The 71,614-nt window shown below is 41.4% G+C and overlaps 1 protein-coding gene across 1 annotated transcript; it reads right to left on the bottom strand.

Annotated features, from left to right (window-relative positions):
* Positions 1–8,674: 8,674 nt before the first annotated feature.
* FRK (fyn related Src family tyrosine kinase) lies at positions 8,675–59,689 on the bottom strand. Its single transcript, XM_056856087.1, has 8 exons — positions 59,256–59,689; positions 32,968–33,089; positions 31,031–31,194; positions 29,228–29,396; positions 22,340–22,498; positions 20,772–20,953; positions 9,662–9,827; positions 8,675–8,889 (listed from the first exon to the last, which is right to left on the bottom strand). Exons 1-8 carry the CDS (start codon positions 59,687–59,689, stop codon positions 8,675–8,677), a joined length of 1,611 nt encoding a protein of 536 aa, XP_056712065.1.
* Between the last annotated feature and the right edge of the window lie 11,925 nt (positions 59,690–71,614).

Genomic DNA, 71,614 nt, shown 5'->3' on the forward strand with positions numbered 1-71,614 from the left:
GTAAATCTTCTGCTGATGGGATGAATTTCCATCAGCAGAGGACTTCCTGGCACCCCAAAGTCCAAAATGCCCCCCCAGAACTGCCGCAGGAAGAGGGAATTGATGAAAATCACTACCCTCCCTTACATCATTGGAAAATTTCTCTTGATCCATCCCCTTTGTATGTGAAAACAGGGTACAATATTAAATTAGATCCCGTGGAAATTTTCTGCTGACAGAAGGGAGGGTGATAGTCACTGATTCCACGCTCTTGCTGCAGGCTTCTGACACACCCCTCATGTTTTTTCTGGAGATTCCTTGTTACCCACTGGGAAGCACTTAGGGCTGCAGCAGGGGGTAGAGGGAACTACGTCATGCTCTGCTGATACAAATCCTTTAGTCAGCAGAAATTTTCTACAGGATCCAAGGCACTGTGCAGTGGGGTGGAGATGGACAAGGAGCTGGGTCAGAGAGTAAAAGTTGGGCCTCAGCTTTTCCACCTGAGGAATGATATGAGGAATAGGCACGAGGATATATCATTGCACTGTAAATTGTATTATCACAATGTCATTGAGAAGGCTATCCGATAATGGAAAGGTTTTAGCCCTGGATCTGTTCTACTGTGACTGTGAATGCCAGATGTAAATGTATTTCTTATTTATTTATTTAGGGATTTTATATGGTGCTTCTCCGGGGACATGCTACCGGTATATGGGAGCAAATGGGGAAAACTATGCATTCTCACTCCAGGGATATGCCCAGTTCTCATGTACTTCATGAACACTGACAAAGAGCTGCATCTTACTTGCTGAGTGGCAGAGTTAGTAATCTCTGCCATAGTGGCGGTGAAGGTGTGCTCCAGTACAGCAGCTACACATATGGAGCCTTCTGCTAGGTTTGCAAGCCTCTGGAATGGGAACTCTATCTATCCAATGTCCCACATTTACTCATAGTTAACCCAAATATATCAATGTATACTGTAGGATGTGTTCCTTGATCTTTGTAAATTAGCTTAACTTCTATAACACATCTTAATTTACATAACAAATTTACATAACAAATTGTAAGTTATATTCTATGTAATGGGGTTGCCAACCTCCAGGTGGTAGCAGAAGACCTCCCGCTATTACAACTGATCTCCAGGTGACAGAGATCAGTTCACCTGGAGAAAATGGCCACTTTGAAAGGTGGGCTCTATGGCATTCTACCCCAGTGAAGTTCCACCCCTCTCCAAACTCCACCCTCCTCAGGCTCCACCCCTAAAATCGGCAGGTATTTTCCAACTCGGACCTGGCAACCCTACTATGTAATCAGGCATCCAGATACACTTACACATGTGTCTGGCAGCTAGGGCTATGGGTACATAGCCCTGGTCAGATCATCAACATATGCAGTACAGCTGTTGGACAGGGGAAAGGAGCAAATGACTAGTTCAGAGTGTGTACTTCTTCTATTTCCACACATGCTCCTTATCCACCAAGCATAAGAGTACAGTCTGGAATACTCTAGCCGGACTTGGGTATTTGATTAAAATGAAATAATCTTACACAAAGAAAGAAAGAAAAAACTGGCAAGAACCCAGTGGTGGTGGTGGTGGAGGAGGAGGAGGAGGAGAAGAAGAAGAGTTGGTTTTTATATGCCAACTTTCTCTACCACTTAAGGCAGACTCAAACCAGCTTACAATCGCCTTCCCTTCCCCTCCCCACAACAGACACCCTGTGAGGTAGGTGGGCTGAAAGAGCATGACTTGCCCAAGGTCACCCAGCTGGCTTCGTGTGTAGGAGTGGGGAAACAAACCCAGTTCACCAGATTAGCCTCCACCACTCATGTGGAGGAGTGGGGAATCAAACCCGGTTCTCCAAATCAGACTCAACCGCACCACTTTGCCATCCCTACATGAATCAAAATAATAGGATTTAAGAAGATAAGAACAGTCATGCTGGTTGAGACCAAAGGCCATGAAGTCCCGCATTTTGTTCACACAGTGGCCAAGCAGCTGCCTCTAGGAAGGCCGCAAGCAGGGTGACTGCAACAGCATCCTCCTGCCTGTGGTCCCTACCAACTGATACAAAGAGGCATCCTGCCGCTCTGGGACTGAAGGAACTAGATATCCATCATGGCTGGTAGCCATTGTGACTAATAGCCACTGACAGCCCCATCCTCCATTAATTTGTCCACTCCCCTTTTAAAGCCTTCCAAGTTCGTGGTCATCACTACATTCTGTGTCAGCTACTTCCACAATTTAAGTATGTGCTGTGTAAAGAACTACTTCCTTTTGAAGGGGTGCCAGGTCCCCCCTGGCCACCGACAGGGGATGTCAGGGTAGGTTTGCCAGATCCAGGTTAGGAAACTCCTAGATATTTGGGGATGGCGCCTGGGGAGGATAGAGACTTTAGTGGGGTACAATGCCATAGAGTCCATCCTCCAAAGCAGCCATTTGCTCCAGGGGAACTGATCTGTGTAATGGAGATGAGCTGTAATTCCAGAGGATCGCCAGGTCCTACCTGGAGGCTGGCATCCCTATCCTTCTGTCTGCCCTGGATCTCCCATCAGCTACTGTGGATGACTCCAGGTTCTAGTATTATGGGGGGAGGATAAAAGCTTAATCCCTACAAAAATCCCTACATAACTAAGTTTGCTTTTATGAAAGTAACTATTAAACTTCAAATGGATCCAAAGTCATAATCCAAATCCATTGGCTATCCTACAGGCTGCCTATTTTGATTACCAAGCAAGCTTTTATGTGCTTGTGATCATTAGTTTTTAAAAAAATATTTTGCAGTTACAAATATCTTAATGGTTGTAGAAGTGGTGAAATGTCACCCTATCTCTCTTACCCTGACCGAGCCACGGTGATCCACACAACAGTCACCTCCAGGTTAGACCACTGTAACTCGCTGTTTTGCATGGCTGCCCTTGAAGTTGTTCTAGAAACTTGAACTGGTCCAGAATGCAGCAGTGTGGGTCCTTATAGGGACCCCTTGGAAGGCACATATTCAACCAGTGCTCTGCCAGCTGCACTGGCTCCAGATTACAGACCAGATCAGGTTTAAGTCTTTGGTCTTAACTTTTAAAGCCCTAAATGGTCCGGGACCTTTTTACTTGCAGGAACGCCTGTCCCAATACACTGTCCAAAGAGCACTTCACACTGCTGGAGAGAACCTACTGGTGATCCCTGGTTCGCAAGGTATCTGGCTGTCCTCTCAACCAGGACCAGGGACTTTTCAGCCCTGGCCCCAGCCTGGTGAAACGGTACACCTAGTGAGATCAGGACCCTGTGGGACCTTAAACAGTTCTGCAGGGCCCGTAAGGCCAAGCTGTTCCACCAGGCATATGGTTGAGGGCAGCAGCAGTTTCCATTCTGCTGGCCTCCCTTCCCTTCCTTTCCATTTTGATTAAGGGTTGCTGTTAGCTGAGATCTCCCCCAGATGGCTGCCCAGCATTGCATTAGTCCGGCTGATAGTCTGGCGACACTTAATTTATTTAATTGATGTTCTAAGTGATGTTTAAATGGATGGAAAGTAATTTTAATTTATATTTAATTATGATATGTATTCTTATTGTGAGCCGCTCAGAGCCTGATCTAGTCAGGAATGGGCGGCATACAAATCAAATAAATAAACTATACAAATTGCCTTAAAAGATTACAGCTGTCTTGCACGTGCATAATGGGATTTTAAAAACTTTTTCCTTTGCACAGAAGATCCCCATGCTATATCGGTCTCAAAAGAAGCTGTCTACACAGCATGGAGGGTTCTGATGGGGTGGGGGGAATCCAGAACTCCATGAAGGGTCCCTGACCTACTCCCCATACAGATTCATAATAAACCGCTGACAAACATTAAGCTCCCCTTTCCGTTCCTTTTCCCTCCCCCTTCCCCTTTCTCTCCTTCTGTGCTGGACGCACCAGAAAACGTGGTCCCCCCTTATGCATCTCTAGGTCTCCCATTTTCATCCCTCCTGAAACACATTGGGGGGCGCCACATTGTTACAGAGATGTAGGAACATGATGCTGAATGTTAATCAGTAATGATTAAAAATTTAATTTTAATCAGTATTCAATTAGAATTGATTTTATTATAAATGTAAAATTGTTGTTGAGATTGATTTTGTTAAGTGATCGACTGTATTTGTTGAAAACCGCCCTGAGCCTTGCTTCTGCTGGGGGATGGCAGGGTATAAACTGAATAAAATAAAATAGTAACTGGCCCAATGTGATCCAGTGAACTTGATGGCTGACTGAATGGAAATCTGATTCCAGGTCTCTCCAGTCAAAATTCTTCATGCTTGCCACTATAGCACACATGTGCTCTCTTGCTCTCTATCACACACACACACACTCAAAAGCCCTCGTTTCTGCTTGGCCAGATTCTGTTAGATCTGTTTAATTAAACCAGGCTGCATGATCTGGGAAAGGTATAGCCCTTCTAGACCTGAATCTCTTCAGAATGCAGATGGGGAATCCTGTGTTTGATCTGTTTGCTACTCCCAGCATATACAATGACTATGACAGAGAAACTGCTAGAATTTCTCTTCCAGGCCTGTTAGCTTATCATAAACTGGAAAATTTGCCATAGAGAAGCATTAGGTCAAGCATTCTTCCCGGTGACAGTAAGCAGATCATTGGCCCAGCATATGCAGTTCCCTCATTATGGACAAGAAGACATTGGGGAAAGGAGAACAATAACATTCCATCCCATTTCAAAAAAGACCCTTCATTACTAAAATAAAGCATACATAAAAGGTGTCCTTGCATAACTTGCATAGGACATTTTTAAAACCACTTGGGCACTGCAGAAAAATCCAACTTTCCTCTTTCATGTACTGTTAGAGAGACAAAAACCTGAGACACTTAGTTAAACAAAATCTCTTAGTGTTTTTCATAACCTACTACATTATTTTATCCGATGATCCTTCAGGGAAAACCAAGGGTAACAGATTGCTGTGGCAAAGCCTTGATCACAAAAGGCCTCAGAAGCTGAGTTCAGGGAGTTCAACTCTTAAAGTACACTCCAACTGGAAACGATAGCTTTGATGTTCCATGTAAATCAAGTCTAGCAGTTATCTGTCATATAAAATAGAAATTATTACAAAATGGATTGAAATAAAAAACCTAATTTAAGAGGAAGAATTCAATCTAGGCCTACCATAAGCAAGTACATTTGCACTCTACCAAGGTCTGGTATTTAAAGCAGAAGTTCACTAGCTCATAACTTGCCTGCAAGTAAAATTAAAGAACCCATTGAGTAATGCTGTTAACTGCTCTATATTTTCTTTTCAGTTTGATCTTTTCATAGTGTCACAGTATAAGGGGAAGACAATCAATGAAAGCATCTGTGTTCTACAGTTGATCCTTCCCCTACTTCACAGGTACAATCTTACTGCTTCAAGAAGCAACTTCATAAAGCAACAGTCAGGAGCCTGGAATACTTTGCCAGAATCCAAACATCCTCAGTGCAGAGGTTAGCAGCTGTGTTGAGTTGCTGGCATCCAGATCTAATTCATGTAGGGTTGAGGCAAGTTCTTAGGTCAGGAAAATAAAACCAATGTCTGAGGAATCCAAGGGAAGGATTATAGCAGAGGACAGGTCTCTGGTTGAGTAAGAAGCCCATACTTGAGATGCGGAAGGTCCTAGGTTCAGTTCTAATTGAAAGATCTGCTTGAAATCTGGGAGAGATGCTGTCAGTAAGAGTGTATAATACTGCACTAGACCTATCAGTGGTCTGATTCCCTATAAAGCCAATTCATATGTACTTAATCTATAATAGCTCAAATCTCTGTTGGAAAGAAATGCAAAACAGAACCACAACTAACTTCTTTTAAAATAAACAGAATTCTATACCAGTGGTACAAGGGAAATTCATCTTTACAGTTTTTAGTACATGGATTACAAACTGCAATTAAAAGTTTTACATCCATTTTTCAACTTTGGCTCATCATCTGATCCTAAAACAGACAATTGCAGGCATTTTTTTTTAAAATCACTTTCTCTCTACAGAATATTAGTGTTTTCCCCTGATGCATCTTTATTTTTCTCTGGAGCAAATGTACATCAACTCCAAATACAATGGAGAGACATTTCACATAGCCCAGCCAAAATTGTAATCCCAAGATATTTAGAGAAAAGAGGGGAAAAGAAAATACCTTGATGCACAGATCCCACTGTGCATAGCAATCAAGTTCCTTCATAATAACCAACTGATGGGATTTAGCTGATAAGCAGCAGACTATGAAGAGTAACAAACAATCAGTCATATATAAAAAGTACAATCTTGCAACGCCTGTTGTGAAGCAGGCTATCTGGTAATGATTTGTATTTTTTTTTGCTAACTCTTGTTTAAATAATACATTCTTCTGTTTATCATCATTGAACAGTACAGAGATTTTAAAAAATCCAGTCCTTTCCATTTCTTTAAACTACTGCCATCACAATCTTGCTGTATCATCACAAGCTTTAATGCATTTCTTAAGATTCGTTGCTATTTTAATGCCTCAGAAGGGTTCAGGATGCATAATTCCAAGATACCTCAAAGAATTTCAAAGTGATTCTGGAGACACAGCAGTGCCAAGCTTCACTGGGGAGGGGGCTGTGGCTCAGTGGTAGAGCATCTGCTTGGCATGCAGAAGGTCCCAGGTTCAATCCCCAGCATCTCCAGTTAAAGGGACCACACAAGTAGGTGATGTGAAAGACCTCTGCCTGAGACCCTGGAGAGCCACTGCCAGTCTGAGTAGACAATATTGACTTTGATGGACCAAAGGTCTGATTCAGTAAGGCAGCTTCATGTGTTCACTGGTACTGGGATGGTGAAAGTGTAGCCCTGATGTAGAAATGGGTGGCATCAGGGGCATGTCAGAGAACAGACTGGGGTTTAGTTGGCATCATAAGTCTCCCCAGCCTCTGGCACCATAGCAATATTATGTCAGCAATAATCCTGGCATATCTCCACACAATACACACAGTCCAGGAAAACAACTGCCTTCCAGACACACCTCCAAGAGCACTTCACGCAAATATTGAAGAGATGGAAACAATCTTGTCGTAGCATCTAACACTGCTTTGCTTGGACATCTTTCTGGTCACCTCAGGACACAAAGACCCAAGGAAAAAAATTATATTTCTGCAAATGTGGATGCAAGGACAAGGCTCCCTCCCCAGGTAAGAGGGAGAGGGATGCCCCAAACCGTGACTTCTGCAACTGTTTCCCTATGACCCCCCCCACCATTCTGGTGGTGTGGCTCCACCAACCCTCTCCCCCCTCTTCAAGAGCTGCTAGTAGTATGTAGCATACAAAGGAGAAGCTCTTGTTCCAGGTATGCCTGCAGCATTGCACCACACTGTCAAAACAATTCCCTGTTGTTGTAACCCAACAAGTGGGGGCACAGGAAGCACAAGCACAGACCTGGGTAACCTCCAGTCATTCTACCCAATACAGTGCTGTGACTAATCACACACTAATGGTGCTTGTTGTCTTGCAGGATCAGAGACCTGTGGAGCAGCTCCAGCTGACACTGCAGACAAAATTTCAATGAAGATCCATCCTGCAAGGGATGGATAAGTGTTGGCACCAGGGCTGTACCATGTCTCCCATGAGGTGCACCCCACCCCACCACATGAGAACTTCCAAGGAAGAGTTAGATGACCTGCAAGAGTGCCGTGTATAGAACTGTGGAACCCACTTGCTGTTTGCTACTATTGTGGAATGTTATTCATTACCTGAAGAGGCATCTCTTCAGACTCTTTGCCAGCAGCCTTGCAACATGGGCAGAAGCCAGGATGGACTCAGTTCATAGTGCTAGACCAATCGCGTGGTGAGCCTGCGACACAACCAAAAGCTGCAGTGACCATAATGCATCGAGCTGCTATGCTGTGAGGTTACCAGCAATAAGCCACCAACTGTATTTATGGGATGGTGCATATGGACGTGCCATCCAAAATGACTGGCATACAGAACAGCAATAAGCATGGCTGGCCTATTTGTATTTAAGGCTGTGGCTGAGATCCCTTCCAGAGTTTTCTGGCTCCTCATACAAGCCTCAAACCAAGGAACTAGGGTGCTATAGCTGTGCATTTTTTCTGTGCTGCAGCACAGTGCTTTGCCTTCTTGAGCAGGATTCAAATCCGTGGACTGTTTGCCACACAGCAACTACTGTTGGGGAGATGACTAGAATACCTGCTATGATTGTGCACTTGTGGGTCCTCTTGTTATTGTTCTAGCTTCTGCATGCTCCTTGCCTAGCAAATTGTTGGTACTTTCATCGCTGTCTGCCATATGGTGTCATCATCTATGGGTTGCTATGGGGGTGTTATGTACTCCAGTGCAATTGCTACACTCTCTGTACCTTTTCATGATGTCTTTTATTAACTTTTATCTCCACTGCAGTGTGGGCATAGGATATTAAATAGTGGCACTGGAGCTGGTGATAGATCAGAGTCTTTGGAAGTCATCTTGTAGCACCCTACCAAATTTCATATGTCATGAGCTTTCAAAGGTAAGAGTCTGCTTCATCTGCTGCATGAATCAGACTGTAAAGATGCTGGAGGTTCATACTCACCCAGAGTGAGTTTGCTGGCAGAGGATGCTGGAAATACATGTTCTGCAGAAGGAAATCAAATGATAAAGGGAAACATTTTCTAAAGGAGCACAGTTATTAGGAAAACACTCTCCTCAAATGATCAGTAGGAATATTTTGCAACTCATTTGACAAAACTGTTTGAATCTAAATAGGCCATAGAATCCATATCATAATAATCTTCCAGTCTCCAGTGCAATGTTTCAAAAGTTGGCCGCTCCTGGGGTTCGGCGTTCCAGCATTGCAGCATGATGTTATACAGTTCTTGAGGACAGTTCTCTGGCTGAGGGATTCTGTACCCTTGATCCAGTTTCTGGATTACTTGATAGCCCATCAAACCTGGAATGGAGTTTCAAAAGACTGATATTGTAACACATGTAGAGTGGTCATTTAAGTTGGAGCTGGGTCATGATCCCACCAATATCATTGATTTGCAATATATCCTCTTGAGAGCTTTCCATTTCTAAAATAAAGTTCATATACTTTATTTTGTTTACATTATTTATTTATAGTCTGCCTTTCTTGCTGAAACTCACAGTGGATCACAAAACGTAAAACAATGTAGTAGGAACTGCATAAAACATATAATAAACAGTGTGATAAGATTGGATTACAAAGTTAGAAACCAATGCAATAAAACAGTATCAAACATGACATAAGAAATGGAAAAACTTGATTACAGATACAAGATAGCTTTTGCAGACTGCTCAGATGAGTGCTGTTGTCACAGAGCGGCATATCAAGAGAAGTGGTCCTTTAGCTATGTGGGCCATATCAGGCCATGAAGGACTGATAAAGTATCGTGCTTCTTTTATTCTCTTCCTACCTTGCTAGGAAGATGCCCAGCTAGCTAAAAAAACTGAAAAACTGAACATTTCCAGCTAAGCAAGCCATGGAAGAATGGTATCCACTGGTTCTGAGTACCCAGTTAGCTTCTGCTATCCAATAGCTATGAATTATGTTTGAAACCACAAAATATGTGTTACCCATGATATTTTATTACATACACAGCATTTCAGATCTTGCCAGACCTAAGAATCTATTGAACAAAGAAGAAGAATACCCAGGAAGGAAATATGTCAAAAATATTCTTTTAGAGCACATCACTCACCTGAATAAGGCATCTTTCCGTATGTGATTATTTCAAAGAGAAGTATTCCAAATGACCACACGTCAGATTTAATGCTGAATTTACTGGAGCGAATTGCTTCAGGAGCTGTCCATTTCACAGGTAGTTTTGTTTCATGTTTGGCTTCATATACATTTTCATTTTCTAGCTATTGCATACAAAAAAACAAAAACAAAAAAACAACAGCCCTCCAATGTCAAATTATAACTGCTAGATTTGAAGGATTAGATTGTTAGGCACCTTTCCATTTGATAGGCCACATTCACATCCCGCATTATGAAAGAAGTAAAAAGAGGAAAGATATGAGGAAACAGAGAGGTATTAAAAATAACTCAGGAATATGGGGAAGAGACTTACGACATGCCCCACAGTAATGCCTCAGGCACTGAAAGCTATCCCAAATATATGTGATAAAATTGGGGGGGGGGTCTTGAAGGAATCAACATTTGGGAAAATTGCCCAACCTAGATCTTATCTTTAAGATACCGGTACTGTAAATGCTTAGAGCTTCAAACAACCTCTGTCATCTCCCCCATCACTGGCAACTACTTTTAACATTCTGAGGGCAGTAAATGTGCTCAGTTTTCAGCAGACTATTAATAAAGTATTTTTCTGCCTGCCTAGAAAATTAACTTAATATACAAAAACATCTATCTTGGGGGGGGGGGGCATAGTTCACTAGCCTAATGATTACTCAGCCATCAAGCTTGCCACTAGAGTAAACATCAGAGAGGATTAATTTCCCCTACCAGGATACCAGAGACTAGAGCTTTGTTGTTGGTTTTTTAAAACTTTTTTACAACTCTCAATTGCTTTTCACATTCTGTGTTCCCTGGAGCAGACAAAGTTCTTGTCAGACCCATCTGAGGGTTCATAGTCTCTTTTCAGTTAAGGTATATACTACTTTTATATATATATATATATATATATATATATATATATATATATATATATATATATATATATATATATATATATATATATATATACATTCATACAGAAGTCTGTATACCTTCTCTGTATTTAGGGTTGCCAGCCTGCGCCAGCACCCCTAGGAGATTTTGGGGATGGAGACTGGGGAAGGGGAGTGTCATAGGCTCTTTGACATTACTTCTGTGTGATTACCCAGAAGTGACATCACAGCCCCTGCACCACTCCAGGAGATTAGGGAAAATTTCTAGAGTAGCATGGTCAATTACCTAAAATTAATGTCACAGCATCCGTGATGCTCCCTCATTTATCTCCAATTGTTGCACTGACTGAACAAGGGATAAAGTGGGGGGCAGGAGCTTTCCCTGAACAAGCAGGCAGATGGCAATCCTATATATAGACTGTGAAACCATCCAGCAGGATATATATTGCTTATGGGTAGCCTAGTTTTTCTGTTTTGATAATTGGCAACCCACCTTATTAGATATAAGAGAGTGTTAATGATAAAAAATAACACTTGAAAGTAGTGATCTGATTGCTAAAAAAAGTTATTTCCTCTCTAGGGTAACATCATCTGATAGATTAGTGAAGATTGTGCAGTTCCTCATAAAACTCGGCCTCAGATCTACTGAAAACAGCCTCTCAGTTGTACCATCAGTCCCATAACTTAATGATGCATCCCCTCTCATTCATACCAATATTTCTCATTAATGATAACTGGAGAGCAAATGCTGTGTACCTGTGGATAAGGTGGCAGTGAATGATTCATGAACATGCAGGGATGCGGATAGTAGCTCAAGCCCCAAAGGAAGGAAGACCATGGTTGCTTCCCAGGTCTAAAATTCCCTTCCTGCTACAGTTTACTAGGACCTTGGATTAATTATCTTTGGATCATTATTTTTATATAATAAAATCTGATAGTTTGCCTCAAATATACTCTAACGTTTCCCATGTCGGCAGCATTTTTTTTAGCACTGCCTTTCAATATTATGACCTCCCCTCCACTATTTCTCTCCTTTCCAATGCAGGGTACCCAGAGTTCTTTGGAACTGTAATCCCTGTGCGCTTGAGAAAGAACAAGAGAAGCCACTACAGCTGCTAACAACTGAGGAGGACGCAGTGGCACTGAGTCAATCAGGAGTAAATGATCAGAAAGGAGGATGGCCACTGCTCTGGTGTTGCCAGCATGAGGAGGAATGGAGCTTCCACAGTGTACTCCTCAGAGAAACAGAAAATTGGGCTGCAGATGTGAGAGTGTCTTCTACCTGGATGGTAAAGGTTTCTGTAGATTGGTAAAAAATATTTGGGGTACATATGTATGACCCCAGCATGAGTCCCAGGCTGGAAACTCACCGCAATGATATGGTCAAATGATGACATTTCAGAAATAAATTAGAAAATTTTATCACATGACTCAGGAGATTGTATGTATGGATTGTGATCAGGTTTGTCTATGGGCCCATGTTACAAGTTTATATCAAGTCCAGAGAAATGTGTTTGATCTTTGTTCATTTGCATATGTTTTTAGCTTGTGTGTGTCAATATACCTATGTAGCTACTTCTACTTTTATTCTCTGCTCTTATGACAACAGTCTTGAGCATAAACAGTTCCAACAACAGAACAACAAAAAGAGTAACAATAATAACAACAACAACAAACATGCCTATGACAACTAAGGCATCAGGTTGCTCAGATCTATCTGTTAGATTTGATTACATGGGGAAAAAACTTAGCAACTGCCAGGGTGATATTGTGATCACTTCCAGCCAAAAGGGTCTGTAGTGTACAATGGGCTGGAATGCTAACCAGATCCTTTAGAAAGGGAGAGACAAACATAGTTCTATATCTATGAAATTTTGGACAATCCAATCGACAATGGAGCAAGGTGTCAAGGCTCCCCGTGTCACAGCTACAAAGTCTATCTGCAAATGGAATCTTCCCAAAGTGGCCGAAACGTTTTGCTGTTGGGACTGAATTAAGGCGAGCCATCGTTGGTATTTGGGAACTGTCAAGAAGTCAAGATAGACTGGGCTGGCGTTTGGATACGGCAATCCCAAATAAAGAGGCGAAACCTATGTAGCATTATTCCTATTTTTAGAAGGCTGTTATATGCTCTAGCATTGTGTAGATAGTATAAATTATAAACCAAACTCTATACACTAATAGCACAGTCAGCCAAATCTTTGGATACTTAAATCCAGGCACTGGAGCTGTGAGCAGGCAAGACAGATCTTTCTACAAACCTGAAAAGGGCCTCAAGTTTTGCAGGAAAATATGAAATCTTACAAAAAAAAAATACTGGGGGGGGGAAACCCCAAAATGGTAAAAGGAGCACTTGTAGCTTTAAACAACGGATTCCCTCAGTGGCTGTTGCTAGGCAACCACAGATTCCAGGTTTGGTTCGGTCAGTAAAATGCAGGGGGAGGGGGCAGGGCCCTTTCAAGGCCTATTTTTGGCCTTTGAGGAAGGAGTCATTGGGAACAGGCCTGACAAGTTCCAGGTTGGGAAATTCCTGAAGATTTTGTGGTGGAGCCTAAGAAGCAGTATTTATGAAGGGGAGAGGCCTCAACTGAATATAATGCCATAAAGTCCACCCTCCAAAGCAGACATTTTCTCCAAGGGTGCAGATCTCTGTCATCTGGAGTTCAGTTGTAATCCTGGGAGATCTTCAGGTCCCACCTGGAGACTGGCAACCCTAGGCCTGGCAGCAACCTCTTTGTGACTTGATACCACCCAACTTCCATTACTCAATTAGATCTGGGTGCTTGCCACTGTTCAACAGCAGCCCCCCTATGAAAGCTAGTGTGGTGTAGCAGTTAGAGCTTCAGAGTAGGGTCTGGGAGTCCCAGGTTTGAATCCCCATCTTCCTGTGGAAGCTCACTGGGTGATTTTGGCCCAGTCACATACTTTCAGCCTAACCTAACTCACAGGGTTGTTGTACAGATAAAAAGGAGAGGAGAATAATGTAAGATGCTTTGGTCCCCACTGTGGACAAAGGTGGGGTAAAAATGAAGTAAATAAATAAAGCTGAAGATGGGAGGCAGATAAAAGGTACATTGGTGAATGGCTGACAGGGAATGAGGCAGGGAGATGATATGAAAGTTCCCAAGATAATGGAAAGAGAAAATGGTGTGGGGAGGTTGGTACAGGGGAAAGTGAGGTGCCACCCCACAATTCTTTGAGAGTAGCCCAGTGGCCGGCACCACACAACTGGGTCACAGTTTTCTGAGGTAGAGGCTGCTGGGGGGGACGGGGGACTGGGCAGATAAAGGTAGGTTGGCAGTTCAGTGGGAAAGCGATAGGGTTGCTAACTGCAGGTTAGGAAATTTATGGAGATTGGGGGGTGGGTAGAGCCTGGGAGATGTGGAGTTTGAGGGAGGGACTGCAGTGTGGTATAATACCATAGACTCCACCCTCCAAAGCAGCCATTTCCTCCATGGGAATTAGAGTTGCCAACCTCCAGGTGGGGGCTCAAGATCTCCCACTATTACAACTGATCTCCAGGCCACAGAGAAAATGGCCGGTTTGGCAATTGGACTCTATGGCATTGAAGTCCCACCCCTCTCCAAGCCCTGCCCGCTTTAGTCTCCACCCTCAAAATATCCAAGTATTTACCAACCCGGAGCTGGCAACCCTAGCTGGGGATCATCTGGAATCACAGCTGCTTACCAGATGACAGAGATCAGTTCACCTGGAGAAAATGGCTGCTTTGAAGAGTAGACCTTATGGCATTATACCATGCTCAGGTTACTTCTTCCCCAAACCTCACCATCCCAAGGCTCCACTCCCAAATCTCCAGGAATTTCCTGACCTGGAGTGGGCAAGCCTAAGGGTGAATTGATCTGCATAGTTGGGGAATCTCTTGTGATTCCAGGAGATCTTCAGGCCCCACCCTGGAAATTGGCAACCCTAGAAGGAAGCAAGAAAAGGGGAGAGGCTATTGGTGCTTTCAGGAAAGGGAACGAGGAAATAGTGGGGGGGGGAATGAGATGCCTCCCACAAGTCCTTGCAGGTTCCCACTTGTATTATTTATTTACTTCATTTGTACACCACCTTTCTCTGCCACAGGGACACAATGGCTTATATGTTTTTCTCCTCTCCTCCCTTTTATTATTATATTATTGTGTGTGTGTGTGTGTGTGTGTGTGTGTGTGTGTGTGTGTGTGTGTGTGTGTGTGTGTGTAAAGTGCCCTCAAGCTGCAGCCAACATATGCCAACCCCACCAAGGGTCTTTCAAGGCAAATGAGAAGAAGAGGTGGTTCGCCATTGCCTTCCTCGGCAACGTCTTCCTTGGTGGTCTCCCTTCCAAATATCAACCCTGCTTAGCTTCTGAGATCTGACGAGATAAGGCTATACCATGCTGCCTTCCCTCCCATAATTACATTACATTATATTATTATTTTAAAATTGCTGCTTCACTGTAGACAAAGTGCTTGGATTCAGCTGGATTTAGAGATGTCCTTTGCCAACCTAAGCCTGGGAGACGGAATCTTTGTTCATTCATTCACAGCTCTTGTTTTGCCAACTGCACATGAAATATTGAAATGCCCTTGATTAATTGGGGTTTACTCCTGCAAATCCAGAATTTGGCAATGACAGCAGCACAAGCCTCCCGCTGGCACGACAGTCAGAGGACGCGTGTCTGGCCTTCATAAGAAGACAAGGCAACAGCAAGAGCTAATGCATTCAAGGAACCTTTGTTTGGTGATTAATTGCTGGCACCAAAGGGCCATTGACTTTGATAATCATCTCTTAAACAGTTCCAGGACTAAAAATACAGACTCCGAGATTTAAATTGATATATTGGTTCAAAGTGGCACCAATTAATTTAGGCAAAGAAAGCTGACAGCCATTGGAGAATAAATGGGAAATTATTTACTTGTAATTGAGGTTTTCTGAGGTCAGTCTCTTCCTTCCCCTGTACTCCTTTCTAAGATTTTTATTGCATGTAACTTGGGAATGCTCTCAGATGCTTCTCAATTCTTAAATGAATTCTGGGGATGCTGGTACAATATTAGTACTTATAATAACATGTTTTATTTTACTTTATTGACTTGCAGGCCCATTTTTAAAGAGCTGAATTGATTTTCTAAATACTGTGTTTTCAATATAGGGTATGTTAATTCATTTATAAAAAGCCCAATGATTCTTTACAGAATATACAGTCCTCTTATCATACTTTATTCAAATTAATGGGACTATCCAATAATAACGTTTCATACAGTGTATTATTGCATTCTAGTCTCAAAGTTACAAAAAGAGGAACACCTGTTTATAGATCTGCTTATGCTCCTGCAGTCCCAGTGTAGTAGTCCCAAGTAACCATCTCACAAAAGTTCTGATTCACTAAATAAATATATTTCATTTTTAATGCCAATTCTATATCTGCTGCCTTTCTTCTGCCCATTCTCTGCTCCCACTCCTGGCATCTTACCTTCATTCTACGTCCTAGGACCTGTTTTCTCTGCCATGTCTTTTGCACTTCTCTTTTGCCCATTCCATACCTTTTCTATTCTCCACTGTTTCTAGTGCCTATCATAGTGTCTCTTGCCTCAGTATATCTGCTGTCTTCCTCTTTTGTGTGTCATTTTGTCCATTTTGTGTCTACTGTTTATATGTTTTTGATCTATGAGAAGGAAGTACATGAAGGAAGAATGGTTGTGATTAAGAATTCTCCAGAAATTCTTAGAAAGTCCTCCATTTCTTAGGCTATAAGATAGAAGGATCGATAATGAGCCGGTGATAAGTTAACAGGGCCAGCTCTATAATGAGGCAAGGCAATGGTCTCGGATGGGAGATTTGGTGGGGGGGGGACTCCACTTCCTTCACATACATCCTTTGCTGCCAGAGCACGTAGTGTTCCTTTTGTCCTCCCTCCCTTAGGCATCTTTAAACACAGTACAGCAAGCTACACATGTCCAATGAGACATCTCAAATACCTGGGACAGTCTCTGAGCATCTGGGAAGCCCTACTGGATGTGGGTTGACTGCTACACTGTGGCTGTTACCGCACTAGGTATTCCCAGCGATGTATCAAGAGTTTGGAAATGTTATAAAAAACAACGCTTTAAAAGGGTTTTTGGATGCCACGGCTAAAAAATGGTTGGAAGACGTCTTCACAGCTAAAGGGGCCAAACAAAGTGCGAACAGTATTTTTTATATCAGTTTCAAACTCTTAATACATCGGTGGGAATACATAGTGCGGTAACAGCTTGTGTTTAAAGATGTCTGCAGAATAAGTGAAGTATATCAGACAGAGGCAGTGAGGTGAAAGGCAGTGGTGTGGAGAGGAGGCAGAAGCAGGGGGAATTAGCTATTGCCAATGGAGCAGCCTCAGATCAGGTGGTATCTCTTGCTCAGCCACTACTGTTCCCACTTAAGACAGCTTTGCCATGGATTCAATGACAAACAGGCAGACTGGCCAATTCACTTACTGGGAAAGTTCCCAGTGGACTAGTGCCTAGAGAGCAGTTGGCCACCAGAATCAAACAGAGCCAAGCCCCAGCAGTTCTGACAGTGCAGAAGGGGCCATTTGGCTGAGACCCTGCAGCTGCAACAATGATCCGTGTTAGCTCACCAGTTTCCTCTTCCCACAATGCTTCTAGTTGGTGGTGGTGTAAGAGGAGGCAACAGGACTGGCCAGGTCTGCAGGGGCCATTCAGCTTTGCTTGATCCTGGGCTATTCTGACTTCCCAAGTCCAACCCTGATGACAAGCACGAGCAGCCCAATCCTATGCAGAGTTACTCTAGTCTAACTTAGATAAAATGAGAGATGCTCAAACAACACCCCCCTCTTTTTTTTTAATCAAACAACAGCTAGACAATTTCTTGTTCAGTGTTAGGCAACTTTGCAAGCCTGTTTATCAGGTAACTGCTTGTTTATTCAAACTGTACACTACGGCACAATCAGCAGTGTCCCAAGCATCCACAGTCACACACAGCCCAATGAGAGCACTGCCCCCGTACAACAGACCAGTCCATCACTCCACATTGCTTGACGGCCAGCTGCATAAATAAAGAGTGAACAAATCTATCTGTCAGCCAATGATTATAAACACTCTGCTTTTGAAAGCAGTCTTAGCATTTGGTGTTCATTTAAGTCTGTGTCATCAAGGTTGTTTCAAGCATGTGCCTCTTTGCACAGCCTTAAGGGAGGTGCAGTTCCCCTACAATGGCATGTAATAAGCTAAGCATCCATGATTGTGGAAGAATCAGTTTCACCTACTGTGCAAATGTTCAAGCACCTGCAAGGCAAGAAAACAAAACTCTGCCACCACAGCTACTGTGCAGCTGCAAAGCTGTTGGACAGCTGTTCAGCTTGGATGACGGGAGGCAAACAAATCTGAGACTCTCTTCATGAGCGTCAAACCTGATATTTTTGCCTATCAAGCCTTTTCAAGGCATCCATGGAGTAATTCTGCATAGGATTGCACTGTAAATGTCCCCTGTCCTTATAATGGAATAAATATATTCTAGAATATCTCCTATGTGTTTAATTAACATTAACAGTAGGGTTTATATATGCATAGCTTGATTTCTGGGCTGTGGCTTAGCTTTCTTGAATTATCTGTTCTGCATGCACAGTTTTCAATCAGGCTTTCTGCAGGACTAATTTGTATTACAAATTGGTGCTGGTTAAACCATTGACCTGCCAGGTCCCTCTTGCTATTGTCTTGCCTAGTCTCTTCCCCTGGGATCCTGGTTTCTACTGTTGGTCCCACAAGTATGCCTGTACTCCTTCTCCTATTTTCACTAGTACAATGTTGAAGGCTATGGATCAAAGCCTAAAGATCACAGGTTTTTTTTTTGCAAGTGAGAAATTATCCTGGCTTTTATTATAAAAGGAAGGTTTATGTGCCATGAAGAATGCCTGAGCATTTCAAAGCTGTGGGGCTGTATTTGATCCCAGAGGCTGAATGACATTATGATTGTTATTATTATGTCATAAAAATACACCGTCATTGCTATCATATTATGAGCACCATATAACCAATGGTATCAAAAGGAAGATCTTGAAAGATCAACTGGATACCAATTTCTATCTACCTATCAATTTCTAGGCAAAAGATTGTTGATTACCATCATCAACTACACAGAGCAATCTTTATGTTTGTAATGCTTTTGGTATATATGTCTATGCTTCCCGTACCCAGAGATAGTTCCTGTAAAATGATGCTAGAACAGAAAGGTTTATGGCAGTTCACAGCGAACTCTCGCTTTTTTGTGCTCTATGGTAATTAGTTAGAGGAAAGTGAAGGTTAGTTCTACTTCTTTCCTGATGCTGAAGTGTAAATATTCAAACCAGCATGTCTTGAACAAAATGAACTTTTGTTACACACCTCTAAACAAGAGGAACATACACATTTTGAGATATTCACTGCAGTGACTCACAGACTTCTTATGTGGATTTTGTTCTTTTACTTTCAGTGTGATTATACCAGCTTAAGAAAGCTCATACCCTGCCATAAATTCTGTTAGTCTTTATGATGCTGCTGGACTCTTGCTCTTTTCTACTGCTACGGACAGACTAATACTGATCTATACCAGCTTAAGTGACTATTAAATGGCCCACACAATAAATATTTCTTCTGATTACTCTATTGTCCCTTGTTGAAGCTAACAGTGAGATCCTAATGGGGGGAGGCAAATGGGTTTAGGAGGCAGCATCCAAATTGGATGGCCCAGGCTAGCCTGATCTCGTCAGATCTCAGAAGCTAAGCAAGGTCGGCCCATGTTAGTATTTGGATGGGAAACCACCAAGGAAAACCAGGGTTGCTGTGTAGAGGAAGGCACTGGCAAACCACCTCTGGTAGTCTCTTGCCATGAAAACCCCAAAAAGGGGTCGCCATAAGTTGGCTGCGACTTGACGGCACTTTACACACACACATCCAAATTGGCACTTATGCCGACACCGGGGAGAGGTGCAGCAGCACCATGCATGGGTGCCGTTGCAGCTGTGGTGTCAGCACACCTCCAGCATAGGGGCTCATGCTGGCGCCAAAGAGAGTATTCCCTCAACTCCCTGAGCCCTTTCACCTTGGGAACGACCCCTTTTGCCAGCATGAACTTACAGAAGCAAAAATGGTAGCATAGCCCATGGTACTGCATACAGAAGTTTCACAGGAATTCAGGGAATTTTCCTGATTGGCTTGCTGGTCGCGATGCAGCAAACCACTCAGCAGGAGGTGTAGCTACACCATGGCTGTGCTGCCCCGGCCACACTGCAACAACCCCCCCACTTTAGGATTGCACTATTGGTCTCCAGAAATAGCACACACACAAAAACCTCCTATAAAGCTCATACACAATATATAATGCTAACAGAGACAGTGTTATTTATTGCCAAGATTTGGCAACCACTGCTGAATTTGGAGGTTCCATTCTTAGCTCTTGTGGCTATCCTCAAGGGCAACTGATTGCATTTTACTTATGCACTAGACTAGTTAAAAGGTGCCCTGACCTGGATGGCCCAGGCTAGCCTGATCTCGTCAGATCTCAGAAGCTAAGCAGGGTCAGACCTGGTTAGTATTTGGATAGGAGACCACCAGGGAATACCAGGGTTGCTGTGCAGAGGAAGGCACTGGCAAACCACCTCTGTTAGTCTCTTGCCATGAAAACCCCCAAAAGGGGTCGCCATAAGTCGGCTGCGACTTGACGGCACTTTACACACACACAGTTAAAAGGTAAAGGTCCCTCTGTAAGCACCAGGTCATTACAGATCCATGGGGTGACGCCACATCATGACGTTTACTAGGCAGACTATGTTTACAGGGTGGTTTGCCATTGCCTTCCCCAGTTGTCTATGGGGAATCCATGAGTGACGCTTCCAAGAGCTTTCACTGATAAATAATACTTGTGGATGGGTTCAGTTAGGATCTGGAGTATGGTACAGAGGAGGGTAGGATGAAATCATTTATCTCTGCACCATTTGGCCTAGCTCATGTAGCCTCAGAGACCTGCTATTTTCCCTGTTGTCTGCATGTTTCTGCCAATGGGTCCTTTGGGGCTAAAAATTGGAGAAAAAATTAAAATTCCCATTCTGCTACATTACAGGGCCCCATGATTAGTATTACCAACAAAAATGCTCAGGAGGTATGGATCCCAAATGTATCCCTCATATACGGTATCAAAATATTTTAAGCATTAATTGCAGTAAACTACCTTAAAAACCCGAGCAAGTCCAAAATCTGCTACTTTGTAAACGTTGTGTTCACCCACAAGGACATTTCTGGCTGCCAAGTCACGATGGATGTAATTCTGAGATTCAAGATAAGCCATTCCTGAGGCAACTTGAGCTGCCATGTCCACCTGCTGAGGCAGGTGGATCCTGGAACCTCCGTCATCTGTATAAAAGGGGAAAAAACTCATCATTTTAAGGAGGAAAAATCTTTCAGATTTGAGAAGGCTGGTTGGTAAGGGCCAGATGAACAAGTTAAGAATTAGTCACAAAAGACTGATAACAGTGAAAAATGGTTTCATTGGGAAACAGTAGTCAATATTAAATGTAAACATACTGACTCATAGCTTCTCTGCATAATGAAGAGCATCCCAATATTTCATATCAAAATTAACTTAGTTTAAAAAAAGAGAGATGCTGAATTGCTGAATAGGGTTTTCAAGGCAAGAGGTGAGCAGAGGTGGTTTGCCATTGCCTGCCTCTGCTTAGTAACCCTGACTTCCTTGGTGGTATCCCATCCAAGTACTAACCAGGGCAGACCCTGCTGAGTTTCTGATATTTGAGATCGGGCTCTTCTAGGATAAGACACTTGTGGAAGCACCTCAAAGCTTCAACAGTATAGACAACTATTTGGGAGTAAGGCTCACTGAAATTAGTTGGATTTATTTAGGAGTACATATATTGGGTCATACTTCTGTAGGAAAGGGGCTGTATCATACCATTTCATTCAGCTAAGTGTGGACATTTCCATAGGAAGAGCCTCATTTGCCAGACCAAATATTACATCCGCACTATTTCATAACTACACTAACCTGAATCATTACCTTTCCCATAGACTATACCTTCACACACCGACATTTATAAACTGCTTCTAAGAATATTTATTCACTGCTTTTTTGGTTGCTGTATCTACTGTCTTCAATTTACAAGGTTCTCTCTCACTTTCTCTGTTTTTATAAAGAGCACAAGAATAGGATGTCCCTTCCTATTCTTGAGGCTCACAATGACCATGTTATGTAGGCCAGACTGATAAAGCCATCCATTCAGCTTTGTGGCTGAATTTATGTATTTAATTGTGACTTTAAATATTTCTATCCCATTGTTCCACAATCGGTGGGACTCAAAGTGGCTTAAGTAAATTTTTAAAACAAATACAATATCACAGTGACAGAAAATATGGACAAAAGAAAGCACGCCACAACCTTTGTCCATGGACTGGTTTCCAAGTGTGTTATGTGTTTAAAGGAAATGAATGAATAAATAAAAATTGCTCTTAAAACATCAAGCACTTTGCAAATCTATGATGGGACTTGCCCAAGCTGGAAAGAAAGGGCAAGCATATCATTATAGCCATGGATGGTGTTTTATTATATGTAGGGAAATAGCCTGGCTATTCTGTGAATTCCACGCACAATTTTCTTCTCTATAACCCTACCAATCATTCTAGTCTTACCAATATCAGAGTTTAGTGATCTGTTCATCTTTGTTTTTAATGCATTTGCTATAGTGCTAGCTGCACACCATGTTGCTAAATGAAATGCATCCCACTTACTTTGGAGGTATTCTAGCAGACTTCCATGTCTCATCAATTCTGTAATAATATAAATTGGATCCTCTAAAGTGCAAACAGCATAAAGCTGTATAAGCTTTGGGTGTCTCAGGTTCTTCATTATGTGTGCTTCCCTCAGGAAGTCTTTTGGATCCATTGAGCCTGAAATGAGAACAGTGACAAAAGAAAATTAGCCTGTGTTATTAAAGGCCATTCTTGTCTGCCCTGCAGTCTTGAATACATGACGATGGCCACTTTCTTTCCCTTCGCAGAGCACGTCAGTGCAAATATCTAAGTTATTCCAGAAAAAAAATTATGGAAATAAAGGAGAACAAAGGTTTCATATTACAACATTTGGCAAGTTTAATAAAAATAACTAATAACCAGAGTTGCGAGTTTTGCCCAACAAAGAGGCTATTGGTCATTTTATGTTTAACCAGGTGTGCAACGGCTCTTTGATATTCAAAATGACTAGTAAGTGCAGTAATTTTCAGCATCTCGGTTGCCTATTATCAGCGCCTCTAGCTATGAACTCAGGCCCTAATGATTCACTTACTCATCACTTCAAAGTGACATTGTTTCAGTTCATTATACCTTGGGATGCAACATGTTTATTACTTAGCATTTTATCCTCATTTTTTGAGCCAAAGAGGGAAATTCAACATTTTGCTACACCTGTCATGCAGTAAATTTGTTGAGTGCCTAGAAAAGGTCAGACTTCACAAGAACTTATAAAAAGTGAAAGTTTCATAGGAAAACCTATGAAAACATGTTTTCAGTTGACAACAACTGTTGCTGTTGTGCCCTTTGAAGATGCCGCCACATCCTGTTATTCAGAAAGAGACCTTGCACCAGTGCAGTGATTCATCCCTGCAGAAAATCAGAAATGTACTTTCAAGGTTTTCTTTGTAAATAGCTCACCTGGAATCCACTTGAAACTATTAGGTGAAGTGTATGGTTCTTTCTAAAATCTAGCAGCCTGGCTACTGTTGGGGGTGGGACACAGGGATCCTACCACTCCCATGCTGAAAAATCTGCACTTGCTGTACATTTGTTTCCAGGCACAATTCAAAGGGCTGGATCCTACGTTTGAAGCCCTAAATGGTTTGGGGCCAGGTACCTGAAGGAACTGCACCTCCCATACTGTCCAGCCTGCCAGCTAAGATCTGCTTTACAAGCCCTGCTGTCCATAACCTGGCCTTCAGTGGTGAGTCAGGCGGTAACAAGAGATAGGGCTTTTTCAGTAGTTGTACTTGCCTATGGAATGCCCTTCCTCTTGAAGCTTGCTTGGCACCTATGATAGTCTCTTCTAGGCACCAGACCAAAACATTTCTGTTTATTGAGGCTTGTAATGAAGGGCTTGATCCTTTAACACCATTTTCATAGTGCAATTTTAGCATGAAAACTGTTTAACTTGGTTGCTCAGTTATTTATATTTTGTTTTGTTTTGCTTTGGCTGCATTTTAATTAACAGTTTTTATGTTTTATATTTTGTAATGTTTTATTATGTAAGCCACCTCAGGCACATTCCCTGAAGAGGCATCATAAAGTTTTTTTTACAAAAACAGAAGAAATAAAAATGTAGACGCTCCTCAACAATCAGTATGACTGAATGAAACTTAGATTAACCAAAGCAGTCATGGTGTACATGGAGAAATAATTAACATCCTTTTGGTCTACCATCAGTATTTCCCAACACCACTGAATCAAATTATCTAGGTATTACACCAAATTAGAGCTGTGCCCCCCCCAAAAAATCGGTAAATTTTGGGTTTATTGGCCCCGTTTTTTTCTGGTAAACCCAAAATAAGCCGAATTCCCATACCGGTAAATATGGGAATTTAGCTTTTTCCGGGTTTCCGGGAAAAAAATCAGGTCTAATAAAGCCTATGGGGTTTTCCATGGCTCCTGGGGTTTGTTTGTTTGTTTGTTTGTTTTGCAGGTAGAGCCCTCAAATTTGCAGCATGGCTGCAAGGGACTCTCCTTGCAAGAGCCTCCAAGTTTGGTGAAGACTGGGTGCAGGGGGTCCGATTTTATTGGGTCTGGAAGGGGTCGCCCCATCCGATTCTCCTCCATAGAAAAGTTAAACAATAGTGAAGTGCTGTAGTCAGAATCTCTGTTGTGAACACTGCTAGTATTTTTCAATGGAGGAGCCAGGGAAACCCACCGCTTTAAACAAGGGGCCATTTAAAGCAATTGGATGGGGGCGACCCCTTCCAGACCCCATAGAATCGGACCCCCTGACCCAATCTTCACCAAACTTGGGGGTTCTTGCAAGGAGAGTCCCTTGTAGCCACGCTGCAAATTTGGGGACTCTACCTGCAAAGATGCCCCCCAGGAGCCATGGAAAGCCAATCCTGAAAAAGCTGGATATTTATCCGGCTTTTTCGGTGATGGCAAATTCGGCTTTGCCATCCTCCCCAGCTTTAGGGACTCGGTAAACCCGAACCTGAAATTTACCAAAATGGCTTTTTTCTGTATTATTTTGGTTCAGGTTTTACCAAATGCACAGCCCTACACCAAATACCAAAGGTGACATTGGCCTTTCTCACATACTGAAACATCAAATGGTGACTCACCTGTGTGAATAAGCCATCAAATATCAAACACTTTTTCATTTCACCTCATATACAATTTTTTGGGGGTGGGATCAGGTCATATATTCAGGTTGTCAAATGATGATAAATCAAGCAAACTGCTACATTCATGTATGACTGAGCTTGGAATTAGGAACAAGACCAGGTTTTGCAATGTTTGAGCACAGAGTAGAGAGGGTAAGTATTAGTGAGAAAACAAGGAAGGTTAAGATAGGTTAAGATCAGTCAACTCAAGAAGGGCTTTTCTCATCATAGAGCATGACCACGGCTACACAGCCCAAATAACCTACGAGAACCAATAGAGCATGACTGTTGGTAATAGCATATTATGTAAAGCACTATTTTCTGTGCAGCGAAAAAACTTCTGGCATAGAATAAGATCAGTCATAATATATTCAAAATCAGAAAGCCCCAAGAAAACTACTTGTTTTCTAATAGCAACATGAGTTAAAGGCTGGAAATAACAAGCTACAGTAGAATAACATTATTCTGTCTTTGAGATAGAATAGCAAATTTTGAGTAGATTTAAGAGTCACTTTAAGAGTTTTTTTCCTAAGCAATTTAAAAATAATGAACAGCCTTGCATAAGTGCCCTTATGAAGTACAATGATAAAACATGTTCTGAAAACATAATTTATTATCCTACAATAAGGTACTTTCACAAGAACATTTTATCATATGGTAACTTATGGAAAAGTTGCCTCTTAAACCACAAAAATGAATAACTAATCTGACCTGACTGAAACTTTCCAGTGAAATATTGTTGACACACAATGTCATGCATGATCACTCATGGTGATCATTCTGTTGACTTTTCCCTCATGAAAAGCTATAACATATTGTTAAGCCTTTATGTGAAAAGTAGATTTAAACAAGAGACTACTCACAAATACTGTTAATATTCCCCTCTCTTTGTAAACTAAAGCAAATTCAAGATGGACCCATCAAGAGTGGAACTCTGCAGAAGGAAAAGACGTAGTGGAAGGACAATCGGAAATGTAAAAATGTCGGGAGGGGAAAGGGTAAAGGACCCCTGCCTTCTATTACTTATCCGCATCTTTCTGAAGATTCTCTTAATTTTAGTTCCAGTTCCAGTGCAAAAGGAGTGCCTGTATGCAAATCAGCATTTAGGCATGATAGATTTAGACACATCTTCAAGGCAGTAAGTAAAAGATGGAAGTGTAGTAGGTTCTTTCTCATTTAAAAGGTGGTGAAATAGTTTTCCCAGAGTTCCATTGAAATGTGTGGAGTTTTTTCATTAGTAGAAGGTTTGCTACTTGTGTTTATCACTTGCCAAAAGGTTTTATTATAATGATATTGTGAAACACACAGTAGTTTTGCCAACTTAGAATGGAATGGTTTTTTTTCCCTTTTATGAACATATTGACTGTATTGTTTTTTTATAGGTTAGGAACTGCAGTAGAAATTCCTGAGCATTTGATCTTTGGAACTTAGATAAATATGACGCTTTAGCATGCTTTAAGTTGTGGCAAACAACATTAAACCAAGGAGGGCCATGTTTAGATTTTTTCTTTAATTTCATGATTGTGCAAAAAGGAACCAAAAAAAATAATGAGTTGTTCATAGGACTGAAATCACCTTCTCAGGAGGACCCTTTATATTAGTTTCTCTTAAGTCTCTAAGAATTGGGAACTTCAAAGCAAAGTCAATCTTCTGGCCCATAACTAAGGACTATTTCCTGGTTCTGCGGGAGATGTTGTTAGAACTCAGATTAGTATTTCTCATAGAGATATCCAGAGAGACTGGATTGACATTCCCTAGCCTTAATTCTAAAAGCAAGGTAACATATTGCTGCCATAAAGGTAATCAAGAGAAAATGCAGAAATCAGGTCTACAATATTATAGGGTACTAAAATATAATCAATATTACTGCATCCTCTATCTGTGATATAAGTGAAATCACCTTTGGTATCAAAATTTTTGTTCCCGTTAATAACCATAAGACCAAACTGAATGGCAATATCTATCAAACAGCCACCAAAAATTAACCTGTTCATCTTTAGATTTCCATTAGCCAAGTATTACATTAGTAATTGAGGGATCCCATCGCCAAAAAGGAGATTTTGTTAAATGTTTTGTGGAGTTGCCTATACAGGCATTCATAACTCTACAGACAATCCAGGGAATACCTGGACAAACTTAGTCAGGCAATTTCTCAGGCCATTTCTGCTATTATTTTAAAAGTCAGGGCTTAGGGAAATGTTACACATAATGTGATGCAATGTATAGGTTTGTATCTTCCAAATATGTTCAGATAATAATATTTGGCCTTTACCACACTGGTTTTAAAACAGACTGTTAGTTTATTGTTCACTCTTTCTAAATACTCCATGGATTGTCAGTGTGAGGTGTATTCTACCCTCATAAGGCACCCTTTTACTCAGCCTCAGCTTTCTCCAATACTGCCAATTAAAGGACATTTGGACGATATTCAGCAATAATAAAGGTAAACAGCAGAATCTGTGCCAGAATACATATAAAGAGTCTTACATAGTCTCACAAATGCAGCTGGCACCATCAAAAAACAAAACATAGCCTTCACACTATACCATTAATAAAAGATCTTAAAGATGGGACTGCACTGCTTTTATCAACATTTCTGCCAGTTAATCAAAAATCTTTTGCCTCTCTCTGTGAGGTTACCGGTAATTGAAGCCGGTCTAAAACATAAAGGCTGCAGACTAATCAACTGTACGTTTAATCCAGCACTAGCAGAATGATAAACAAAAACCCAGCTTCTCACTAGCTTGGAGAAAAATGGTTTGAAGTAAATATGCAAACTGCTTAATAGTGCAACATTGCACTTTTCAGTATTTCTGTAAACATTGCTCCTACACTATCTTTTATTAAACAGATAAATTGTTTCCTTTCCTACCTTAAATAAATATTTTATTTCATCTCCTATGATAGACTACTCTTTTGCACACTAGAGGGCATATTTCAAGAAGACTCCACTATGGAGATGGAAGGCAGTGAATTTCTTAAGGCTACCCAGTAAATGCAGGGCTAAAATCATGTATATACCATCATGTATCCTGTGCAACTAGATAAATTCATTATCCTTGGTTCCAAGAACATTATGAAATCAAATGTACAATGCATTGGAACGTTTTTATTTTCTTTCCCAAGCAGTGACACACACACATAACATTGCTCCACAACCTAGGGTTTTTTGTTTGTTTGTTTTGCTTTGTTTTTAATGTCCCAATTTCATTTAGACTTTTAAACCTGGGATGGGGCAAGAGGGAAGGCTGTTGTCTGAGTGAACAACCTAAAAGTCCTTGATACCTTGGCACAGATGCATGCATACATCTAAAATAGATCTCCAGATTAAAGCCCTTGTTTTCTCTTTCTTTCCTTCCTTCCTTCCTTCCTTCCTTCCTTCCTTCCTTCCTTCCTTCCTTCCTTCCTTCCTTCCTTCCTTCTTTCTTTCTATCAAGTTGCAGCTAACGTATGGCAACCCTGTGGGTTTTCAAAGCAAGAGATTTTCTGATGGTGGTTAGCTACTGCCTGCTTCCACATCACGACGCTAATATTCCTTGGCAGTCTCCAATCCAAATACTAGCCAGAGTCAAGGCTGAGAGTGTGTGACTAGCCCAAGGTTACCCAGCAAACTTCCATGGCGCGAGTAGAGATTTGAACCTGGGTTTCCCTAGTCTAACACCTTAACCACTATGCAAAATGAAAACTCTGAACAAAAGCCTAAAAACAAGCAATATTGTAACTTTTAAAAAGTTCATGAAAAAATTCAAGGGAGTATATGTTAATAGTCAGTGTAAGGAGTATATGGGGAAATTCGGTTCATGAACACACTAATTCACATTCCTTTTATATTTTCTTCATTTTATGTGCTTGTCCTTTCCTTCAGTTTGGAGAGCTATAATTCTCCAGGGCAACAGGTGAAGGCAAGTGTGTGGGCATTTAAAACAGTGCTATGCAGCACGGGGGAGGAAGGAATAAAAGGACCTATCAGAACCCAGGATATTCCCTGGCCTAATGTCTTCTTTACTCCCCGTGAGGCAAAATCTGAAAAACATGTCTACTGAACTGTTGATATGTATTCCTACAGGGAAAAAGTAAGGTCAGACTGAATATTCTAAAAAATAGCAGGGGAAAAAATGACATGAAAACGTTGAAGATGTCAGCTGATTATAACTCCTGAGTTTTAGAGGAATTATGCTTTTTATTTCAGGACGACAATATGAATTAATGTCTTTAGACAGCCATTTACAATTGATCATATCAGAAACATTCAGAGAGACTTTCAACATACCTGGTTTTAATGTTTTGATTGCCACAGGCGTGATATTATTCCATAAGCCTTCCCAAACCTCACCAAACTGGCCAGAACCCAATCTTTTCAAGAGCTGCAGAGAACTACGGTCTATCTCCCACTGATCTGCAGTTTGGTATGACAAGTCATAAGGAGCCGGGACTTCTGTCTGATGGGAATAAAGTAACACCATATATAAACTCTGCAATCTTTTTAAAAAACTACTATGCCTGACACAACCTGTAATGATACTCATTTCCCACACTTTTAAAAGGGTTGCCAACTGACCTGGCAAAAAATACCCTGCTCCTTTAACAGAGGCTTAATGTACACAAATTGGCATTATTTAGAATATCTCTGTGCCACCTCTTCAGAGTTTCGTTCCTCTAAGAATTTTGAAACCCATCAGAAATTTTATATCAAATATACTTAACTGCAAAGGCTACTAAGCTTTTAACTGCTCCTTTTGGCTTCACCTTGTTCTCAGGTAAGAGAACCACCATCAGTTGAATTTACTCTGTGAACTATGCACACAGATCATGTTCTTATTTTTGATGGCATGTAGCATACAGCAGTGACACTCCTAATGAGACAAGCCCTAGGAGAACCCAGGAAGAGCCCACAATGCCTTTCCCCCCATAAAGCATTATCCCATTTTTTGAGGTCTAAGGCTGTTATGGGAACCAGCATGGGCTTCTCACATTATCCTGAAAAGAGAAAGAAAGACTGTTCCCTGCCTGCAGATACTTAAATCTGCGGATAGGGGACACACTTATCCCAACAGGTAAGTGTCTGGGTCTCCAGAAAAATATGAAACTTTTTTTAAAAGGGAGGTTTAAATTCTCCTAAAACTAAAGAAAGTGTTGTTTGTGCATGCACAGATAATGCACCTACCATTGGATGGGATTGCTTGGGACTGCGGGGGGTAGCCTTGGAGGGCTCAGCAAAGGAGGAGGGATTCCCGTCGTGAGTTTTGCAGGCCCCCGCTTGTATTTCTTCCATTTGTATAAAATCCTAGTTCTCCTCAGGTTAAGTGATTTTTTCTCTCAAGTGTAGTTAAAAACAGTAAAACATGGTAACAAACTTGTGTGCATTCTATGGGAAGCACGTCTTTTTTCATATACAAATATTACCCCCCTTTTCTCTTCAGATTTGCATTACAAGAAATGAGTTAATAATTTTCACACACACATACTGTGTGTGTGTGATAAAAATGGAATGCTTCACTGAATCAGAAGTGTAAATGTATAAACATTCACTTCTAGAAGCTATTGCTTCTGAAATGAGTAATTTTTATTGGAGAGGGAGTAGAAATTGAAAAGCCAAGAATGAAAAGTTATGTGATACCTTTGTTTTTAAATTATATTGGGTTTTTAAAAAAAATTCTTTTAGAATCTAAAAGATTAAAATATCCTAGATTAGAAAAACATTACAGCTAGGCAGGCTTTTAGAAAAAATGAAATATTGCCTATAAGAACCTGATTCCCCCCCCCTTTTTTTTTGGTCAGTTCTTATGGACAGCTAGAGTTATGAGCCTAGTGATTTCATCTCAATATACATTTATACTGTGACTTCATAAATCACAAGTTGGCGTGCTTTTTTTTTTCATGCAGCCACACAATTATTTGTCCAAAATGACATGACATTTTTTACTGATATAGCATCTCTGAGAATGAAATGGCACAGTAATGTACAGTTTCCTAAAATAATAATTATGGCCAATGGGGGGGTTAAGTACTTATCACCTCAATAACCAAAAGGTTCCATATAGTTCAAGGGAAAAAGTCTTTGTGTTAGCTCTACCTTTACACATGGCTTCCCGAGCCGTATACACAGTCCATCGTTGCTCTTACTATAGTGTCTGACAAAAGAAGTCAAAGTCTGAAATTTTTTCCTTTTGGTGATGAAAAATCCTCCATCATGCAGCCATTTGATCCGGTAGTGCCTCACAGTCATGCCATCGAACACTAGGCGTATATGAAAGAGAATGTATTGTAAGGTTCCCATTGTACAGACACAAATAACACATAAAAGGAGACCTTACGGCAAAAGGCCTGTTATCCAAACCTCATTCACAACCTGCCATGTCTGGAATCTGGACTCCTAAACTAGCACCTCATGCCCAAGTCTAGTCCAGCCAATGCCCCGAGTAGCTTAAATAATCATGAGCATAAGAACAGCCTTGCTGTTCAGATTTGCCACGGTGTGGCAAAGTCAGCATCATATTTTGGTGCATACAAGTCTTCAGTACTCCTGGGATATAACAGAATATTAAATTGCTTTCCAGGCCCATGAACGCACTAACCACTTACCTCGCAAGTTACACGCGTCCAGTACGCAAGTATCCAAAACGCCTTTAAATTCCTGTTCCCACCGCGCCTCCTTTCTCTGCTGCATTTGATAATCCCCAGACCGGCATGCTCCCACGCATGCCCAGTCGGCGCTCCAAGCAAGGACAACGATTGGTCAGCGTTACTAAGGGAGGCGGGGGGAGTGCGGGGATTGGCTGGCAGCGGGAAGTGGATTTAATACTCATTGCATGTTCCCACTTTAAGGCTCCGGAGGAGGTGGAAGACGTTTTATTTTTTTTAATTCGACGAATAAGCGGATGCGCTTAACGCGGAGGAATTGTGTTCTGGAGACGTCCTCGGAATCCTTCGGGTGAGATGAAGTGGGAACGTGCAAGGAAAGCCCGCAGAAATCGGAGCTGCAAATGGTAAGTGCGGACATGGCCCTGGATTCAAATAATACTATATATCTACTCCAACTCTCTGTGCCAACTGTGGCTTAGGCTAGCACAGATCAGGGCATGATGCTCATCCCCATGCGCATCGCTGAATATGGAGGCTCCATTTTACCTATCACAGCTAACTAGGCGCCTTGAAAGAACTCACCTGCTGGCACATTTTTGGTAAAAATATTAAAAATGTAACCTCAATCACTATATCCCCTTGCAGTAGAAAAGAGCAAGAGCTGTAACTGAAAAAGTGAGCTGTGACTCACAAAAGCCAGAAATTTTGCTAGTCTTTAAGGTGCTACTGGACTCTTGCTCTTTTCTACTGCTACAGACAGACTAACATAGCTACCCATCGTAATCTGTATCCCCTTGAATACTCAATATCAATAAAGCTTTCGTGTATTACTTGCATACATAGCGAGTTGTGCCTCAATAAAATTATTCACTTACATTCATTTATATGCACACTATTTTCATAGGACATGACTATGCAGCTTGTCTATACAATATTGGAAATCATTAAGACTCGTTTTTCTTTGTTAAAAAATAATGCGAAATAAATTGACAATTAAAGCACAATTATTTCCAACAGGAATAACTGATGCAGCAGCCCTGCATACAGCTCATTTGGGGGGCCGGGCGGTTAGCTCATCCTGTACCAAAGGATTCTGAACAGGGAACAATGCAAAAGGTATTGGGTTTAAAAACAAAACACTGGAGTTTCTAGAAAGTAAAGTCTTCTGATAAAGAAGCCCTATGCTCATATGTTGCCACAGGAAGTTTGCCTGCATTATCTCTAGGGGATATTTATGCATGCCTTCCAAGTGCGTATGTATATTAGCAAGCAAAGAACAACTGAAACCGCCAGAAGCAGCTGCTGCTTTCAACTTGCGTTTATGCACTTCTAGGGAAGGAACAATTATAAGGGGCTTTTTAAAGTTTATTAACAAACACTGAATAAATTAAATTAAAAAATGGGGAGGGGGCAAGAAAGAAGTGATACCTGAAAGTGAGAATTCGCCTTTTTGACTTTCACTTTCCCTGATTAGAAATTCTCCTGCCTGGCTCCCAGCGTACAGCAGTTGTTTCTCCGCATCTGCTCGTTTCATTGCACCGAAAAACCACCTAAAATGGAAAGCAGCATGTCATCTTACTTAGTGATCAAAGATACATTTAAACAGTACAAAGCAGTGGAACGGTCTGACACAAACAGAATGAAATTATAAGAGGCCAAGGTTAAAACTTGCCACTAAATGTTGTGATACAAGCATCAAGTCTTCCTCACCGCAGCTGGGTATACCACTCTTAAATCTATGAAAAGGTTTTACAGTTCAAGGATGTTATATCTATCTTTATTACAGAATATACTATTATTATTAACTATAACAGAAATGTGAGGAGGCTGGGAAATGCATTGCTTTCCATTCAAATTACAACCCATCCCATGCCATTGGATTCTATGGCATTGAAGTCCCTCCCCAAAGTCCAAACCCTGCCCTCCTCAGGTTCCGCCCTCCAAAAAACCCCACCGGTAGCAAAGAGGGACCTGGCAACCCTATGCTTTTCAGAGCCCTGACCCCCCAAAAAACCAACTCTACAAACTTCCCAATATTAAAGTAACAATAAATTGCTTATGTGTGGGGTTTAGTTTTGTTTTTGCACTAGACATATGAATGTGCTGATTTTTTCAATGTTAAATTAAATTATATTTTAGCATTGGCTGCTTCCATCTCCCAGCCCACTCAGCTTGTGGATATCAGCTGGAACTGCAGTGGAATTTTATACGGTAAGAGGAGTTTGGACAAAGAAGGAGTTGTTGTTTAGCATCAGCGTTTGGAGAACGTTTTAACTGGCGAGCCATCCTGCATAAATTCTTGTTTTTTAAATGGGTTGGGGGAGGGGAAATAGCAGTTGCTCAGTGGTGAGCAAAAATAACACATTTAGAGTAGGGTTGCCAACCTCCAGGTGGTAAACCACAAGAAAAGAAGGCTCAGTGCTGTAAGGATAATTGGAGCAACCCAAAACAGCACTATAACACTATAAAGCAAATAAGTGAATTTTATAAAGTGCAAAGTGAATAAATATATACAGCATATACAAAAGGAGTACAAACAGATACAAAATTTACAATAACAATCCAATAAGTATGACTTATCAAGAGGATGCCAAAGATCTTTGGCATCCTCTTGATAAGTCATACTTATTGGATTGTTATTGTAAATTTTGTATCTGTTTGTACTCCTTTTGTATATGCTGTATATATTTATTCACTTTGCACTTTATAAAATTCACTTATTTGCTTTATAGTGTTATAGTGCTGTTTTGGGTTGCTCCAACCTCCAGGTGGTGACAGGAGATCGCCTACTGTTATAACTGATCTCCAGCCAACAGAGCTCACCTGGAGAAATTGGACTCTACGGCATTGAAGTCTCCAAACCCGCCTTCCTTTGGCTCCACCGCAAAAACCTCTCGCCGGTGGCGAAGAGGGACCTGGCAACCCTAATTCAGACGTACTCACCACTTTTTATGTTTGGTAAAGAATTCTGTGCCACTGGTACACTGACGGATGTTGAGCTAGTCCTTTATTGTACCTCAGTATTCTTTGGCTGTAAGGACCAAAATCTCCTAAATGGTACAGAATCAATACAGTGTATATATGTGTGTGTGTGTGTGTGTGTGCATATGTATACACAAGTAGCTATAAATATATGTATCCAATGTGTCATCTGGAGTCAATGGCTTTTTTTCCATTTGGGCTCCTGCTGCTGGCCCCACTGGCAAGGTGTCCTTGTCCACCAGATCTCCCTTGGCTCGTAAGGTCCTATTCACCCTTGCATAGGCATCTCTCTATATTCATCTATGAAATGTTGAAGAAATATAGGGTTGCCAGATGGTTTCAACAAAAATACTGGGCACCCTTGACAAAATAAATTGCCAACCAAATATATATATAAGATTTTAAGAAGGAAAATACCCTGTCCCTTTGATAGAGGCTTGTGTGGAAATGAGCCATTGAAGGAGAAAAAGAGTTTGGTTTTTATACCCCGTTTTTTTCTACCTTTAAGGAGTCTCAAAGCGGCTTACAAATCACCTTCCCTTCCCCTCCGCACAACAAACACCTTATGAAGTAGGTGGGGCTGAGAGAGTTCGGAGAGAACTGTAAGTAGCCCAAGGTCACCCAGCTGGCTTCATGTGGAGGAGTGGGGAATCAAACCCAGTTCTCCAGATTAGAGTCTGCCGCTCTTAACCATTACACCACGCTGGCTCTCAATTGAGGTTATTAATGACATGGAAGTAAATAAGATCCTATTAAGCCTCTTCTAAAGTGACAGGCTATTTTTCTCCAGGCAGTTTCTCCAGGCAAACCTAACCAGGATCTACCAAGTCCTAGTCTGACATGCTAAGTACTACTACACTGCACTTTCCGCCCATTTAATACTAGGTATTAGCTGGAGATCCCTTGCTATTACAACTGATCTCCAGTTGATAGAAATCAGTTCACCTAGAGAAAATGGCTGCTTTGGCAATTGGACTCTATGGCATTGAAGTCCCTCCCCTCCCCAAACCCCACCCTCCTCAGGCTCCACCCTAAAAACCTCCTGCTGGTGGCGTAGAGGGACCTGGCAACCCTAGCCCAAGGCCAGCTTGGCACGGGCATCCTCCTTCGGCTGCAGCAGCTTGGCCAGCAGGGGAAAGGGGAAGCATAGTTGGGAGTGTGCAGCCGGGTGCTGCAGTGCTGGAGGCTTTCCCATCCCGGCCTGGTATGGAGGAGGTGAGTGGTTGTTGGTGGGGAGAGGGGCCTGAGCCACCCCGGTCTGGGCCCGTCTCGGGACAGTGTCTTTTCTTTACAAAACTCCAGTGGTAAACTGCTATAGGCTCTATGGAAGCATCAATCTTTTATCATCAGGTAAACTTTGTACAGCTGTGGTGCCCTGGAAATGTAAACTTATTTACCCATGATGGCTCCCCAGCAAAAATCCAGGAAATCTGACAATGCAATCCTATGCAGGGTTACTCCAATCTAAGCCAACTGATTTCAGTTGTACATAGAGTTGTCCTGTGAGATCCCGCTGCACTTGAAACAAACGTATTCTGGACTTAGCATATCTAGTCCATGCAACAGGAAACAAAATGTCCTTGCTAAAAAAACTAGTAAAGCCGTGACATAGCTAATGTTAGTTGCAACTAAACCCCATTGAAATTTTGCTGAACTGAGCCCAATAAGGGACGTATTAGCGATACCATGATGTCATTCTGACACTGCTGACGGATGCACAAATAGCACAGAACAGAATACTAATGCCTGTCAAAGATTCTGACAGTTATCTGTGAAAATGTACTGCTGAGGCTTAGAAGGTAGCAGGAACTATGAAAATAAATTGTTCCAAAGTGAAGCCTTAGAAACAACAACAATTTGTGTTTTTTTTTGATCAAGCATTAGACTGTGAGCAGTGTTTCCAGGATGAAGAATGAGGAAACAGAAACAATCTAAGTGAAGACAGATGAACCTCGGCTTTAGTGTGGTTTCATTCCTGCCCCGTTACTAAATATGAAATGATCTATTTGAATGATCATCTGGACAACTCCCCCAAATCTCACCTCCCATGACATGATTTATAGACTGAGTTTGTATTGACACGAGAAAAAACATAATCCAGGAAATACATCATTGTTTTCCCAATAATACATCAAAGGGTTTTTTTTCTTTACAAAATAAAATTTCATACTGCTCATATTAAAAAAAATGAATAAGTAATGCACCAAATGTTAGTCATATCAATTTTATAGCAAAATCTACACTTTCAAAAGGTAGATTTTTTCATCAAAACTGTAGCTAAATTGTTCTTAAAACTGATGTTTAGGCTGTGTCCACAATGCTGGATTTGTTCTGCCTCAACTCTCAAACAGGAATGGGGGTTTCTGGAGCATTCACACAACATCGCCTTCCATCTGCGCTCCTTGTGTCACCTTCTGTGGTTTCCCAAGGTATGACCAATATTCTCAAATTCGATACTCTGATCAGAAATATCAAACTTCCCCACAGTATGGATGGGAAGCTGCAGATTTCCAAACTCTCCACCCACATCTGTTGCCATTTCTTCTTCTGATCCCCTTGAACCCTCCATTCCCCACCATCACCAAATGACTTTTTCAGGTTTTATTTTAAAAAATAAGTAGAAGGTATATCACTATAGCAATATACCCACTACCGTTCTAAAATAAAAACGGGTCAAAAGGCCCCCAGCAGTGAGAAGTGGGGGAGGTAGGCACAAGGGGATTGGGAGGAAGCTATGAAGGCCTTTGCAGGAGCACATGAACATTAGGGCTGTGCATATCGGGTTTACCTAACTGATAATAAACCCGAAAAGGGCCTTTTCAGCTTCTTTCGGGTTTAATTTAAGCCAAATATTAAAACTGGGAATCAAGCCTAAACTGGAAAGCTATTCGCTGAAAAAGCCAAATACGTATTCAGCTTTTTTAGCATAAAACCTTTATTAGGCATTAATATAAATGGACAAAACTGCTTCAGTTCTTACGAAAACTCCTAAATGCCCCTCGATGTGTTGCTGGCGTTACTCTTCGTTCCGAGTTTGGCCAAATGTCACTTGAAGCTAGGGCGTGGCTGGCCACCTTTAAACTCCACCTTAAACTGTGCTTTAGCACTGAGGGGTTCCTAGCTTCTCTGAAGCATGACCCTTTCAAATCCTCATGGCAAAAAATCTTAGATGAGAAACTGGCGTTGCTGGGCTTCTCGCAGGATATGTTATCAGATCTTGGGAAAACTGAAGCTTTTGCCCAAATTAAAAAGCGCATTAAAGAACTCGATTATAACAGCACTACTTTTCGTGCTCGTCGCGTCTGTTCATCCCAGTTCTTCGGAATACCACCACCACGTGGTCTGCCTGCCTATACATATTATCTGACAACTTCTCGTCTCTGTAGAGCTTTTTGCTTGGCTAGATTGAATGCTAACCCTTCTATGGTAATGCAGGGCAGAATTCTGAATATACCCTACTCAGACAGGATCTGCCCTTGCTCTTCTGGCTCTATTGACTCATTAGCCCATGCCCTTTGGGAATGCCGCTTTTACGAGGAACTTCGATCGCACTATATTTCCCCCCTTTTAATATACAAATCCAATGCCTCTGTGACTGACATAATGCCTTTTTTACTAAGCGACAGGGACCCCAAGGCTACATGGTCAGTGGCCAGATTTGTTTCAGTCCTTATATCCCTCCAACACTAGATATATGCTGCTCAAGATCAATTGATCAAGGAGCTTCTAAGGGATAAAAGGAAAGGTAAAAGGAGAATTGTTTAAAACAGATTACATTAGCTTTTTTAGGCTTCGACTTTCCCCATGCTTTTTCCTATGGGAATTTATTTATGAGCTGGGGGGGTATTTTTTAAGGTAGAGTCACCAAATTCACAGAGTAGTTGCAAGGAACTCTCTTTGCATGAACTCCAAAGTTTGGTAAAGTTTGGGATGGCAATCCAATTTTATGGGGTCCCGAAGGGGTCACCCCCCCTCAATAGAAAAGCATTGTAAACTTTACCATGTTTTCCTATGGAGAATGGGGTGACCCCTTCAGGGGCCCATAAAATTGGACCTCCTGTCCCAACTTTACCAAACTTTGGGGTTCGTGCAAGGAGAGTCCCTTGCAGCTACCCAGAAAATTTGCAGGAGTCCAGTAACACCTTAAAGACTAACATCTCTTTTCGGCAGGGTATGAGCTTTTGTGAGCTACAGCTCATTTCTTCAGATACAGATGGAATGTGATTCCATCCATCCTTAAGTAGAGACAAGTGAATTATACACATAATGGCAGTGTAAACGTCAAAAGCAAGTAAATGACATTAGTAGATGCGATTGGATTAGGTGTGATATGCAGAGGGGTAGTAGGCATGGAGAAATTAGCATTGGTCCCATATCTCTATTAAGTCCAGGAGAATGCATAGTCTTGAGCTTCATTATTAGTTGTAATTCAGCAGTAATTCTTGTACCTAAAAATTTGGTGACTCTACCTTGAAAAACACCCCCCCCCCGAGCTCTTAAAAAAAAAATCCATATATACTATAATAGACCCGAATTTTTTCACAAAACCTGGAAATAAAGCCAAAATGCTCATTTACCGGTATGGGTATTTGACTTATTTTGGGTCCCCCCCCCCCCAAATTAGGTTCATTAAACCCAAAGCCAAAATTTACTGTAAAAAAAAATTATTTTTTTGCACAGCCCTAATGAATATGCCTTATACTGAATCAGACCATTGGTCAGTCAAGGTCAGTATTGTCTACTCAGACTAGCAGAGTCTCAGGCAGAGGTCTTTCATATCACCTACTACTAGGGTTGCCAGGCCCAGCCTTGCAACCAGCAGGAGACTTGCGGGGGTAGGGGGGGCAGCTGTCAGCGACTTTTGGGAAAACCTGGAAGTGATGCCATGCCTCTCTAGGAATAAAAACATAAGAAGAACCCTGCTGGATCAGACCAGTGGTCCATCTAGTCCAGCATCCTAGCTCGCACAGTGGCCAACCATTTCCTCTGGAGGTTCCACAACAGGGCACAGAGGCTGAGGCCTTCCCCTGATGTTGCCTCCTGGCACTGGTATTCAGATGTTTACTGACTCTGAATGTAGAGGTTCCCTTTAGTCTCCATGTCTAGTAGCCACTAATAGACCTGTCCTCCATACTACTACCATGCCCAAAGAGTCTGGCTGTCTCAGGCTGTAAATCCATTTAGTCCAGCATTGTTTCTTATGGCAGCCAGCCTGATGTCACATGAAGCTGCCTTATGCTGAATCAGACCACTGGTCCATCAAGGCCAGTATTGTCCACCCTGTCTGGCAGCAGCTCTCCAGGGACTCAGGCAGAGGTCTTTCACATCATGTATGACCTGGTCCTTTCAACTGGAGATGACAAGGATTCAACCTGCAACCATGAGCATACCAAGCAAACGTTGTACCACTGAGCCACAACCCCCCAAGTAGAAGCAGTCTTGGTTTGAATGCCTTTGCCACTATTTTCAAAAAGGTTTCAACATATTCTATGTTTTTCAGCCCCTTTATTCACATCATATTTTATCAGTTTCTCTACATGGATCAATAAGCCAATAAGATGCTACTTTGCAAACTGGAGGATGTAATGACACAGGAGGTCGTGAGGTCATTGGCTAAGTAAAATCATGTATGTTTAAGGATTGCATATAAGGAAGAATGACAATTGTACAAACTGAAGCATGTGCATATTTTCCCTTCAGCCCTAACCAGAAATCAGGATCAAAGGACTTGATACATGTTTAGTGAATGAACAGACACAAAACTAAAACTATCTGAACTGCATCCACAAATACAGGAATTGTTTGCCCCGAGTAAAGGACCAACAATAGAACCACCTAACATTTAGTTGTAAGGCTAAATTTGGACCACCAAGGTGTACTCAAAAGGAGGAAAAGACATTTTAGATTTCTCTTCTACCACCAGAAGAAACAGAGCATTTACAAGTTTAGTAACAGAGCGGATGAGGGAGGTGAGGAAGAAATATTTTTTTCCCGATTGCTAACAGAAAGAATGTAGCTCTTCCTCTGAAAATGAAGCACATATCAAAACAACTGCTCAGTGTAAATACAGGCTCTGAGGCAGCGAACAAATAGGTTATAGTTGTATTTTTGTCCTTCATTTCCTCTTCATAGTCTCTGTTAATACATAAAGCCCAGATGACTATTTCTCAGTACAAACCTTTTAATAACAACCCACAAGTCAAGGGCTTTTTCTTATGCTAGCCCCTTTTGCTTTCTCATTCAATGCATTGCTCTGACTCAGATCTCAGTTGTTTTCTGATGGTTTCAGTAGAATATTTAACTGATTACTCTGCACATGCTGAATAATTTGCCTCTTCGACAGTAACCTGCTCTAACTGAAATAGGAGAGGAACAGATATTAGTACTTGGAAGCTAGTGAGGACAGCCATGAATGGTCTGCCAACATTTTTTTTTTTTGATCTGGATAGTCCATAACAGAATAAAAGACCAAGTAACTCTGTGCTTAGGGTTGCCACGTCCCTCTTTGCCACTTGCGGGAGGTTTTTTGGGGGAGCCTGAGGTAGGCGTGGTTTGGGGAGGGGAGGGACTTCAACGCCATAGAGTCCAATTGCCAAAGCAGCCATTTTCTCCAGGTGAACTGATCCCTATCGGCTGGAGATCAGTTGTAATAACAGGAGATATCCAGCTAGTACCTGGAGGTTGGCTACCCTATCTGTACTTATTTAATTATGTATCTAGACCTACCTCATACCAAAGAGTCTTTAAGACTTCTCTGGATTCTGATGCTTCACCTCAGCTTTACAGTCCAGTAGAGCACTGTTATGTGGCCCATGGCCAGCAATTGTCCCTTGCTGGTTACCTAGCCTGTTTTTCAAGCATAGCTGCCTTCCTGCTAAAGCCCAGCACCTGCTTCCTATCTATGCAGCCTCTTGCCTTTTCTACCCACTTCAATTCCTTCTCTGTTTAAATTTATCTGGTGCCTCATCCCTCTCTGTCATTCGCTCTGGAAAAGTAATACAAGAATTCCAGATGAAAACAGCTGTTCTTTGGTTTACCCACATCTTGTCTTTCTCTTTCAACCCTGGCATTCAGATCTTTGACCATTAACTTGAACCTGAGGATATGAACAATTGAAACTCGAAAAGTAGCTACCTACAGTGTAGCAGGTGATACCGTAAATAACCTTGCTTGTATCACTTGAGAACATAGATGAGATTTTCAAAAGGCCATTCTCAACTAATCTTAGGTATATCCAGACATGTGAAATGTAAGGAATTAGATAATTCTAATCTCTCTAATCCAGAGAAGTCTTTGAGCCCACCATGGCTCCTGCAACACCAAAGTCCATCCTCACTGGCTTCCTGGGCTCAGCTCAAGGGGTTTTGGCGGGGGTGTGGTGGCTACTTTATTTGATATAGTTCTCAAAACATGATTTCTAGATTTTTTTTGTTCTGCATTTTCAGGCTGATGGTATATAATTTCATAAGTAGGAAAGCTTTCTGATGTGAACACATTTTATGGAAAAATATGTTACTCTTTCCCTCTTTTTATCTTATGTTGCTATTCTGGTCTGCATACGTGTGGCACGACCTGCATTTATTATCTGTACTTTTAATCAGTTGACACCCTTCCATTTATTTGCAGACTTTGCTCCTCTTGTGGCCTTTGTTGATAACCAGCAGGAAATATAAGGAACAGTGTTTAGCCAGGTTTAAGGAAACTTAGGAGAAAGAAAACTAACCAAAGCTACTTCACATTTCATAAAACCTATAATTCCTGTTCCATTGATATTGCCAAAAGAAAGGGGAAAGCCTAAACTACAGACCCATTAAAGGAATGGTTAGGTTTAGAGCACATAAATAGGCCACACAATCTGTTCTGATCACTTCCTCCTCATAATCAAGAAATTATTTTTCATCTGCAGAGAACCAGCAGTTCAGGTTTTCAGAGACAGCTCTGCCAGTCTGCATCATTTAACCTTCTTTGAGCACCCTGCACTTGATACGTAAGTTATGAATCATGTTGTCAATCCAGTTCATGCAGCTGAATAACCTAATTATTGTAAGTACAAAAAGAGGTATCTGTGTATTCCAAAGCATAGCATCCAGAGACTATTATTCACTACCACCCACAAAAGCTTCTTTATTAGGAAAGCTATTTTGGATGCAAACTAAGTTCAGACAGAAATCAAAAGAAAGACAATGGGTAGGCCACAGCTTTAATGAACACAACCACAGGAGCACTGGCGAAACATGGGGACAGATCCGGCATAGGGCGACCCACCTGCCACCCAATAAACCAGTCTCCCCAGCCTGCCGGCTAGGGGAAAAACCGTGGAGTGGCAAGTCCCCAGGATCCCAGATGGGCGCAAACCACTGCATGGTTTCCTTGCTACCAGGTGGCGAGAGCCAGCCGACAGCCTGGGCATGCTACTGAATGGCTCCACCACCACCACCGCCCCACCCCATAAGGGAGTCCCCAAAATGCGGGAGGCAGGCTCACAGGCACAGCCTTCCCCCCACCAATAGATCCATCCCAATGCTCAAACCACCATCCCAGCTGTTACAGAATCATAGAAACAAACACAGAAACATAGAGCTGGAAGGGAACTCAAGGGCCATCTAGTCCAACTCCCTGCACAAGGCAGGGCATTCACAACTACCTCCCCACCCACTCCCCCAGTGACCACTGCTGTATGCCCAGAGGAAGACAAAAAAAAACTCCAGGATCCCTGGCCAAACTTGCCTGAAGAAAAATTCCTTCCTGACCCCGAAGTGGTGATCCACAATATCCTGGGCAGAGAACAGCAACAAATAAACCTAAAATGCAACCTGTAACAACTGAGATGCGTGGGTGGGAGAGCTGGAGCTGAGTGCGGGGAAGGGCCTGGATGCAACCCAGCTATGGGAGGGGAGGAGTAGCCTGCACAGAAAAAGCATGCACAGGCTCACCTGGGCTCCACACACACCCCAGGCCACCTTCTGCCAGCTGGGCCGCAGGGTCTCTACCTCTTCAGGGCTACACGCTGTCAGCACAGTGCAGGCAGAATCAGCCTCCTTCTGACCACTCCTGGCCCCAGGCCACAAACATGGCCCCAGGTGAGTCTGGGGCCATTGCTTCTTGGCCTTATAAAAGTTTTAAAATCTTAGGGGGATAACCACTCTATTGTAGTCCCCAAAATGCATTAGCCTGCTTACAAATTTCATAAATGTTGCTACAATCCCTTTGTAGTCTAAGCACTTGAGAATATGGTAAGGTTCTCTTCAGGTGCTGAGAATGAAAGGTGTCATAGGTAGGGTTGCCAGGTCCCTCTTTGCCACTGGCAGGAGATTTTTGGGGCGGAGCCTGAGGAGGGCAGGGCAGGGGAGGGACTTCATTGCTATAGAGTCCAATTGCCAAAGTGGCCATTTTCTCCAGGTGAACTGATCTCTATCGGTTGGAAATCAGTTGTAATAGCAGGGGTTCTCCAGCTAGTATGGAAGTCGGCAACCCTAATCATAAGCCAGGGAACAGTTCACTTCAGTAGGTTTCCAATACATACAACTGTATGGGCGCAAGTCCTGTCCCAGTACACTACACTTCATTGTGGAATATTCAAATGTGCAATCTTAACCTTTCTAAATCCACAGAAAGGTTTGACAATGTTTAGCATTGCACTGTAATTAAAACAGAGATGAAAATGATGAATTTCATGGGCTGACAAAATTACAGATCAATTGTATGTCTAGACAGCATACAACCATGATTCTGTTGATAATTTAGCAATAATTGTTGATAATTTAACTATATGCAATTTCTCACAAGTAAAACGATAAAAACATCAATAGATAAAATGCATTAAAATTAACAAACTATTAACACAGCATTAAAAAAGCTGGAGTATAAGTACAGCATAAAATGTTTTACAGCTTTAAATGAGTCTCATAAAACAGGCTAGACCAGGCTGTAAAACAATTTGAAAGATCAACTCCCTGGGTAAACAAGAATGTTTTAGCCTGGTGCCCCAAAGAGTAGGAGAGTAGTCATCACCAGGCAGAACTCCAGGAAAAGGGCATTCCACAGATGAGGGGCCACCCTGCCTCTGGTTACCACCTACCTCACCTCTGCAAAAGGGGGTACAAATATCAGGGTTTGCAAGCAGGATCTTAACTGATGGGCTGGACAAAACATTCAGGTTAATAAAAATTAAGAAGACAAAATGACCTCCAGTGTCATTTGAGGTGCGCCTTCCTGTGCTAGAGTTTGGAAATTCTCACAAGGCCTGTTGCAAGCAAATGGATGGTCGGTAAAGACAAGAGTAGAACAATCTCCCATTACATTAAAATTTCAATTTATGTGCTGCCCTCCTTTGTTGATAAATCACATTCTTAATATCCTATTTGCAATTATTTAACTCCTCCATTCAAGCTGTTTGGTAATTTATCAAAAAGTTGTCTCTCATATGATTTCACTTCATGGAGCCTTCAGGTTCATAACAGGAAATCTGTAGATAATTGTGTTTTTAAAAATCCCTGCTCACAAGGTTGGACAAATTATATTTGCATATGCTACTGATTTTGTCTCCTGTTAAAGATAGGAGATGACATTTATAGCTAGCTATAGAGGCACACAAGCAGTGCTTTGAGCCTTATTTATTTCCAGCCCACCCTTTTTATCAAGACTCAAGGTATTGCATCTTATATAATGACAAGGTTTTGAATGCCACTCAACCATGGAAACTTGCTGGTTGACCTTGGGTCAATTACTTTCCCTTAGCTTAACCTACCACATAGGATTGCCACAATAAGGTTCTCTTTCAGATTCATAAATACGAACAGAAAAACTTGGTAGAAATTAATTGTACAATTCATTTGGATAATAAAACAAAAGTTCAGTAAAGATTAAGAACATTTATTTCAATATGAGCTTTCATAGGGTTGTCAAGTAGTGCCTGTCAACCAATAGGAAAGCCGTGGTCAGGGATATGGGGTGGGGGTCATCACACCAGCTGTGGGGTCATGTTACTTCTGGTAAAAAAGCAAATAACATAGGTAGCTCTAGGAATCCCTGGAAACTCTATGGTAAAAAAAAAAAAAGGCCTAACATTACTATATATTATTTTATAAATGCTATTCAGTATCGAACGAAAAGGATTTATAATCCAGAGAAGACTTGGGACATAAAGCCTTTCTGCAGCCAAGCTGGAAATAAAGGGTTAAATCTTGACTAAATTTTCTTGGAGCATTGTACAAGGGATGGACTTGGAGGGAAAATGGTGGTTATGAATAGCATAAAATGAGAGATATTCTATAGGTTTCACTTCAGAGAAAGCATAGACCTTGGGTGGCTTAGATGGTACAGTTCTTAAAGAATTACAGTTCTTAAATTAAGTTCTCAAATTCCTTTCAGTTCCCAGAACTTCATATAGGTCAGGGGTGGGGAACATCAGGCCCGGGGGCCGTATAAGGCCCGCGAAGTCATTTGGTGTGGCCCTTCATGGGTCCTGGCAGATCTCTAGCTCAGAAGGATTTAAGACTGGCGATCCGCCCCCTCCCGCAGACAGGAATAGCCTCTATTCAAGGCAGATGTGAGTTTGTTTTGGCAAGAAAATGAACCTTTTCCCCCCTTGCAGAAGAGTTGTTAGCTATGGAGCTTCTAGGACCACCCAAGAAACTGTGTTAACCTTTTCCCACCTGGGCCATGGAGAAATGTATTCCCTCTGTACTACAAGAGGGCTGGGGGCGGAAGTGGTGAATGGCCCGCGAATAATGTTACAAATATCCAAATGGCCCTTGGCGGAAAAAAGGTTCCCCACCCCTGATATAGGTATTCCTATTCAGACTCTGCTGCCTAGCTAACAGGAAAGGTAGAGATTAAACTACCTCTCTTCCAAGGACTCTAGGAAATTCTGGGCATTAGTGCCTGGAGATTTTACTAAATCGACCCATTAGTTTACTCTCCATTGCAGGGAAACTCTATGCTAGACACTTGGTAAATAAACTCACGTTGTGGATGACAGAGCAGAGAATTTTAGGCTTCTGTCAAGCAAGCTTGCTTCTGTCAAGAAAAATCTTCATTGGATCACTGTGTTGTTTTACCCCATCTTGTTAACAAATACAGTTGTGGGAAGAGCTCTAAATTAATGGCGGCCTTTTGGGATCTAAAAGGAGCTTTTGATTCTGTACCTAGAGAACGGTTATGGGATAAGCTCCTGAAGATGGGTATTGCTAAGAGATTATTATACCTAATAAGAAGGCGCCATATCTCTACAAGTTGCCAAGTTAGGTACACCCCCTCTGGGGATTTAACATCCAAAATTCCGATAAAGGGGTAAAACAAGGCTGCATACTGGCCCCCCACCTTTTAAACCTGTTTATGAATGACCTTGGTTCTTTTCTGTGCTCCTCAGATTGCCATAGTCCAAAACTTGGATCAATTCATGTGCCATTCCTGTTGTATGCGGATGATGCGGTGGTGCTTTCACTCACCTGAATAGGCCTGAAACGTTTACTGTCTTGTTTCTTAGATTATTGTGACCTTAACAGTCTCACACTGAACTTTGAAAAATCAAAAATTATGGTCTTTGCAAAATCTTGAAGCCCCTTCAAATGGAGTATAAGAGGCAATTTGATCGAACAGGTGAAATGGTTCAAATATTTAGGAATATATTTCCATTACAGAGCCAGCTGGGTGATGCATAGGAAATACGCAATAGACTCTGCTCATAATAGTTCACTGGCAATTACACATTTCTACTTTACCAAAGGACACCATTATGTTCCAGCAGCTCTTAAGGTTTTTAATGCAAAGCTAAGTTCTCTATGGAATACCAGTATGGATTCATGCCTTAAATCCGGATGTTGAAAGAATACAATCTAAATTCTTAAGTAAAATTCTTGGAACACCAAAATGTATTCCTTCTGCAGCCTTTTGTCTAAAAACAAATCAAAGACTTATGGACACTAGAGCTTGGCTAGTAACAATCAAATTTTGACTTCAGTGGCATTTCAAGGCTGATCTAAATAGCTTTATCTCTCATATGCTAACTGAATCTCAATCATCCATATGATAAGACATATTGAGAAAAAAATTAGATCAGCAGGGATTTCTTTACATTCCCTGTATTGCCTCACAGAAAAGTCAGCATTTGATGTGATCAGATGTTGACTTTTAGACATAGAAATGCAAGAACTTAGAAGCCATGCAAGTAGTAGATGTTCCCCCTTGAGTTGGGAGCCTTGGCCAAATAGACAACATATAGCACCGCAACAGCGTAGAGCATATATGCTTGCCAGGCTAAATGCACTACCCTCAGCCTTGCTATATGGAAGATTTAATAAAATCCCATTTGCGGACAGAGTTTGCCCCTGCAGGAATGGTGAAATTGAATCCCTTGTGCATGTCCTTTTCAATTGTTGTTTTATGCTTGTAGCCGATCCCAATTCATTGACCCACTGCTTGTAAACAGGGAATGGCTCTCTGGTGAAATAAGGATATCCTATCTTATGACCACACAAAACTCAAAAATAATTGAATCAGTGGCAAGGTTCTTACAGCTAGTAATCAGGTATCGTGAATGGTGTGTAGCTTTCCTTAATGGCTGATTTGGGATGGTTTTATCCAATTTTATTTATTTGTACTTGGTTTTATCCAAATGTATGTTCTTCCTTTTTATATGCCAATAAAGGCTTGTGTTGTTGAACTTAAGTTCTCAAATTCCTTTCAGTTCCCAGAACATCTTATAGATGTTCCTATTCAGACTCTGCTGCCTAGCTAACAGGAAAGGTAGAAATTAAACAACCTCTCTTCCCCAGAGAAGTATGGAGATTTCCCCTCAACTCTCTCACTATAGAACTACCTCACTCCAGTGGCAGTAATCCATTAACAAAACCCTGTATTTGAAATATTTCCTTCCCAGAGCCTATCCCAGTGACCTGAGAAAGGGCCCTTTTCTTCCCAATCTCTGCCTGTCACTCCACGGGATTTGTTTTTACACCAGCTTAGGCAAGATTGAACCCTCAGGTTCCCAGACTCAAACACAGCTACTGATCACACAGGTTATCAAAACCAGAACCTTTTCCTTTCCTTGGCGCTGAGAGAGTGAGCCCTTTAGTTCCACCCACTCCTTTTCTCTGGGCTTCTCTCAAAGATTAACCCTTGGTTCGTCACAGCTGCATACCCCAATTGGCTCTCATGCTGCTCCTGAGGATCCCACTGCCCACAGGCCACATTTCAGGGAGATCAGTGGGCTGCAGCAGGAGGGGGGATAGGCAGGAAAGTTCTGTCCACTGGAGTAAGTGCCTTGTGTGAGCCAAAAAAAATTGCCTGGATCCAACTCCAAGTTTAAAATGAGTAAAACATCTTACAGTAGAAAACTTACTAAGAATGTGGTACATATCTAAGAACAGGTCAAATCCAATAAAATCAATAATAGCACCAATAATTTGAGTTTTTAAATTTAATCCATCTGGAGCTCTTGGAGAATCTGATCTAAGGAAGAAACATAATCTTTAAAGAATGGCTCTCATTGTCCTTTCTTACATGCCCAGGGAAATGATGATCGCTACTTTGGGGTCAGGAAGCAATTTTCCTCCAGGTCAGATTGGCCAGGGATCCGGGGTGGGTGGGGTGTTGTTTTGTTTTTTGACATCTTCTGGGTATGGAGTAGAGGTCACTGATGGTGTGAATTTCCTGCATTGTGTAGGGGGTTGGACTAGATGATCCTGGTGGTCCCTTCCAATTCTATGATTCTATGATTTATGATTATCAACAGTTGAATACCTCTGAAAATCTTTAAAACATTATAGGAAATGAAAAAATATTCTGATATGAATATCTGTTTTAAAAAGGAAGCTATGTATAAACATTGGAAAGATGTTGATTCCAGTTTAGAGAACTGACTGTTTTTTGGGGGGGATGGGACCCAGTGATTAAAAAACTACTATAAAAAGTTTGAAATATGGTTTTATAATGGATGTGCGTCTAAGCGTGCAATCATGAAGGGGGACAAATGCCCATAGGAGCTGGTGTGACCCCTATGCTGGCATCAGTGCCACTTGCATCATGCAAACTGGCACAGACAATGGCATAGGGCAACTTATGGTGGCCCCCTTGAGATGTGGTGGCAGTGTCCTCCCGCTGGCATGTCCCAGTTGTATTTTTCCCATGCTGGTGTCCTAGGGGGCATTCCCAGGGCGTCCCTGGGGGCAGAGCTGCCTTTAGGCAGCTTCTTAACCTCTATCGGACCGTGAATGCCCCTCAATGATGCGGCGTCGCTACGCCAGCTTTTTTGCTGGCGTAGCCTCACTAAAGACAATGGGGTTATTTTTCTAGCTTTTGTTTTTAAAGGGTTTTTTTTCACCTTTATTCTGGCCACTCCCAGCCGTTGCCCCCCCCCCTTCAGGAATGGGCTGCCCAAGTGGTATCCTGTTCAGACTGACATTTGTCTAAATCCATTGAAGTCAATAGACTTTGCTTAGAATTGCACTGGGGAAGACTGCAGTTCATTGCCTTCTGTCAATTCATTTCCATCCTATTCTCCCACAGGTAAATTTCTCATGCTTTATTAACAGCCTAAAAGCAAATTATTAAAAGCAGTGACCAGATGGTGTACAATCCTTCAAAGACAATGCAGAATTACTGATAACTGAAGCCACCTTTGCTGAAAATATAAAATATAAAAAAAGAAAAACGTTTTTTGCATCTATGATGGACTTGCCTTACATACAAGACTTTCTAGTTTAACATTAACATAGTAAAACAACACAAATACCTCTTGGTCATCTAATATTTTATTGACAATATAAAACTTACAAATAGAGGGCTGTGAAAATTGTTATGCTGCGTGTTCCTGCTGCTAACATTTTTATGCTAAGCATTGAAAGGAACATGAAACTCACACAACTAGGGAACTGGAGACTAAAGTGTTTTGAGAACTCAAGCTTAACTTCCCATAATTAATCCTTTATCATTCACTTTTGTTATTTGTTAGAATTATGCCTAGATGTCACACTAACATCTAGCTCCTTATGTACTCAAGTACCACAGGCCTGTTTTTCTGTTGTGGTACACCTTTGTAGCTGTTGCAGTTCTGTCGTTATTAATTGTGAGACCTGCAAGACAATTAGATTGAAAAATGGTCTTCACTATCTTTCAGATTGCACAATATCTACTATGTCATCTGCATATAAACTAATTTTCTTCATTGTTCCTTTGATTTTACTACCTTTTATTTCCATGGTATTTCCATTGTGTAGCTAAAGATTCCAAACAATTAAAAAATAACAAAACTATCTTCCCTGCCTATTTCCTTTATATAAACAGAATATCTGGAATCTAATTAGTAGCTACTATTCTTGTATTTGAACTTTTAAAAATAGTCCATCCAAACATTTTCACATTTGCCAGTCTTCACAAACTGTGATATGTAGATATTATGAGCTTTCTGTGTTGGTCCCAGAAAGTTGGAGGGGACACAATAACCTGATGTACATCTGGTAAGTACCTGAATGGAAGATCTCTTGGAAGTCCTATGCTCACGGACCCAACTTGCTGTTTTTAAAGCAGGTTGTCATGGCGGCTAAGAGAGCTGTCTATCATTTGTATATGATTTCCCAACTCTCACCATTCTTAGACTCAGTTGCTCTGCCCACACTGATCCATGCTTTTGGCTAGGGGTGTGCAGCAAAAAAAAGTATTTTTCCTATCTGGATAGATTAAATCTTTAAATTGGTATTCCCAGGTTCCAAATACTGGTATGGTATTCAGATCTGGGGTCTGGGGGAGAGTTCCCAATATTTTTTGGCTCCATTATTCCCTATGGGGAATTTTTCTGGGGTCGCTGGGTGTGTTAAATGTACTGCCACCAAAATTGCATGAGAGCAGCTGGTGTCTGTCATTTAAATGACTCCCAATTTTCAAGTCATTTGGACTATGGGGTCCAGTTCTATGGGCCCCTGAACAAGATGCCCCCAGCCATCCGTCATTGTTCCCTATGGAAGGGGGAAATGCAAAAAATGTACAACCAGAGAATCTCCCCATAGGAAAGCTATTGCAGCTATTGCTGAACCTAACCAATGTAAAATGTGAGAATCTCAAACTATGTAAACTACAAAAAATCCACCAAAAGTCAGAACCCAACACAAAGCAATTCCAGCAGAATCTTACCTAAAGCAGCCTGGCAAGCCAATACCAAGCCCTGGAAACACAAAAACAAAGGCAAAAAAGGGGAGGAAGGAGAAAAACAGTCCTGGAAGCCTGCAGACGTCTGGCTCCTGATATTCCCAGTTAATCCCAAATACTTCCAGAATTTTTTCAAGACCCATTTTACAGTATCCCAAGAAATCTGAGATATATTTTGGAGACCAGAATACATCCAGAAAATACTGATAAGGTATTTTTCAAACATGTTTTCAGGTCGGGAATATTCGAATGCGAATTCCTACTTTTGGCACCTTGTGATGGACTACTGTAATGCATTCTACACTGGGCTGCCCTTGAAGTCAACCTAGAAACTTCAGCTGGTTGAGAATTTGGCCGCCCAATTATTGACAGGGGCTAGACAATGGGAACATATTTTGCTTATCAAAACAGTTGGTTTCTGAATCCAATTCAAGGAGCTGGTTTAAAGCCCTTCGTGACCTTGGAGTCATATAGCTAAAGAAATGCACCCTCCCATATATCTCCACACACCAGCTATGGTCCTCAGACAGCTACCTACTGGCTGTTTACCTACTTAAGGTAGTCTGCTGGGCAGCAACCAGAACCTGTCCCATCTCCATTGTAGCTTCCACTTTGTGCCACAGGCGCCCTGAGAGCGTGAATGAGGCATCATTGTTAGAAACTGTTGAAAGGCCTTGAGAGGCCATTGTACTTGCCAGGCTTTTAATGGAATATAAACTGTAGCCATCTCTTGGTGGTAAGGGAAGGAGGTGATTGTGGGCTGTAATTTTTTGTTTTAAATTATGCTTTTGATTATGATTTGTAAGCTTCCTTGAGCCATGAGGAAAGGTGGGGTCTAAATATTTAAAAAATATTGTTGGGATCAAGCTCAGTAACACACCTTTCTACTCTTTCTTAAAGTGCCTTTTGCCCTCTGTAAAAGGTAAAGGTCCCCTGTGCAAGCACTGGGTCATTCCTGACCCATGGAGTGACATCACATTCCGATGTTTACTAGGCAGGCTTTGTTTACAGGGTGGTTTGCCAGTGCCTTCCCCAGTCATCTTCCCTTTACCCCCAGCAAGCTGGGTACTCATTTTGCTGACCTCAGAAGGATGGAAGGCTGAGTCAACCTTGAGCCGGCTATCTGAAACCAACTTCCATTGGGATCGAACTCAGGTCGTGAGCAGAGCTTGGACTGCAGTACTGCAGCTTACCACTCTGCGCCACAGGGCTCTTCTTTTGCACTGAGTAATCAGTATATAATTCCTATATTGCCTTTCTTTTTTCCCCATCACAAATGAGACAATTCTCTATCCAAACTATCTCCCTAATTACTCCACCCCAAGTCATTGCAATCCCTTCAAGATGTCATAATGAAAGTATTAAAAGAACTAATGAGAGCAAAGCATGTTGCACAGTAAAAGTGTCATGACTAATTATAATGAAATGCTTCCTTTAACGTTAAAGGACTTTATTACACCTGTGCATCACATTAAGCTGTTGTTACTATATGTTGACTTTGGAAGAATATGTTATGTATAATTATATTATTTTGCCTGAAGGTTGTCCTGCAGGGGCTGTAATTTAAACTAGGAGACCAAAAGGGAGGAGAGCAAGACGGGAAAAAAGAAAGAAAGAAATAGCCCTCCTTCTGAACACCTGCCTGTGCCTTTAAATTGTAGGCTAAGCAGCTGCAATCTATTTTTAAAAATTAACTTGACTTTAAATGGTATTTTAAGGAATGTTTCTTTGAAACAGTGAAGGCCTTTACTAAATCGCTGAGAAGAGAAAGAACACATAAAGGATACTGTTTTTTCCTCTCATGCTAGAAAATAAAGGACGGTTGTTGTTTTAAGCTACAACCACCATTTGGTTGCTGTTTGGGACGTTAAAATTAACACTACAGCTGGTCAGCCTTTGTTGTCTGTGATACATTGGCAGAGGGTCATTTTTGTATTTAGGTAAAACAATTGGCTCTAATAAAGCGAGGACAGGTGATTTGTTGGTTTCCATGGCTCCTGTTTGCAGTGCGGACCAAAATCCAAAACAAAGCATAGCGGAGTGAGCACATAGTTTTCATGAAGAACATTCATGTGCTCTTTGAGTTAAGACTTCTTTTCCTCCCATGCAGTATTAAGCGCCTTGGTATACTTAAAGGAATCCATTACAAATGGGAGTATAAATTATTTATGAATTAAAGCTATATATTTATGAGGTAGAAAGTAATATAATTCTGGACATTAGGGGGGAAAGCAAATAACAGAGTTCAGACATGTTCCCTCTAGATATTTTCATTATAAATCTGAAATTTTAGTTGGAACCTTTCGAGCACTATACCTAAAGGGAAAAATATAGAGGGCACACACTCGATTACGGCCTCTGGACTTTCACAAATTGGTATGCACCATGTGGGCATGTGAAAAAAATCGGCTTTTGTACAGCATCATAGGATCAGGCTATATAAGGGATACTCAACTGCGTGAATATTTCCCCAAATTTCTCTTCTGGGACCAGGACTGAAATTTCACGCAAGGGTGTTTATCTCATTCCCTGCAGGCCATTTCTCTTATCAAAGCTGCCCTCTCCAAGCTGCTTTCCCTTACAATGGGGGGGGGGGGGGGATACAGGCATTCCTACTTTTTCCTTTACAAGACAAAAGCATACTTTAAAAAAAATGTCCCACAGGGAAGGAGAGCTGCCTTCTTGCTCTTCCCCTTTGTAAGTAGTACATAAATAGTACATATAGGTCATTTCTTATGTAAGGTCTAATAATCAACAAGGAACCAACGCAGTCATCATTCCTAGAAGCTTAAAGGATACATTCAGCAGAGGGTGTTTACCAGGTGTGCTCCAGCCCAGATGTGAACAATTACATTTCAGGATATTGATTTTAGATCATGTAAGGTACAAAAAAGAAATCACAAGGATGGACGCCTGACATTCTGCATAGCAAGAATCAAATTTGGCTCCAAGGATTCTAATTGTCAAGAAATCTCTTCACCTTTTGCTTCCAAGACATTTGGTTTTGTGGTAGGCTAAGGGAATCAAGTGGCACCCACAATTTTTATGGGAGGTAGGGGTCCTCTCCCATGCTCTTCCCTCTCTTTAGTCTTTCAGGGGTGTCCATGCATACATTTGCATGCAATATTATTACTATTATGTTATTTCTCTTTTGGTGTCCCTGAATGTATGTTCTGTATCTCTAAATCAATACTTTTAAAAAAACAGTTCTTTGGTTTTTGTATTCAAATTTCTTGCTAAATACTTGTATTTTAAGCAGGTTTTTTTTTAAAAAAAATCTCTTGTCAATCACCATCTTTGAACCCAACATTCAAAACACATTATTCCTTATGTGTCATAAGGGAAAGTTAAAGTGTTGTTTGGAAAGGACCTGAATTAAATAAGTGATGTGTGCACTGACCAATGCCAGTTTACTCCCAGGTCCTGTCCAAGTACCAGAAGGGATGATATGACAAACCTGTACAGAAAGCTTGAGCTGCACAGCTCCATAGCACTGCTATGGAAGTAAGTGGTGGACCAAACAAGGAAATAGGAACATGAGAGGTATGCTGGAAAAGAGGGGCACTCAATTGACTTGTGTTGACAATATTGTTAGAGGTATTAAAAGTACCTACACTAAAAGATCTTGAAATACATGGCATTTGAATTTTTTTTTTGCAATGTAATCTTGAATATAGTACAAAATATTTAGTATTTATCACAGAAATGCCAGCACAGCTGGCTCCATTGGCAGTCGGTGTAGCCACCCTGAGAAGGATATAAAGTTTTTAAAAATATCAATACAAATAATCAATTTATACTGCTGTATTTGCAAATTCTCTGAGAGAAATAATACACTCGATTATTTGCCTGGTCCTCAGATCTAAATAATAGTACCACACCGAATCCAGTAATTTCCCCATTATAAACCTTAACTAAAATACAGGCTTCTCAAATATACCCCAACAGCAAAATTCAGCTAGACAGCTTGAGTTTCCACATAAGCAGTATGAACAAACTTCTTGTGATGCAAGGCAATGTGAGGTGAGCAAAAGAGAGGTCATAATAATCAAATTTGTTCTCATTAATTAATTTATTAATGAAGCATTCATCTGCATGTCCTTAGTGGCAGCAAACATTACAGAAGCGCCCAAGGAAGATACATCTGATGCGATACATGCGCCCAAGGAAGATACATTTGATAACCCTGAACACACCCTAGCATTTTATTAACTTCAACAGGATGTAATTTATATGAGGAACACAAAGCAGGTGGTCTGAGTTAACATCAATAAAAGAATAATAATAAGACAGTGGCCTTTTACAAATGGCTGTTTCCCTTGTGGTCACCCCCTCCCCAACCACTTCGGGTCCGCGTTGATTATGCATGCATTTCCCAACAGTCAGAGGTCACCTTGCACCTAGCCAGCATCCAGAAAAAGTGGGCAAGGGACCTATGACAGTCAGAAAATGCATGCATAATCAAAACAAAGTAGTTGCGGGGGTGACCATGAGGGAAACAGCCATGCATAAAAGGCCAGTGATTTTAGAGGCTCGTGAGAAATAAAGTGAAAGATCCTCTGTTGCTCCGACTCATCTTTAAAACCTTTAATTGATCAGGGACTTAAAGTAGCTTCATACCTTATACTTTTATTAAGTTTAATGAAACCTATTTATAGATGTGGCCTGCACAACTTGTGATTCACCAAGCTACATGCAACTTATCATTCATGCACTATGATCCACCATGGGCTTGGCAGCTCTTCTGTGAGCAGGTCATCATACATGGCTTATTTTGTTTTATGAGTTGAAAGTTCTGCAGACCTGACATAGATAGACACAAAATCATATGTAGGTGAATTATATTGCGTTATACCCCGTTGAGATCCCTCCCCAAACCCCATGCTTCCCAGGCTCTGCCCCCAAATCTCCAGGAATTTCCCAACCCAGAGCTGGCAACCCTATCTTTTTCAGTAGTATCCCAACCAAGTGTACACACCAGGAAAGACATATATGATGATCACCACACAGATTTCATCTTTATTCCTACGCAGAAATGTAGGGGGACATGCATGAAAAAATGTGTGAAACAACTTTCATCAGCCTAACCTATCTCACAAGGTATTGTGAGGCTAAAATGGAAGAGAAAGGAACAATACAAGTAACTTTGGGTCCCCACTGAGGAGAAAGAAGGGGTATAAGTGAAATAAATCCATCAATCAATATGGAACACATGGCAGAATCATTCACATATCTAAAGCTTCAAATCTTTAAGCCTCTTAAGGCAGATCCCCACAACAACTGAGACACCTGATTCATACATGATAGGTCAGCACTTGAATTCTAAAAACTGCCTCCATAGAAAAATATTGTGTTTAAAATTATGTGACGTGATATGAAAAGTGTACTGTGCTGCTTGCAGATGAGAAGGACAAGGGAAAAAAACTAGAAAATTTCAAGGAAAAAAATACACTTCCCCCCTGTGTTTTTTCCTGATGCCTCCCCCAATTTTTCCAATAGAAAAACTGTAAATGACGGGGGTACACTGGGAAAAAAAACCCGCCTATGAAACATTTTCTCTTTTAGAATGAGTGAAATGCTTCTTCATTCAAGTGTTTTCACATTTTAAAATATAGCAAAAGAACCCTGAGTACTTTTTCAGTTTTTCCGATTAAGGAAAATTGAGAAAGTTGGGGTAATACTGGGGAAAAAACCTCCTATGAAATATTTTCTCTTTTTGAGAGAAAACCTTGTCTGACAAAGCATTTCACTCATTTCAAATGTACCGCATAAAAAGGACAGAGGAAATTTGGAAGAGCACAGGGGGGAAAACCTCCTACATTATAGATATATTTGGTATTTTCTTGTTTCTTTTATTTTGTCAACAATTAAAATGCTATGTTTTAATAATATATTATTAAAGAGTTTTGTGTTTTCAATGTTATGGGAATCCTACCTATTGTGACACTGTAAGAGAGTCTGGCCAAACAATGTTTCCCACTCCACAAATAACTGGAAAGTTATGAAAAACAATATACTCAAGAGAATTTATGTAGCAGCATACTGAATGCAAGGCCAACCAGATTGAAACCAAAAGTAAAAGACAAGCAGCACATACCAATTAAGCCTTTAAAGACCAGAACTATGATTAAATGCTGAACAGGTGAGTTCTTACAGTACGATGATATTAATAAAGCAATTGTTCAAATGCTATGAACTGGATCATATGGGCTCTGCTTGCTGATAGAGATGCTTTATTCTGGCGCAAGGAACACTCCACAGCTGCGAGAGAAATTTCTGCCAGAGAAGAGAGAAATAGCCTCTTGCCCTGGCACTGGAAGCAAGCATGTATATGCTGTATTCTGTATTACACACACAGCTGTATACTTGGATAGTGGTTTCTGGTAATGCAACCTAGCCATTCCACTGCAGGTATGAATTACAGCTCACTTCCCGCTCAACGCATACCACATCGTTTGTGACATGCTCCCCACCCCTGTTTTTCCCTTGTGAGTCTGTATTTTTAGACTGGAAGCCTGTAAGCAGGGTCCCGCAGGTAGAGCTGTTAATTACTATTTAGAAGCTCTGGCAATAAAAAAAAGGTGAACTGACAGGAAGGTACAGTTGACGTGTGCCACAGAGCTCCGTCCACTTGCCGCTCCTAGAAGTATGTCCCGCAGGCCACCCTTTCAGCACACATCCCCAAACTCTTACACAGTCTCTATTTATCATACACACATAAATCACACACCATCTGTGGCATTCACAGAAACAAGATACAATAAAGTTATAACTAAATCTCACCAGCCTTCAATGTCATAATATACAACGATATGTTTGTAGTTTTCTAATTATGTAAATCCTGACCTGGATGGCCCAGGCTAGCCTGATCTCGTCAGATCTCAGAAGCTAAGCAGGGTCAGCCCCGGTTAGTATTTGGATGGGAGACCACCAAGGAAGGCCAGGGTTGCTGTGCAGAGGAAGGCACTGGCAAACCACCTCTGTTAGTCTCTTGCCAGGAAAACCCCAAAAAGGGGTCGCCATAAGTCAGCTGCGACTTGAAGGCACTTTACACACACACAATTATGTGAACAACTAAGACGATGATCTTCCACTTCAATTGGCTGAATATATCAACTGCGGTTTTTACCTGTTTCCTAGATCAAGTGGAAACTCAGCTTCTTGAATTTGCACAAAGAATGCTCTGCTTGTCCTCTTCAATAAGATGCCTACTAATTAGATCTAGACAGACTCTTCCTCTCCCCCACCACCACCACCCATCACACTACAGTTAGTTGAGTGGGAGTGTATGTGGAGGAATGAACTTTAGGAATGTTTAAAGCACAGCCATATCATTTGACCTTTCGCATATTTATTCATTAAAAATCTGTCTACCATTTCCTCTCTTAACACAAACGAACTTAAAGTTGCTCACTAAAAATTCATTATTTTTGAGCTGTCACTTGAAAGTAAAAAGAATAAATTGTGCATACATACATATGTTAAATTTATTAATTACCTTCAGTCCTCCAAATGTAGCCTTCTGCCTAGATTTGCCCATCTAGATGTTCTGCTGGTACATATGCATCACAGTAGGCATTTACTGTACTTACGGTTCAGCTTCGATACTTTGCTCTGCTGCAACATAGTTGGCAGGGATATAGCCTTGCAGCTTCTGCCCAGGCCTGGCAAACCCATTCTCCAAGAGCAGCTTTGCAAACCACCATCCTTCATGGGACCTATCCAGAACTTCAAGTTTGTCTCCAGCTTGGAAGCTCAGATCGTCCTCTGTACGGGCTTGGTAATCAAACAGGGCCACAAAATTACAGTTCCGTTCTGCTGGAGGAAAAGGAGGTAAGACTCTCTCACTGTCCTCCTTATTCTCTTCGGATTGGCTGGGTGTTCCTGAAGTGGAGACTACCATCGGGTTGCAGATGACTGGCTCAGGGTTACATTTATCCCCCGATCTGCAACTGCAGACATCATGGAAGAGCCAAGACACATAGGGTTCCAGACAAGTGCAATGTTTCTGATAACAGTTCCCCATGCTGCTTCCTTTTTTGCGGCTTGAATTCCTTCAGGTTTTCTTTTTAAGCTAGGCATTTACAACTGCTTTGAAGCCCATCTCACGTTCTTCTTTAATCACCATTCTAAAATTCTTTCTACAGTTTTTGCACACCTGTAGTCTCGGAGCTTCTCCTTCTGTGCCTCTCTCCCAAATCTTCCCTAAGAGTTTCCTTCTTCCTTTCCAGATCCACGCTCAGAAGTGAAACCTGAGTAGTGAAGTGCAATTATTCGTGTCGGGAATTGTTCACTTCCTCTTCTGATCAGACAGAACTAAACCGCCGGGGATGGGGGGGGGGGATCTGTAAGGAACAGAACAGGTAAACAGAAAAGGTACATAAACCCTCCGGCATAATCGTCCTACCTCTGCTCCTCCCACTCTTTTTATTCTCTTCAAATGTGTTTCTAAAGCCGTAAAGCTCTGCACACTTTCTGGCTGCTGGTAATGAATAACCAACCTGACTGCTTTGCTATTTTAATATTCTGAGATGTGGACAAGCTATTTTTTGTAATTACTACCTGTTTGCTCCCCACCCCCCTTCCCCTTGGTCATTATAACTTTTCAGATAATTGTATTGAACAACAAATGTGCAGTTATTACTGAGAAGTAACAACCAATCTAGCTGTACAGTTCTAAACAGAGTTACTCAATGGGTTTAATCTCGATTAACTCTGCATAGGACTACAGTGCAAATACTTTCCCAGTTGTAGTGAGGCAATTTCATCTCCCCAGCAATAAGCCCCATTTTTTTGTCATAGATAAAATGTGATTTTCCCTCCTACTCTACCTAGCGAATTGTCCACTGCAGCTTAGAATCCCACATGAATAGAGTTGTGTAACTATTGTGAGCACTTGCTGGATAGGGACTTGATCGATCTCCACTAATACACACTTTGCCAAATACCTGACACAGGGAGCTTTAACTCTCAAAAGCTTATACCTCAAAAATCTTGTCAGTCTTTAAGGTGCTACTGGACTCAAATCATGTTCTTGAATTGCAGATCAACACTGCTAACAATGTGGAAGTAATATGCACTATCATTTATATTTATGTACCATTAAAAAAAAACTTTTAAAAATGCTTTTAAATTCACTTTCTGACTGCTTAGAGGCCAAATTCTATCCACCACACAGTTCCAATGGATATGTTCATTGGGGAGGGGCTGTGGCTCAGTGGTAGAGCATCTTCTTGACATGCAGAAGGACCCAGGTTCAATCCCCGGCATCTCCAGTTAAAGGGACTAGGCAAGTAGGTGATGCAAAAGACCTCCACCTGAGACCCTGGTGAGCTGCTGCCAGTCTGAGTAGACACTATTGACTTTGAATGACCAAGGGTCTGACTCAGTATAAGGCAGCTTCATGAGTTCATGTGTGAGTATTACTATTACTGTTTTGTTTTTTGAAAGCATAAAGTCAGACTAAAAGATGGAAGATCAACAGGTTTAAAAACAGCAAAATGGGTTTCTGGCTGAGGATTAAAGAGCTCTTACATTCTTCACTGTTTATCTCCGTGTAGTGCAGGCCCTCTCAAGAACTTTTCTCCTATCTTAACATGATTGCCATATGAGAAGCCAGGTAAGGAGAAAAGCATTTGGTGTTGCAAAATATGGTGAATTATGCTGCAAGGAGACGTCTTTGTTGTCACCCATGCACTCTTGCTATGAATAATATACTCTGTTCCTCCTTCTATACAACTGAGTTACATCTGCCATGGTCATATCTAGTGTGGCCCCGAGGAACACATGCATTCCCAAAAATCGTTTCTAGGTGAGCCCTTTACTCTTTGGCATTTTTCTTCTTCTTTAGTACTAGGTAGTATTCTGCCTCTCACCAGTGCTGAAGGGCACCTCTACTCTGACTGAGAAAATGAACACAATGAGGCATAAAAAGACAATTCCGGATTAAAACATGGCTACTCCACAGGCAGCAAAACTTCCCCACCCCACTATCATGTAAACAGGATGTTGTAGTACTTACACTAGAACCAGAGTAGGTTGCCAACTCCAGGTTGAGAAATACCTGGAGGTTTGAAAGTGGAACCTGAGAGAGTGGGGTATGGAGGAGGGGGCTTTTGCCATGCAATCCATATTCAAAAGCAGCCATTTTCTCCAGCATAAGCGGAATAAATTATTTAAATAAAATAATAAATAAATAAGTGATGTATGTAGTCTGGAGATCAGTTGTAATTCTGGCAAATTTTCAGTCTCCCACCTGGAGGTTGGTGATCCTAAACGAGATAAATACTAACTTATCCCCAAGTGAGAGTACAGATTTTGGGGGGCAGGAACCTCTGGATGGACAAAGAATTACTGTGATAGTGTTTTTTCATCAGACTTAGACTTATTTGATTTTAGGGGGAGGTGTACAGCGTGGTACTTACAGTTAAATGTGGATATAGTTGGGTCAGATTCTCATTTTCTTCTCCGAAGTCTGTCCTTAGGAACCAGCTGTCCTTGTGTACGTAGCAACCAGTACTTCTCCCGTCCAGGGATTCCAGCCTGAGTTTTGTTACTGCGAGAGACGAGCAGCCGATAGCAAGCAACCCTCAAGGAAAAAGTTGCTCTCCCAGTCTACCTGCATTTCAAAGCACAACCAATCATCACAGCAGAACCATAGGTCCAATAGTAACTAAGCACATTTGTCACAGCAACACAGCTGACTCTGCATTCAGCCTTTCACCACACCCCTTTGCAAAAGAGGAGGAACCACTACTGCAGTGACTTGGACTCTCGGTCACGTTCTAGGGAAGCCTCAATTGGAGAGGCAGTTTAAGCATTGTGGCTGGCTCAGGTTCTGCATGCCATCAGTTCTGGGATTGCTAAAGGAACACAAGGTTTGAGGGGAATCTGCTTATTGTTGCTTGGTTGTGTTGGTGGAGTTATATCGTTGCACTCCTGTGTTAAGGATAAGTCACTGCTGCATAAATGCAGCACTGGAGGACATTGATTCACAGGGTCGCCGTGAGTCGGAAACGACTTGACGGCACTTAACACACACACACACACACTCCTGGCACGTTTCAGTTGAGTCATTTTGATATTGTTAGTAGTTGAGACTAGTTTTAATAAGGGTGTGTTAAAATAGGTCAAAAAAACTGCTCAAATTTTAACTTAGGTGTAGAGTTTTAGTTGCTTCCTAATTAGCTTGTGGTAGGTGTTAAGAGGAGTCAAGGATCTTGTTTGCCAAACAGTGAATTTATTATACAGTAAACCTTTTCAGTGTTGGCTCTGAGCTTCATAACAATTAAAGCTGGGTGGCCTTAGAAAACTAGTTCATCGGTTCAGGCTGTAGCTTGACTTCGCAGTGGCGCTCTTCTCAATTCCTTTATCTGGAATTGGGGCACTTGCAGTAGAGGAGCCAGGACAAATTTTAGTGCAGTTACTTTTCACTTTTTAAAAAGTTTTGACATTCCATCCCCAGGATAGTTGCCGGCTAACCTTAGACAGGTTCTAGAATAGGAAATCTCTAGGTTGTTTTTTTTTAAACAAACCAAAAAAAAAAAGGAAAACCACTCTTTGAAGCAAGGTGAATTAAGGTGAATTTTAAAGTGCCTGTCCCGCACTGCAGCCTAACAGACCTTGACATTGGCCCATTAAAGTCTATAGGGTTTTTTTGTGGGCTCTTGGGGGGGGGCTTTTTTTTTCAAGGTAGAGACACCAAATTTGCGGCATAGCTGCAGGTGACTCTCCTTAGAAGAACTCCCAAGTTTGGTGACGTTTGGGTCGGGGGTCCAATTTTATGGGCCCCAAAGTGGGTTCACCCATCTATCCATTGCTTTTGATTGCAAGGATATTGGATAATGACAGAGTCTTTGTAATGTTATTTTATATGCAAATACATGAACACAGTGTATGGAAAGCAAATACCATTTTGCAAAACTATTGAGCCTTCATCCAGCTCCTAGAGGAAACAGTGTGAAACCCCTGAAGCTTTTTGGGCTGTTTCCAGTCAAGCTGAACTCCCAGCTCTGTGTATCCAAAATCAAACTTGAAACCAAGTTTCTCGCTGTTTTTGCTAGCTGAAAGGTTGTCACTTCCAAAGGCAGCAGAATGAGATTTCCAAGGAACAGTATGTTCTATTCTTGATCTCCAACCCCATGACTACCCATTCATGCTGGTAACAACTGCATTCACAATTATCAAGACAGCCAGATTTATAACACATTCTGGATTCAAAAAAACCTGTAACATTGTTTTCTTCCTGTGTCCTTTAAGCTTATTTTCAGAATCCTTTCTAATACACAGATCAAACAGGAGCCTTTTATCTGTTGACTTAATAATTGCACTGTGGATTTCATATAAAGTCATAGAGCAATTATTAATTCACCAGATAGGAGGCTCATGTTTCTATACACACACACACACACACTATATATATGTGTGTGTGAATGAGAGAGATAGATTAGTTGCTCACAAACAATGCATTTTGTAAAAATAACACATTCATTGCCAGCATAGTGTAGTGGTTAAGAGCGGTGGCCTCTAATTTGGAGAAACAGGTTTGATTCCCCACATGAGCGGCAGACTGTAATCTGGTGAACCAGGTTTGATTCCCCACTCCTCCATATGAAGCCTACTGGGTAATCTTGGGCTAGTCACAGTTCTCTCAGAACTCTCTCAGCCCCACCTACCTCACAAGGTGTCTGTTGTGATGAGAAGGGAAGGCAATTGTAAGCCATTTTGAGACTCCTTTAAGGTAGAGAAAAGCGGGGTATAAAAACCAATTCTTATTCTTCTAAATGTAAGCATAATATCCATAAGATATATTTTTAGGATGTCAGGAAATGAATGAGCCAGGGCAAATACCTTAGTGTAGTAGTGAGTAAATGAAACAGTTTCTCCTTCTTGGTTCCAAAAAGTTCCACCTAGGCTTTTATTGGTTTCTTTCTGGCCCATCTGGTCTTTAACTGCTTCCAGGTCAGGTCTGAGTCATTACTCAGGTAACTGCTAGATGTTGGCCTTGCCTGTACCGTTCTCTATATTCATTCAAATCACCTGTACTTCCCATCTTTTCCTGCCTAGGTTTTCTGCCAGAGCATTTCCTCTCAGTTCCAGTTCAATTTTTCTGGGATTCATTTCATTCCCAACTGTCCATGAACCAATGCATATATGGCATCACTATATAGAATTCATATCCTCCAAAAATATTTGAAAATGAAAATATTTCACCCATTGTGGCTAAACGTGAGCATAATATCCAGGAACACTAGTAGCAGGGGCACTTGGAAAGATGTCTAGGCTTATAAACTAATATGCCAAAGTTTCATTGAACATTCACGTCAGGTCTATTTTAAAAGAAAACAGCTATGTCATTTTTAAAGATTCTATTAAGTAAAATAATGAAACACTCCAAACTACAACTTTTGTCTAATTGGTGTATCTTGAGCTGCAAAGTGAGTTTTTTTCTCTTAAGCTACATGAAAAAGCAACTGCTTTAAGATGGAGTACCTCAGCTCAGGCAAATGTTAAGTCCATTGATTTTATTTAAAGGCAGAAGTACACTGGCGAAAGTGATTTGCAGAGCAGGCCATAATTCATTTTGAAAATGTTTTTAGGTGTTCTGAATAATACCATGTGTAAGTAAACCTCTTGGAAATAATTCTTCTCCTAAAAGGCTATTTTGGAAAGTAATGGCCATTTTCAGCATCATCTAGGGATGAAAAGTTTCTCCTGCTTTAAGACTACCACTCTAGTGCTCTTTACCACATTGACATTAAAGGGTCTGCTTCATTTCCTCATCTCCCACTTCACTCACACCAACTACTGCAGGGACTTGCACACTCGGAGGATGAAGTGATCAACTGCTGCGTTGCTTCTTCTTGGTAAGCTTGACTGAATGGGCTCAATGCGGGTACAGAGGTCAAACTGCCCACATTCAAAATATAAAGAAGTTTACTAAAAAGTTAAAGGACGAACACATGGTCTATATATGCAGCGAAATTGAGCAAGAATAAAATGTAAAGTGATATAACCAAAGGCCTCTGACCCAAAAATGGCTAAAATAAGTATGGGCTCTATATTCTTGAAGTTGCAAGTTTCAGGAGATGCCCTTTACTATGGTGTCAGCGTTAGGTTTTGTTCAGCTGCATCTGGTCACAGCTGCCATAGCTCCCTGCACAAAAGCAAGATGGCTAAGGGAGTTACACGAGAGAACAGTCTTCTTCCTTGTGGTCAGGGTTTGTTTGTTTTTAAATAACATTTGTACTGCCCCCTCCCCTTGCAGATCATTTTTCTTTCTTTCCCCCAAAAGGAAGATCTGCTCCTTTCACCTTCCAGGCTTTGTGCCTTAGGTGTGAGTTTTCTATCCTATCTTCCCAGGAGCTGGATGGCTCTAGTGCTTAGACCAGTCATGTCCAAAGTCTGGCCCGCGGGCCAATTGCAGCCCGTGGAATATTTCTTCACTGAAATACAGAATCACTGTGTTTGTCTGATATGCCAAGAGACTGTGGCTGCTTATAAGGAATTTAATGTCAAGAGACACTACCAGTCGAGACACAGCACATACGACAAGCTAGCAGGGGGCGACCGCAGTGAAAAGTGTAAGCAACTTGAAGCTGTTTTAATGTCACAACGGCGATTTTTCACAAGAGCCCGTGAGTCAAATGAAAATGCCACAAGGGCGAGCTATGAGGTGGCAACGTTAATTGCTAAAAATTGTAAATCTTTTGCTGAGGTTGAATTTAAACTGTTTAAGCTATTTGAGTAATTTTTAAAACATATTTTTATAAAACTGGACTGGCTTATAAATTCCAGTTGATAATGAAATCAATTATCTTGCTATAATTTTATTGATCGAATCCAAGGGTTTTAATAGGATACTACTACGTTCACTGAGGTTAACTACTAGCCTCCTTCTCACCCTTATCTGATAATAGCATGACCGGATTCTACTAAATCCTCTTGCGTTGTGCAATTACAGCCACCATATGGGATGGTTTAAATGCCTAGCACTAAGTGGTTGTGTTTTTGTGCCTTAGTCTAATCTGAATAACTTTCCAGGGACTAAGTGGCAATGCCAACTTTAATTCTCCCCAGGCTCAAGGAGGGCCACGATATCATCTTATTCCTACTACATCATTTAGAAGTCATACATTTCCTTCCTGGCCTATTTCAACACATTCCTCTATCATTTCCTTTGAAAACAGCACAATGACCCTAATGACTGAATTAAACCAATAAACATGCTGCACTGTATTCATGAATACAGCACATAGCAAACAGGCATGCTGATACAGTTGACATTTTTTTCCAGGACAACTGGAAAAATTCATTAGGTAAACCTTCCTAGTTTTCAGATGCAATGGTCAGGAAAATGTACCTTTTATTTGATAGAAACCCCTCTGTCACCCAACAAGTAGCTAGTTTTCTCCTGTCTGCACAAAGGATTCGCGAGCAGTTTGTTCGTACTTCTAAGTAATGTCATTTTAATGTAACCTGTTTTAACCGTTTTCACAACTCTGTTTATTGTATGCTGATGTAAATGCCTAATAAAGGTAATGATGATGAAAATGTTCTCTTTGTGCCATGGAGCTGCTAAATGGTCAAGTACCCTTACAAAAGACACAATAGCATTTTATCAGTATTTGGCAGCTTTTCTCATTAAAGTTAAGAAAATGATCATGTCTATTGGAAAGACATTACTGGCCTTCTTTTAACTGGCCATGTATTCTTCACAATAATGCAAATCCATCCTTTGAATAAAACACTATGAAAAACACTGTATTTGCATGCTAGTTCTTTACTGTAACCACTGAGGAGTCAGATTTTCACAGGCTTGGGCGTTTGGTATTTCATGATCTAAAGCTGGTTGACAAGCATATTTTAAAGTTATATTAGCTTAGTGATGTAATGAGGCAGTCTAGTACCTTAAAGAACAATAACATTTTGACATTGAAATGACTGTATTCAGGTGCAGGTCTTTGTAATTCTGAATATTAAACTTCCTTGCAAATACCTTTGCAAGATCAGAGCTCTTTACTGGCTGATAAGCAAACAAGGGGAATTCATAGAATCAAAGTACGTCAGAGATTACCAATTTCTAATGACCTTTCATTGTCTTTTACTTTGTCATTTCTAGACTTGCTTGTAAATCCCAGTGCAATTTATAGGCATGAATGTTCAGGTTCACAACGATCTAACTTTATTGATTCAACCCAAATTGTGCCAGATTATTTCAGCACTATACTGTGGAAAACTTACATAGAAAAAGTTGGGTTTTATACTCCGTTTTTCTCTACGTTTAAGCAGTCTCAAGACATCTTACAATTGCCTTCCCTTCGTCTCACCACAACCCTCCAGATCAACGACCCAGCTTTAACCCCAGGAGGCAGAATGGGACCTGCTAAACTGCAAACAGGTGTGGTGGGAAGTCACATGGCACAAGTAATGTAGCGGGAGGATGAGGAGCCACTAGTCTCTGACTTTACTGTAGTAATCAGGAATCCTTTCCATGACTTTGCCTTATCATTCTGTGTGTGTAGAGGAAAGAGGCATAACATCCTTGCTCTCTAGATACATACTAGCAACAGGTCCTTCCAAAAAGCAGCAAAAAACGATGGGTTCTGGAGGGGCTTGTGACCCATAGAACGAGGACGTGAGCTGAAGTCAGTTAGAATGAGATGTATAATCCTGAAACTGGAAGACTTATCTGGAAGTTAAGTCTAGTTGACATCAATCGTTAAAACATAGTTATGATTTTGTTGTATAGTGAATACCATTTGCCGAGGGCAAATACATGACATGGAGGGGAGGGGCTGTGGCTCAGTGGTAGAGCCTCTTCTTGGCCGATAGAAGGTCCCAGGTTCAATCCCAGGCATCTCGAATTAAAGGGACCAGGCAAGTAGGTGATGTGAAAGACCTCTGCCTGAGACCCTGGAGAGCTGCTGCCGGTCAGAGTAGACAATACTTTGATGGACCAAGGGTCTGATTCAGTATAAGGCAGCTTCATGTGAGGAATTCAACAAGAGAATGCCTCCCCCCCCCCCATTACACCTATCTGCTGGAAAAGTGGAAGCTTTTGCATTGTAGATGTGGGCAGCTGTTAAAAGTTCAGGAGCTCTGCCTCAAAGAATCCTAACTGAATTTGTCAGATTTAAAGAGATCAGTATATCTAATTCTCACCATGGCCAAATCTGTTGATAATTAAATTAAGAAATTAGAGGCATGTACAGAGAAGGCGTATCTTTCTACAAACCTGAGAAAAATCCGAGGTTTGCAGAAAAATCTAAAATCTTTTTAAAAAATTAAAAGGGGCCTTTTAAAACTCTTACAAAATGATAGCAGTGCCTGTCATTTTAAGAAATGGCCGCTTACCATTGTTAGGCAACCACAACTGTATTGCTAGCCTTCAAGTCTCTTTCCTTGGGTTCTCTGTTTTCTTTTTTTTTGTTTTGGATGGCATACCACCAATAACCATCACTGGGCATACTCCCCGATTCTGGCATTGTTAAATGTTTTAATGGAATCATTTTATCATTTTAAATATTTTTGATGGTTCAAATGTTTTAATGTTTGTATGTGTACAGCTTTGGGGACCCTGAGCAGGTGGAAAGTCAGCATACAAGTATTTTTGATATTTTTAATATTTTAAAAATATTTTAATCTTTTTAATAATAAATAATTAAAAGGCAGAGGCAGGACCCTTCCCAGAGTTGTTTTGATGTTTGCAGGAAGACTCATTGGGGCAACAACTACCAGGTAACATGCTACCCTGTGACTTGCACGGCTCACTCAAGGCCAGCGCCTTGCTACAGTTCAACTGCAGCCACCCTGTGATAACCAAGTGTTGTGTAGTGGCTAGTTTCAGATAAGAATCTGGGAAATTCCGGTTCCGATCCCCACTCTGACATGAAAGCTGAGTAACGTTGAGCCGGTCACACTCACCGAGACTAATCTACCTCACAAGGTTGTTGTGAGGATCAGATGAACGAGAGGGAGAATGATGGGCACTGTTTTGGGGTCCCCGTTAAGGTGGGGTATAAATGAAGACCATAAATAATAAATATAGAAGGAAGCAGGAAAGGCTGAGGATGTGGGGGCTGCCAGAACAAGGGAAGCAGCAAATGGCAAGGGGAGGGGGGTAAATTGGAAAGTGGCAGGTTCCTTTCCTTTCCTTTTATCCCTTCGAAGCTCCTTGATCAATTGATCTTGAGAAGCATATATCTACTGTTGGAGGGATATAAGGACTGAAACAAATCTTGCCACTGACAATGCAGCCTTGGGGTCCCAACTCTGCCTATTCCTGCTGGGACCAAGCAGCCAGTTCCCCAAGGGGCGGGCTGCCAGAGATATGGAAGGAAGGAAATTTCAACACAGGGACAGAAAAAAAGTAGGTTGGCTGGAAGGTGGGAAGGAGTGAAGGAAGCAGACAAAGGAAAAGGCTATTGAGGCTTTCAGGAAATGGAAAGAGAAAACAGTGGAAAAGGGGGGAATAAGATGCCCCCGGCAAGTTCTTGCAGGTTTCACGCTTGTCTTTCTATAATTCTGCATGTTACAAACTTATTCTTTCTCACACAATTGTTACTTTAACATCCTAGAGTTCACATTCAGGTTTTAAATGCATTTAAGGCATCTTTGTTCTACATACAATCAGGTTAGCTAAAGTATGGGAAAAGATGAGATCTGCCCACCCCTTTCAATGCATGCTTAGAGACTGTAAAAAACAAAACATAGTTTCTCAAAATGATAGAATTGGGCAATGTAAATAAAAGGGCAACCAAAATTATCAAGGGATTGGAGTTTTGTAACATCACAGTGTGAAGAAACTAGATGGAAAGAAATTTTTCTCCCCCTAGCATAATTGTAGAATTTGGGGTCACCTGGTAAAACAGATGGGCAATAAATTCAAGACAGAGAACATACTTCTTCATATAGTACATTGTTTCTGGAATTTGGTGCCTCAAAATGTGGCTTGGGTGGTTAAGAGTTAAGACAAATTCCCTGGAAATCAGTTTTTCAATTATTAAAAAGGTAAAAGTCCCCTGTGCAAGCACCGGGTCATTCCTGACCCATGGGGAGACGTCACATCCCGACGTTTCCAAGGCAGACTTTGTTTACGGGGTGGTTTGCCAGGGCCTTCCCCAGTCATCTCCCTTTTTTCCCCAATTATTAGCCATAGTTAAAACACAACCACGTCAAGAGGCAGTTTGGGACTGAGGGAGAGTCAGATTCCAACCAGAAGGAAGCACAGTACAGAAGGCAGAGTGCAGTGGCATTCGTACTTTGCTTGTGGCCTTTCTAGAAATAGTTGGCTACTTTAAGAAAATTGGGTGCTGGAATAAGTAGATTCTTGACCTAATCCAGCAAGGCTGCTCTGTTATCAGTCTGAGAGAAAACAGTGTGGTTTTGTGAATGAGGTGCAGGTAACACATCCAAAAGTTTCTCATTCCTGTGTTGCAAAATAGTGACAGACCTGGATAGCCCAGACTCATCTGATCTCATCATATCTCAGAGGTTAAGCAGGATTGACCCTGGCAAGTATTTGGAAGCCTCCAAGGAATTCCAGAGTCGTGACATGGTGGCAGGCAATGGCAAACCACCTCTGCAATCTTTTGCCTTGAAAACCCAACCAGGGGTCAGATTTGCAGGCAAAAAGAAAAAGAGACTCAAAACTGCCAGTCCCAAATATGCAGTCATTCCACATATCAATAGATGGGAAGAAAATGCACACTATGCACGATCAGAAACATGCTTAATACTTTAACCTCTGGCATTTGCAGGATCTAGTAGGGTTGCCAGCTCTAGGTTGGGAAATACCTGGAAGTTTTGGGGGGGGGAGGCTGAGGAGGGGGCGTTTGGGGAGGAGAGGGTCTTCAGTGGCATAGGATCCAGTGGCCAAAGGGGCCATTTTCTCCAGGTCTATCGGCTGGAGATCAGTTGTAGTAGTAGCAAATCTCCCGCTAGTACCTGG

Source organism: Euleptes europaea, chromosome 10, assembly GCF_029931775.1.
Source record: "Euleptes europaea isolate rEulEur1 chromosome 10, rEulEur1.hap1, whole genome shotgun sequence".
Taxonomy (NCBI): Eukaryota; Metazoa; Chordata; class Lepidosauria; order Squamata; family Sphaerodactylidae; genus Euleptes; species Euleptes europaea.

Excerpts from the sequence above, each read along its gene's own strand:
- FRK (XM_056856087.1), bottom strand. The coding sequence starts at position 59,689 with ATGGGGAACTGTTATCAGAAACATTGCACTTGTCTGGAACCCTATGTG. Across the intron at positions 22,499-29,227 it reads AATCAAAACATTAAAACCAG|GCTCAATGGATCCAAAAGAC; the intron begins GTATGTTGAAAG and ends TTCTCATTTCAG. Across the intron at positions 9,828-20,771 it reads GACTTGCTCGGGTTTTTAAG|CTAGAAAATGAAAATGTATA; the intron begins GTAGTTTACTGC and ends TGTATGCAATAG.